Here is a 72089-nt window from a genome sequence, read left to right as displayed (position 1 = left end):
TGTGATCTTCCTTCGCTTGTAGTCTTCTATCGGGGATAGACTATCACAATAGTCTTATCATGCACCGGGAAGATGACAATGTGTTGTGAGAACGAGTCATGACAATGTCTCATTCTCTAATTTACTAAATCTTGCATAGGATAGGCTACGACAATAGTCTTATCCGGTTGGGGAGTAAACGGGACTCCAAATGGGGATAGATTACCATAATAATCATGTCATAACAATGACTAATGATGCCTATCAACAAATAGGACTTACATGAGGATTTAAAAAAGTTCTTTGTGGGGAGGAGTCTCCTGTCAGCATGTTACCTATCGGGAGGTATGACTCTCATGAGGAATTCTCTCTTGGGAATACAATCCCACGGGGATAGAGGTACAACTCTCGGGGATAATGATAACAATCATACCGCGTCCATCAACAAATGGAATCCACTACTAGAGAGTAGTCATTACAATGACTCTCGAGGATGCCTGTAATACGATAGGACTTACTATAAGAGATGATATCCACAACTAGGACCTTTATGGGGAATGAAGAGGATTCTCCGTTGAGGATGAAGGAAGACCTTTTAGGTGACGTGACAACAATCACGTTGGGTGGTGATAACAATCACGCTGTCGTGGGGACCGTAACAACCATCACTTTATGGGGATGATTACTATCATGTCGAGGATATAAGTTATAACAATAACCTATAGACAAGATGAGTGACAACAATCACTCTAATGGGGAGTGGTCATGGCAATGACCGATACAAATACCTATCAAGAGATAGGGCTTACTCTTGCCTGGGATACGCGATCACATTCGCTCCGAGGGGAATGGGTTAGAACCATAACCCTGATGGTCTCCAACTTGTTGGGGATGGGTTATAACAATAACCCATATGTGGACACCAATCAATTGGGGATACGTTATGACAATAACCTATATAGATTCCTATTGGAATAGGGCTTTAAGAATCACGACAATGATCTTATGTGACAATTAACTAGGGCTTTAGATAAGTCTTGTATGAAGTGACCTTCACATTTGATTGAACCTCTTGCTTCCTCTAGGATTGTTTACGAGAGGAGTTGTCATAATCGTCAACTTATCTTTCTTGGGCCTAACAAAGTGTCCTTCTGAACTAGATTAAAACCGTTGATTCCGTGGGAATTTAACACTCAGGGAGCTTCCCATAGAGTTTTTTCTTTGGCCTTACGAAGGGTCCTTCACAGCTGGGTGAAATTGTCGACCCTTTGGGGAGTTAAAGGAATGGTTTAACATGAACTTTTTTCCTTTGGATTTACAAAGTGTTCTTCATAACCTAGTTGACACATTGACCAGTTGTTTTATCACTCTATAAGGTGGAGAGCTTTAATAAAAGTTGTTGGGGGAATAAACTATTCTTAATTCTGTCTCGGACAAGGTTTGAAAGCAGAAGAAACCCTGGTCTTATCTACGTAATAGGGTGACTTGGATTCGAAACGTGGTCGGGGCTAAGACATGAGCATTCCTGTGTTGAAAGAGATTGTCTCGTTTCTAAAAGATCTCGAGCTCCTTATTCTCCTATATTAAGATATGGATGATAAATTTGATCTCGTGCAGACGATTATCCAAGATATTAACTTGCGGGGAAGGTAATCATGAGAAACATGTTCAGTTATATTTTTGGTTGCTTTTGTCGTGGGCCGCAATTTTTCGAAAGTTCGATTATTCCGTGTATCATCATAGAGAGAGTTTCAACTTTTCGGTTGGGGGATTTTTCTCTTCTTTTTGTTTTTAACTACCGGGGTGTATCTGGTGGAATCGATACGTTTTGTTCTTGCGATAGACATCGGGACAGCCGCCCGAGTGAGCATAAACGGTGATTTCAACACCTCAACCTACACGGGAGTGTTTTCTATTTTTTTTGGTCCCTGTGGGTATCGACACGTTCTACTCTTGCGATAGTCATTGGGACAGCCGCCCATGTGAGTATGAACAATGACTTTACCCTAATCTACAGGGGATTTTTTTTGTAGATATATTTTTTTTTGGGGCCTTGAGTCTAGTTCTCTCTGTTCTCTTATACAAAGGGGAATGAGACGTCCTTTCTCAAATTGCGGCTTTGGCTTGGCTTTTAGTGTTTTATTCCATTTCTTTTTCAAAAGCCTTCCCTTGAGGGTTAGTTTTCTAGATAATCGCATAACACGAAAACAAGCTTATTAAGGATATCCATCGATAGAAGTTTTCTAGAAACTCGGGGTTTTGATTCGGGAGATCAATCATAGTTTGGTTAAAGGAAATGCCCTTGACTTTCGCCCTTACTTGTTTCCTAAAATCCTTATCACCAGTTGGTGGAAAGAACCAGGGTTCCCACTGTCCTCAGATCCTGTGGGGATAGAACTAGAAATAGTTCATTTATTTTGAGTTTGAGCATCTTGAGCTTACTGAGCTTCTTGAGCTTACTGAGCTTATTGAGACCGAACCTGTACAAAGGCTGCCAACGTATCTTCCATTTGTTTTTGATATATTCTTTTATTTTCTTTGGAAGAATCAGGTCTCACGTAGTTCTCCCACTGTTGATGATGACATAGTTGTACAAAACTAGAGGTCGACTAGTTCACTCCAAGTTGAGGACTAGCTGGGGATTTCCAACGTAGTAATACAATACTAGTGGTTGATTAGTCCACTCTCAGTTGGGGACTAACTGTTGGGGAAATGTCTAACAAGACTAGAGCTTCGATTAGTCCTTTAGAGGACAAGACTAGATGTCAATTAGTCCACTCTTAGCTGGGGACTAACTGATGGTAGTTATGGCATAGACATACACCACTGGAGGTTGGTTGGTCCAAGAGGACTTAATCCTGGTAAGGCTGGATCGAGAGCCGTCGTGATCCTGCTAAGGCTAGATCAGAGCCGTTGTAATCCTGCTAAGGCTAGATTAGAGCCGTTGCGCGAAACGATATCAGACATAATATCGTTTTAGGGCGTCTAGATTGCTAGGAGCAACAAATTCTTCGCTTTCAACTGTTGAAAGGTGAACCGCACCTCCAGAGAGGATTTTCTTGATGAGGAAGGGACCTTCCCATCGTGGTCGGAACTTGCCCCTAGGGTCTAACAGTTCGCGAGTTACTTTGAGCACTAGGTCACCTTCTTTTAGGCTTCTGGGTTTGACCTTTCTATTAAAGGTATCGGCCATTCGTTTTTGGTAAGCCTGGGTTTTGCATAACGCATCCAACCTATGGTCTTCCATCAATGTCAACTGGTCGTATCGAGCTTTTACCCAATCTTCCTCAACAACGTGAGATTCCAATAGGATTCTTAGTGTGGGGATTTCAATCTCGATGGGTTGTACGGCATCCATGCCGTAAACTAGAGAATAGGGAGTCTCGTCTGTCGATGCTCGAGCAGTCGTACGATATCCCCATAAGGCGAATGGCAGCTTTTCATGCCAATCCTTATATGTGTTGGTCATCTTCTTGATGATCCTAATCACATTCTTGTTTGCCGCTTCGACCGCTCCATTGGTTTGGGGTCGATAGGGTGAAGATTTGTGATGTTCGATCTTGAATTCTTTAAGAATGGATAAAACCTTTCCTTGGAACTGTCTTCCATTATCCGAGACAATAGCATGAGGTACTCCGTATCTAGCTATGATATTAACACGGATGAATTTTGCTACCTGAGTAGACTTGAGGATCTTATAAGACGATGCCTCGACCCATTTAGAGAAATAGTCGATGGCTACGAGTATGAACTCATGTCCATTAGAAGCATGGGGATAGATTTTTCCAATGACATCAATGCCCCATGTCGAAAAGGGCCATGGTGATGTCATGCAGTATAGCAGAGATGTTGGAGTATGCTTTAGATTAGCATAGATTTGGCATTGGTGACAACTTTTCACATAGCTGACACATTCTTGCTCAATGTTTTGCCAATAGTATCCGAGGCGGAGTATTTTCTTAGCAAGGGCGAGTCCATTCATGTGTGGACCACACACACCTGCATGTACTTCTTCTATGATCCTTCGTGCCTCGGGACCATTGACGCAAAGCATGTTTTGACCTTCAAAAGATCGTCTGTATAGCTTATTATCTATCCAAGCATAGTTAGTGGAATATTGGCGCAGGGCTCTTCGTTCCTTAGCTCGGAAGTGGGACGGATATTCTCCATACACAATGTAGTTTTGAAGGATATCGAACCATGGTTTAGTGGGCACTTGAACGGAGGCTACCACTCCAACTTCGAAATCAGATTTTCGTTTCTGACGGATCTTCAGAGGTTTGACCTTAATTCCAACAGGAATTTGGGTCATAGCTGCTAGCGTGGTCAAAGCATCGGCAAAGCGATTTTGGCTTCTTGGGGTGTGTACAAAAGACACATGATCGAACTTGTCGATAAAACGGAGTAGGAAAGTGTGATAAGGTTTGATATTTTCTCCTCGTACTTGCCATGTTCCATTAACTTGGGATATAAACAGATTATAGTCGCCGATTACGTCTAATTTAGTTGCTCCTCTTTCGTATGCGATTTTGAGACCTGAGAGACATGCTTCGTACTCAGCCTCATTGTTAGTTACAGAATACTCTAACTTAATAGAGATGGGATTGTAGGTTCCCTGGGGATCTATTAAGAGAATTCCAATTCCGTAACCATGCTTGGAGGAGGCTCCATCAAACATTAACTTCCATGTGTCTGAAGTTATAGACATTATGGAGTCATCGGGAAAGTCGAGTTCGAAAGAAGGCTTGACTATGATAGGTTGATCTGCTAGGAAGTCCGCGATAGCACTTCCTTTAACAGATTTCTGAGCCATATATGTGATGTCGTATTCGGAGATCATCATCATTCATTTAGCGAATCTAGGCGACAACAACGTACGTTGAAATAGATAATGGATTGGGTCAAGCCTGGACACCAACTTGATGGGGTGGGCTTGCATATAATGTCTTAGTCTTTTGGTGACCCATGCGAGTGCCCAACACACTTTCTCGGGTGTTGAATAGTTCAATTCGTACCCTGTCATTCTCTTGCTTAGGTAGTAGACGGCAGTCTCGACCTTATCCTCGTTTTCTTGAACCAACAAGCTACCCATAGCCGAGTCTATCACTGTGAGATAGAGAATTAAAGGGATACCGGGCCTTGGAGGCATAAGGACCGGTGGTGACTTTAGATAGTCTTTGATTTTGTCAAAAGCTTGTTGACAAGTGTCATCCCATTGGAATTTCTGATCCTTTTTCAGTAGCTTAAAAAGAGGATCACAAGTAAGAGTTAGTTTGCTGATGAAACGACTGATGAACTGGATTTTTCCGAGGAAGCCTCGGACTTCTCGCTCATTCCGAGGTACAGGCATAGCCGTAATGGCCTCGATTTTGGAGGAATCGATTTCTATTCCACGTTGGGTGATGAGAAATCCTAGCATCTTACCGGCAGTGACTCCGAAAGCACACTTCTTCGGGTTCAGTCGAAGCCGATACTTTCGAATTCTTTGTAAGAATTTGTCTAAGTTGGGAATATGACCCCGTCGATCCTTAGACTTTACGATCATGTCGTCTATGTAGACTTCTACCTCTTTATGGATCATGTCGTGTAAGATCATTGTTACTGCTTGTTGATAGGTAGCTCCAGCATTTTTGAGACCGAAAGGCATGACCCTGAAACAGAACGTGCCTACCTCCGTGATAAAGGTAGTATTTTCTTTGTCTTCTTCCGCAATCAGAATTTGGTTATATACTGAGAATCCATCCATGAAAGACAAGAGCTGATTGTCGGCAGCATGATCGACCAGAATGTCAATGTGGGGCAAAGGAAAGCTATCCTTAGGAGTAGCCTTGTTCAAATCGCGGTAGTCTACACACACGCGCATCCTTCCGTCATTCTTCAAGACGGGAACCACATTGGCTATCCATGCGGGGTAGTCCACAGTTTCGAGGAATTTTGCTTCCAACTGTTTCTGGACCTCTTCTTTAACCTTGGCGACAACCTCGGTTTTCATTCGTCTTAACCTTTGTTTAACGGGTTTTGCCTCTGGATAAAGGGGAATTTGATGTCGAACGATTGCAGGATCCACTCCAGGCATATCCTTGTAAGACCAAGCAAACACTTCTTTGTTAGTCTTTAGTAATTCGATCATCTCATGACGCTCGTCATCACTCAGGCTCTGTCCAATCAACACAATTTGAGGATCGTCTTGAGTATTGAGGTTTACTTCGATTGGTTTCTCGGTTGCGGAAACGATCTCGTCCTCGTATTCTAAGAAGTTTTTCATTTCGAAATTAAATTCAGAGTTGAATGAAACATCATCATTATTTGACATATATTCGAAACTGTACTCTGGCGTTTTATTGGATGCTTTATTACAAAAAGAAGATGACATCTCATCAGGATTGTCATTACAAACTTCTTTATTTATTACAACATCAGACACTATTTCACAATCCAAAAGGGGTGTGATGTTGCTATCAACACTCAGGTTGATTACAGGAGCTTTATCAACTGCCAGAAGGTTTGTGGAGTTTATCTTACAAAAGTCTTCATCAACAACCGCGTCCTCGTCCGTTAGAGAAAGATCCCTGACAAGCTTTTCCAGGGTTTCATGCCAATAAGCAGTCCTTTTCCTAATCATATTAAGAGATGAATTAGAATTAAAAGAACAATCTAGAAAGATTTCGAAACCTGAGAGCGAGTTTGTAAAACTTGGTTGAAGAAAGGTTCGGGGAACTCGAAACACAATGTGGCTTTTCCTTCTCGCACAAACTGTCCATTTAGGGTTGGAGGAATAGGTATAAATTGTTTAGAGATTTTACCTTTCCTGGATTCCTCACCCTCTGTCGGAGTATAACCGATGCCAAAGTTGTCTGAGTCGTAGTAAGACCAGGGGAAGGAAGTCATGCCGGTAGCATTCGGCCCTAGACCCATTCCTGGGAAATATCCCATTTTCTGCATGAGACGCATAGAGATTGCGCTGTAGGGAGTGAAGTCAGGAGTGGAAGATGAGTCTTGACCTTGCCTAAATATAGGACAGATGTCGAATCCACTTAACTCAATCTTTGGGTTAGTGGAATGAGTTGAACCGATGATGGTTGTGACGTATTTCTCACCTTCTATGGTGACGAGTTTTCTGTTAGCCATGAAACGAATTTTCTGATGCAGGGTGGAGGCAAGAGCCTTAGCCTGATGCAACCAGGGTCGTCCCAAGATTAGGTTGTACGATGGTCGCATGTTGATTACACAGAATTCCACCTCAAAAGGTACATCAGCTACGTAGATCGTTGTTAGGTAACTGCCCATAATCTCTCGACGAGAATTGTCAAAGCCACGGACGCACAGGTCTGAGGGGAGGACTTTATCAGCAGAAATGTCGATCTCTTGGAGAGTCTTCCAGGGACATATGTTCAATTCTGAACCATTGTCGATTAGAGTCATAGGAATGACTTTATCAGCCATTTTTACATAAATATAAAGAGCCTTAACATGGGGTTCATCGGGAGCAGGTAGGTCTTTGTCCTCGAACCCTATCATGTTGATCTGAGGAGTTGATGAGATGATACCAACCAACTCTTCTGGAGTTGTGTTGGCTGGCATACTAGCCTGGCTTAGCTCATTCAGAACAGCTTGCCTGTGTTCGATAGAATACATAAGGATTTCCCAGATGGAAATGTTGGCATTAATCTTCTTGAGCTGAGCAAGAAGACTATCACCAGGATTTAAAGCTCTGGGCTCGTTTTCCCTTCTTGGATCGTTAGATGGGCCGGGAAGATTGACTACAGGGGTTGTTTTCATGAAACTGGGCTGGAAGTCGGCTCCGCTCCGGGTTGCTAAAACTTCTCGTTGTACTATCTTGGGAGCGCTTGAATCGAGGTTGTCAATAATCCACCAATTTCGAGGTATTACCGGCGGATGTGGAGCTCCTCGGTCCTCCTTTTTGGGCCATGGGTTGATTATATTAACCTCTAGAGGGTTAACCGGTTCGTTGGAAGAAATTAGGTTGACCTGATGATCAGGCAACGGATTGCTCGCGATTTCGGGTTTAGGAATGATTTTCTGATCAATCAGGTCTTGACACTGATGTTTAAGGGCACTACAATTATCAGTAGAGTACCCCTTCATTTGATGATATGCGCACCATGCCCCTTCAAACTTACCAAGGGACTCTACCCCTTCTCGAGGAGCTAAAGGCTTGATGAGGTTCCTCTGATGAAGGAGGGTAAAAGCTTGACTCAAGGTCATGCCCAGATCATCAAAAGTTCTGGGAGGTCTTGGGACCCTCGGAATTGGCGGCTTAGGCGTCGTCGGGACATTTGTTTTGGCCAATACCGGTTTGCTTGGACTGGGCTTAGGAGGAGTAGGGGCCTGCCAGGCAGTTGTGACCTGGTGAACTTCGGTTTTGTCCTTCCTCTGAGGTCGTGGAGGAGCAGCATAGGCCTTTACAGTTTTACCCTCTTTCCTTTCTTTATCAAAGGCTTCGTCGAGGTTACTACCTGTTTTAAGGAGCTTTTCATGTTTTGGAAAGTCTTTACGGCGAATCCAACAGAATATCGACCGTTAACATTATCTAGAATCATGTCGATTTGTCTTTGTTCGCTAGGCAGGGAATCAATCTCTTCAGCAACCGCTTTCCACCGTTCGATAAAGACCGCGAATTTTTCGTTTTCGCCTTGCTTGACATTCTTGAGCTTCTTCTCTGGCCGTTCTAAGCTGAGATGCATGCTGAAACGTTCTATGAAGGCAGACGCGAGTTCGTCGATACTTTGAAGATAAACTATCTTCTTTTGGTGATACCAACGTAGGGCCGCACCATCTAAGTACTAGGGAAATAGATGGAGGACTGTCGGTTCTCCCAGATATAAAGGTGTCATAGCCATGGTGTATATCTGGAAGAAAGCAGTAGGGTCAGTCTTGCCTACATACTTTGATAGAGAAGGTAACTTTATCCCAAAAGGGATCATTGCTCGTTCGGCAGTTTTCATGGCATTTTTCCAATCATGGTGTTCATCCAAACTGCCTTTGGTCAATTGATTGAGTTTCTCTTGGAACTTGGCCTGGTTAGCATTCAATTGAGCCATTTGGATCTCGTATTCCATAGGAGGGATGATCGAAGGGTTTGCCCCTTCTTGGGCATTAGGGTTGTCAGCAACTTCTGGCTGAGTCCTTGCTGACCTGTTATCATCTTTAGGAGGCTCTTCATAGAGAGAGGCTTCTTCCACGCGATGATTCTGAGGATTGATCCTAATCGGAGTGGCAATAGGCGTAGCTAGTGGCGGCTGTCGTGACGAGGATGGCTGCTCCGGGGCTGGGATGGCAGGCTTAGTCATCAAGCTCGTTAATATTGCCAACTGTTCATTGACTTGCTGAAGAGTAGCTTTCATCTCAGCAAACTCAGTTGGGGATACTGTGTCCTTAACGCTTTTTGGAGTTCCTTCGGCCATGACTTGGCGTACAAAACGTCCGGTTCTTGGATCTCTTTTTCGTGGGGCCGTACTTGCACGAAAGTGACTGGTGCACTGTTAAGAAGATAGAGATAAATGAAGCTTTGTAGATGTAGTACAATACAAATGCGAGACATGAATTTAGGAAAGCAAGGATTTCATTCATGATCAAATAGACAAACATAGAGCTGTATATAAACATGCTGGCAGCGTTTGTTACAGAGAGACTCTCTTATTTATATTTTACAAAAGAGTCTAAATGGGAAAAAGTCCCAGATGAAAGCGAAACTTCTTAAGTCCAGACATAGTCTGATTCGATATGAGCATTCTCCTCTGCTTCAACTTGGTGAGCTCTCTCATACTGGTTGGTGATAAGATCATGGTATTTTCTTCGTCTTGTCATGACATTAAGCTGGAAGGCATCGTGCCACTGACCGAGGTACTCTACGTGGAGTCTTCGGGTTATAGGTCTGTCTATTGCAATAGCAGGTTCGACATGGCTGTATCCAAACTGTTTGAATAGTTCATGGGTATAGTAGTAGGTGATCCATTCTAAACCCAGGAGGAGGACAAGCGACTTGTCGTTCATCATGAAGGTCATCTTCTTGATGGGGTACCAGGGAAGGATGTCCCAGGTTTCATTATCATCCAGTATCGGGATTTCATGGAGAGATTCCCTCATTGTTTGGTATTGAACAAAGGGAGATAGAGTATTTCCGGATAGGACTGGCGGTAGACGCTTTAGCTTGTCAAGCAGCCATATGTATAGGATCGAGGGAGAGCCCCTCTTACTCATGGTGGGAGATCGATATGAGCTATTCAGACCCATGAGTGTTTTTGCTAGTATAATGCCAGAAGGATCTTTGTTGCCTTTCCGCAACTGATGTGCCACCTCGATGATCCTTGAGGAAGGATCGTCGTTCGCTGGCCTGATGAAGTAGTGAGCAAGTAGGATAGACATTGTGATTATGGATGATCCTGCTTTTATCGGGACTTCTCCGTCCTTGATCTCTAGTTCAGCCCAAGCCCGGAAGTTGATGCTCATGCCAGAGATGATGGAATCAGAGGTTTGTTCAGAGTAGTCGTACTCTTTTTGTAGAAGTCTTCCGATAGACATCGAGTCTAGGAATGGCTTTAGATGTATGACATTCTTGTTATCTATCATGAGAATAGCCCGAAATTCTTCTATGGTGGGGCACATGATCTTGTTACCGAGTACGTAGGTTCTTTGATCAGGATTCCACCTTTGTTGCATTTCCATCATGAAGTTGGGGTTGACTTCGTACTTTAGAAACTTCAGGATAGGATTGAGATCGTAGTCTTCGAAGTACCACCGACTTTCACGAAAGTGCTTCGCCCAAGGGAGCAACTCGGCATCCGTCAACATGGACATCGTGGTTGACTGTGACTGTAGGAGAGAGAAGGTATTGCAAATATAACAACAAAAACAAATGCGTATGCAAACAATATGACATATAGATAAACATCCCATAAGGTTTTATACATATTTGCTTTCAAAAGAAAGAACTTCCGATGTTACATTTCAAAATTTCGGAGTTCTTTGGGGTTTGTCTAGTTGACTATACTAGGCCGCTTTGTGCAAAAAGGGTGAAACTTGGGGCTCCTCTTCAGGGGGAGCGAGTTCGACTACAGCGAGTGGAGGTAACAGAACCTTCACTTTCTGTTTCTGTTTGTTGGAGGTGGAATTCGTCCATGATCTGGTCGATGTAGTCATTGCGATTTTTAGGGATTCCCATTTTGACGCAATCATTCCAAAGATCCAGATAGTCGGCAAAGTCATTGTGCTGGATTGGCCTATCTATGGCTACCACGCAGTCAAGGCAAGGGGGCATGCAGTCGCGCCCGAACTGTTTAAACAGTTCACTAGTGTAGTATGAAGTAATACACTCGAGGCCCATGAGTATGATGATGGGTTGGTCGCTCATCAGATGGACCATCTTCTTAATACCATACCATGGAAGAAGATCTCGAATGGGATCATCATCGGTGACAGGGAGCTCTGGTTTGATGTGCCTGAAGCGTCGATTCTGGAGGGCAGTACCCATCACGTTGCCAGGAAGTGGAGGAGGAATACGCTCCATCTTCTCTATGAGCCAAATGTAGAGGATGATAGGAGCTCCCCTTTGATTGAGAAAGTATGAGTAGTATGATTCGTTGAGACCCATCAGTGTCTCTGCTAGAATGATCCCAGTGGGATCTTTATTTCCACCTCTAAGATTATAGACCACTTCTAGGATCCTTGCGGATGGAGGGCGATTGCTCGAAGGAGCAAGGAGGAAATGAGCTACCATAATGGACATGGTGAGTAAAGAAGCGCCGAAGCTTAGTGGAGGGATTTCTCCATTTTGGGTTGCCACTTTGACCCAGCGAGGAAAGTCCAAGTGATTTCTAGCGAGGATTTTGTTTGCCAAGGTTTTCGTGTAGCCCAACTCATCTTGGAGGAGTTTTCTGAGAGACATGGCTTCGGCCGAGGGTTTGAGCCTTAGGATGTTCTTGCTTCTGATCATCATGATGGCCTTGAATTCCTCAATTGTTGGGCAAATCTGGCGATCCCCTAGTATAAAGGCGCGGTGCACCGGATCCCATCTGCATTGCATATCCATCATGAAGCCATGGTGGAGGCGGTGATTAGTAAAGTTGAGAGCGGTGTTGATCCCAAAGGAGTCATAGTACCACAAATACTCATTGAAGTGGTGAGTCCACATTGAGAGGTCCTCGTTGTCTAATAGGGCCATTCTGCGAACACAATCAACTTTGACAAATATGTCGAGTGATTTTGGTGAAAGAAAACATGCTTAGAGATGTTTTAGTATATCTATTATAAACATATGCATGTATAATAAATAAGCACGTACTGAGTTGACTTGTCGAGGCCTTGCTGTTTGGGCATGTCCAAACAACGGTTGGATAGAGTAACCAGGTTTTGTGTACTAAGGTTTTCTGTCGAGGTTTGGGTGGGAATCTCTCCCCACCGTCGCTAAGATCGCATCCCGTAGGATGTATCAAAGCCGACAGAAGGGATCCACTCCGGGTTCCTAGTCTTTCCTCACGCAACATCTCTCGGTCACAGACCGGTATGATCGGTCTTCACGTAATTATAGGAGTACAGAATTCCGACCTAGTACTCCTTCACGTAAGTCTGGGTGATGTACCCATCCGAGGCAAGTATTAGGGTAAACTTAAGTATAGGATATAGGATAAAACCTAAGTACCTGTTGGAGTGATGGACCCCATGAGGTGGACTATTGTGAGAGTGGAATGTTATAAATATCAATTTATAAATAGCCAGAACTTTGTCTATTTTATTCATTTTAAAATAACAAAGGTCCCCAGCAGAGTCGCCAAGAAAGCTGTAACACCGTTTTATCCCCCCCCCCCCCGGTCTATGTCCCGTTCCATAGCTTATCACGTGTTTGTGAGACACATGGCAATATGGAAGGACTACCGCGAAGCAGCTCGAGGTTCAATGATTTCAACCTTGGTTTGCGTACCAGGCATCTTTTAAAATGAAACATTCAATTTTTAAAAGATTTTGAGAATACCTGGAGCAGAAATAAATTAATTATGTAAAATAATTAATCTTTTGTTCAAATATTAATAATCTAGGAGGCTGAATAACAATTTAACCTGCCCGATTTAAATCAATTAAACATAATCAATTTAAAGATTATTTATTTGAAAATCAGAGTCGCCAAGAGATTTTATGAAAATCAATAAAATGATACGTGTACAAACGTATTTATACCAGAGTTTCTAAAAAAAGTGGTTTGTTGTCTGTTTTCGCTCGGGAAAGGGCTTTTGCGCTATGTCCTTTGCGCCCGCCTAAGGACGGTTTTCAAAATCCTTTTAAAATAGACAAAGTCTGGCTTCTATAAATCTAATTATAACATTCCTTATCTTTAATTAGTAGTCCAGGGGTCCTAAATGAGGATAAACTTTAAATAATTGTACAAAATTATTTAAAGGAGGTGTGTACCTGTTGCGTTGGGGTTCAGATTTAACAAAACCTGAAAATATCAGAAAAAGATGTTAGAGAGTATAACCAAACAAGACCTAGCAAAAGAAAATTTCTTTGGGAAACATCCCAGAGAATTTTGAGAATTACTTTATGACCTTGAAAATACCATTATTTTTAGAAAATGGGGGCTTGGTTCCAAAATAGTTTTGGATTTTTTTGAAAATTGGAACCAAACGGGCCTAAGGATTAAACCCTAGGTTCGAGTCCGATCTGGTCAATTTGGGCTTAGTAAGGTTGAAGAAGTTCAATTTTTAGTAAGGGTTCGGACTTAGGCCTAGGGCTATAACGGTCTTAAGTTAAGTTGGGGTTTGATACTAGGCTAGGGCTATGGTTTGGCCTAGGCTAAGCTGAGGCTAGGTTTAGTTTTTAGTCCTAGGTTAGGTGTCAAGTTTAATCATAGGTCAAGTGGCAAGGTTTGTCCTAGGTTAATTAGGTCTAGGCTAGTTTTGTCGGCCCTAAGACAACTTTCTCGGTCGGGTGGCACGGTCCTGGGCGGTTTCCTCGGTCGCGCGGCTCGGTCCTGGGATCTTTTAAATTAGGCCATTTCAAGGCCTGATTTTTGTTCCATTAGTTTTGAAATGATGAATATAGTTAATCCATACCAAAACAAGAACATCATTACATCATTAAAATGGTTTTTGAAGATTGAATCAAAATCTAACTTTTTTCAAAAACCAAATTTGATCAAACATGATCAAAAGGGTGAAACAGTTACTTGAAATTCATCCCTACATGTTAGGAATCATGTATAGCTACTAATTGAATCAACAAATCCAACTTAGAAGTAAGAACATGAAATTTCAAAAATCCAGATTTTTAACCTTTTTTTCCAAAATTTCAATTTGATCAAACATGATCAAAATATGATTACAGTTACTTATAAATCATCTAATCATGTATACAAACATGTAATACAACTAATTGAACCAACAAAATCAGATTAAAAGCAAGAACACAAAGTTTTGAAATTCAAATTTTCAAGCTTTTTTCTCCAATTTCAATTTTGATCAAACATGATCAAAACTTGATTACAGTTGTTTGGAAATGATTCAAACATGTTTATAAACATATATAACAACAATCTGGATCAACAAATCCAAGTTTATACTAAGAACACAACATTTCAAAAAATCAAATTTTCAAACTGATTTTTGCAAAATTCTGTTCTAGGTTGATTTGATCGGTTTTTTTAACAAAAAGCTTACACATGATATATATAATGATTCTGTACAAAGAAATCATACAATCAAGCATAAGAACACGACCAAAGTGATCAAACAAGAAATTTTGAAGAAATTCAAAATTTTCAATTACAAATCAATATTCAAAGCTTCTGGAATCATACCAACAGCTGGAAAACATTTCTGGGAGTTGCTGGAAGTGATCCAGAAGCCTGGATCGAAGCTTGGCTCGCTGGAGAAAGTTTTGAAAAAACTGTCTTCGCCGGATTTTGCAGGTCTTCAATCGGATTGAATTGATGTGTAATTCCTGGTTATTGTTTGATGGATTGGTATTAGGAGGGTAGGGGAGTATTTATAGGGCTCGAAGGTCGGCTGTAGAAAGCCAATTTGAGTTTTCTTTGATCGTTGGCGTTCTTATCCCTAATTCGTGGCAGCCTTATCCCGGGGAAGATAAGGATTCTAGATAAGGGGGAAACGTAGGCATTGACGATGGGATCACGTAGGCGATAAAATCAACGGATTTGATCGCCTGTAGCCGAAGTTAGATCTTCTGGAAGAAACTCGCCGGCGAGGTCGCGATTCCGGCGACCCCTGCGTCCCAGCGAAGAAGATGGCTGAAACGACGTTGTTTCGCCTGACGCCGTCAGCGTTCCGTCCGCGGTCAGCGGTCTTGACTAACGGGGTTAGTCCATCCCGTTAGTTGATCCCGTGCGGGCGCGCGCACGTGGTTCTGCTACAGCTGGATTTCAGGCGCGCTCTGGGCTGTCGGATGAGATCTGGGCGCTCATCTGATGGTCCAGAATCCTGCTGCAAAGTTTAAACATAAAATCAACCACACAGGATTATGCAATTTTAATTTTATTTAAAAGGTTATTAATAAATCGAATTTAATTCCTTTTAAATCCATTTTTTCACCAAAAAAATCACAAAAAATATTTCTAGATTCATAATAACAATTATGATCATATTTTATTTTTTGGGGAATTTTGGGAAATTTTGGGGTATTTTATTTAATTGGTTTAAGTCATGAATTAAACATAAATAATGAATAAATCCTAATTGAATATTTTTAACCCCTTCCTTGGTCTAATTTGGGTAAAATATATACAAATATTTTATCCTCAACTTATTTTTGGAATTTTGAAAAGTTCTCTTAATTAAGGTTTAATTATCACAATAATTAATCCTTAATTACGTTTTAATTCCTTCTTTCAAGTTATTTTGAATATAAAAATCCAAAATATTATTTTAATATTATTAAACATAATAATATTATTTTGCAAATAGGGTAAGTCAAATTTTCATGCTTACAGATACCTACATGGTAATCTTTGAATCTGATTGGTTGGTCAAAAAAGGGTTGCATGGAATTAAATACGGTTGATTTTTCCCAAGAAACAATACAGCCGGCCAATTTGTCTTCTATTGAGTTTAACAACTAGTCGGTTTTAACAAATCCCTACTCCTTTGAGGCTACTTTTGGACTTATACCAAAATAGGTATATTTGTTCTCTTGGCAGTCTTCTACAGTATGCAGTCTATCAATAGACTTGTATCAAAGAGGAAATAGCACAGTCTGCATATTTGAAAATCTCTTTCTACATATTCCCAAAGTGAACCTATTGCATCAAACTGGAAACTTCCAGCAGTTACATATCTTTAATTTGATCTTGATTAATCTGCCTGTTAGGATTGTACAATGGCTTAGGATTTTCCAGGAATTGAACCAACCGTACATCATACCGGTTTGTTGTTTTGGTATCGGTTGACCGGTCCTACCGTTGAGGAGAGGAACCGATCTTTAAGGAAAAGTTCATCGATCCTGAAGTTGAGCTGAACCTGTCTTATACTAATGCTGAGAAGATAGATCAATTAGATGGATTCGGTTTGTGCCGCTTCTATGATATCGATTGACCGGTCAAATTGAAAGTATGACCGCTCCCGGCTTTTCCTACACAAATGATGATTTTGGTTAAGTTCTTTAGATAGTTAATTACTTGTTAATTAACTATCTAATTTATCTAATAATTTCTCTCTTTTTGATTATTTAAATTAAATATTCAAAACCCTGTAATCGTTGATCGGTTTAAAGAACTTATATTTATTGGTCGGTTAAAGACAGTTTGACTTGAAGAGAAAATTTTGAGAAAAGTTTTGTATGTAAAATTTTTTTGTATATTTTTCTAGCAATTTCTCCCTTTTTGATATTTTTAATTAAAATTATCAAAACCAGCAATTTGAAACTGAAACTGAATCATTTAAATTTCCAAAATATTCATAAGATCCCAAGATGATAATTGTAATATAATATAAGTAAATATAAGTAAAGGCATGAGGATAGTGATTAGTGGCTCCCTTCATCATGTTTGTTGATCAAGTCGGTGAAGAAACGGTTTACGAAACCCCTTCCCGGATTAGTAGGGGGAATAAGTGTTGCTCGTAACACTCGTTCCAGGAAGAAGACAAATCAAGGTGGAAGTGGATATTATCAAGTAGACTGCGTCTGTGGCCGTGGAGGTGACCGCGGTGGTGGTCGAGGTGGAGGAAGAGGTCAAGGCTGGCACAAAATTTTCTACAACCAAGAAGACCAACCAGGGAGGAACACTTAAACTTTGAATAATTTTTAATTTTTGTAGTTTATATTTTTATAAATACAATGGTTAATGTTTTTCCTAAGTTTGTGTTTTAACTTGATTTTAACTTAGTTTTAACATCATTAGAAATGGGGGAGGGGAATTGTTAGATTAAGTTAAATAAAGAAACACGAAAATTAATTAAAAGAGAAATAATTAATTAAGGAAAAGTGATTAAATAAACTTAAGAGAATAAGTTTAAATCAATATGACAAAGTTTTAATAATGTGATTAGTACAAAACTAAGTTGGGTAATTTATCTTCGTACAGGTACATATCTAAAGAAGTATGTCTCTTCGGACGCGGTATGAAACAAACGCAATTAGACGTCGTCTAATCTTCTTAGACATGCTAGTCTAAAGAATAGCGTAGTTAGACGTCATCTAATCTTCTTAGATGTCAAGAAGAGCGCAGTTATACGTCGTCTAATATTCTTAGACGTGCTAGTCTAAAGAAGAGCGCAGTTAGACGTCGTCTAATCTTCTTAGATGTGCTAGTCTGAAGAAGATCGCAGTTAGAAGTCGTCTAATCTTCTTTAGACGTGTTAATCTAAAGAAGAGCGCAGTTAGACGTCGTCTAATCTTCTTAGACGTGGTAGTATAAAGAAGAGCGCAGTTAGACATCGTCTAATATTCTTAGACGTGGTAGTCTAAAGAAGAGCGTAGTTAGACGTCGTCTAATCTTCTTTGACGTGGTAGTCTAAAGAAGAGCGCAGTTAGACGTCGTCTAATCTTCTTAGACGTGCTAGTCTGAAGAAGAGCGTAGTTAGACGTCATCTAATCCTATTAGACATGCTAGTCTAAAGAAGAGCGCAATTAGACGTCGTCTAATATTCTTAGATGTACTAGTCTAAAGAAGAGCTCAGTTAGATGTCATATAATCTTCTTAGACGTCCTAGTTTAAAGAAGAGCGTAGTTAGACGTCGTCTAATATTCTTAGACGTGGTAGTCTAAAGAAGAGAATAGTTAGACGTCGTCTAATCTTCTAGGATGTCCTAGTCTAAATAAGAGCATAGTTAAACGTCATCTAACCTTCTTAGATGTGGTAGTATAAAGAAGAGGGTAGTTAGACATCGTCTAATCTTTTTAGATGTGCTAGTCTAAAGAAGAGCACAGTTAGACGTCGTCTAATCTTCTTAGACATGCTAGTCTAAAGAAAAGCACAGTTAGACATCGCCTGACTTTATCAAACGTCTAAAGAGGCATCTGATTATCTACGCAGCTCATCATCTTGGCACTCAGCTTCATTATCATTCGTCTACTCATACAGCTGAACACGCTTTTATTGCCCAAGTGCCATGTACTCAATATTCTAGCTCACGTTCTGTACCATCCTATACGCCACGATCTCAAGAATATTCTATAGTACAATCTAGTACGCCTACGATCAAACGCATATACTCTATTGTACTATCTCGTACTATTGGCGTCCTTCCAACGGTGTGCTGACACGTGTCGAAAAGGAAGATTTGACCGTTGGTGTGATTTCAAGTATAAATACCTATCCAAGGACAACAGGCGAATATCTCTCAATGACTCTCCCGCTTCTTGAATTCCTGCTTACTTGTTGAACATTCTATACGAATTAATAATCACTAAGCGTTGTACTCAATCTCCTTGAGATTATTCTGTAATTCATCTATTGTTCTTTCTGTGTGAAATTTCAATGTTGTAAGTTGAATAGAGGTTGTTCTGTTCAACAGAGAGTTAGCTAGAAGTTCAAAAGCAGACGGTTGTTAAGTCCTGTGTTTTTTGATTGGGTTTGTGTTGTTGTTGTATAAATTAAAGTCTTCTAGTAAAAATTCTTCCTATTGAGGAAGAAGGGGTGACATAGGAGTTTTATCTCAGAACATCCATAAAAACTCCTTGTGTTATCTATTTTCCTCTCTTTGTATTCTTTCATTTAACGCTTCAAATCCAGTAAGTTGTTCTGCACTTGAACTCGTTCAAGAGCTTGCGAAGATTTGCGAAGAATAGAAACAGATCTTAATCCCTCACAGGATTAACATCGAAACGATAGTCAAAAGTTGCCAGCTACTTTCAGATCCCCGTCTCTATAGTTGACACCAATCTTAACAGACAATGATTGATAAGATAAGCCATAGTGTTAATCGCCTCACCCCAAAACCGTTTCGGTAGACCAGTCTCAAATAACATACACCGGACACGCTCAAGTAGCGTTCTGTTCATTCGTTTCGTCAAGCCATGTTGTTGCGGTGTCTATCGGACGGTTTTATGATGAACCATCCCTTCTTCCTTGATGAACTGATTGAACTCCTTTCCTAGGTACTCCAACCCATTATCTGTTCGGAGCTTTTTAACCTTCTTCCCGGTCTGAGTCTCTACCATTTTCTTCCACTCCTTGAGTTTAGTAAATGTCTCATCCTTGTACTTCAAGATGTATACCCCAACTTTTCGCGAACAATCATCAATGAAGGAGATAAAATATTGACATCCACATAGAGTTGTAGTCCTTGTTGGCCCCCACAAGTCTGAGAGAACATAAATGAGTGTCTTTTGAGTCACCTCAACTAATCGTCCAAACTTCACCCTTATAGCTTTACCGTATATGTAGTTCTCGCAAAACTCTAAATCATCAAGTTTCTCCTTGCCAAAATAGCCTCTTTTACTCAACTCTTTCAAACCCCTCTCACTCACATGCCCCACTCTTTTATGCCATAGATTTGTGGACGATACATCTTGAGGTTCTACCACTACCGCCATATCACCAACCAAGGTACTACCTTGAAGGATGTAAAGACTCTTATCTCGCACACCCCTCATTACCACTAGCGACCCCTTTGTGACCCTCAATATGTTCTTCTCGCTCTTACATGCAAAACCAAGTTGGTCTAGTGAGCCAAGAGAGATTAATTTCCTCCGAAGATCTGGGACGTGTCGTACTTCCGTCAATACCCTCTTGATTCTATCATGCGTCTTCAAATGCATTGTTCTGATCCCCATCACCCTACAAGACTTGTTGTTACCTAACAAAACTTCGCCCACTGAAGTCTTCTCATAGGTCTCGAACCAACTCTCGTTAGGTGTCATATGGAACGAAAACCCGAAATCCATAATCCAACGCTTGTTGGACTAATTAGTGGAGACAACGAGAACATCTGCACTTTCGTACACATTCTCAACCTCTTGAACAGCCGTCATTTCTCTGCTCTTCTTCCCGTCGTTACTCAAATCTGGACAATCTTGCTTAAAGTGCCCCTCCTTATCATAATTGTAGAACTTAGTAGATTTCTTCCCGAGAGACTTTGTGCCTCTTCTTCTTGCTTTTATTGTCTCTTTTCTCGGTTCTCCCTCGAACCAAGAGTCCATCTCCACTCACATTGCTCTCTTCATTCTTCTTCTTTTGGTCCTTCGATCTAAACACACTCATTATATCATCGAGGATAAGCCCTTCCTTTCCATGCTCGAGTATGTCTACGAATGTCACATACGACTTCGGTAAAGATTTCAAAAACATCAACGCTTTATCCTCATCCTTGTAGTTTCCCCTGATGTTTTCTAAATCAATGAGAATCTTGACATAATCATCGAGATGCGTATGTAAATCCTTCCCCTCAATCATTCTAAACTTGAAGAATCTCTGCTTTATGTAGATTTGAGACGACGGTGTCTTAGTTATATACAAAGATTCCAACTGAAGCCACACATCTGTTGTTGTCGTGGCACTAGCAACCTCTCGCAGTACCTTGTCACTGAGACTAAGAATTAAGGTGTTATAGGCCCTTTCCAACACCTCCATCTTTTTCTCCGTGTCCATCGAGGCTGGTAATTTCGATTCACCCTTGAGTCCTTTAGTGACTCCCATGTTGCCTAGGTGTGCCCTCATCTTCATCTTATATAACTCAAAATCCTTCGTCCCATCGAACTTCTCGATATCCACCATAGAAGTCGACCCCATCTCAAGTCAAAGAAATCGAACCGCGATCTCCTTAGACCAACCTCGCTCTGATACCAGTTTGTTGTGAAAACTATCACCCGAAGAATGAAAAGCGGAAATATAGCAATCGTAATAAATGTAGAATAATAATGTAAAAGCAAAGAATAAACAGAATAACGACATAAAAGTTTTACCCAGGTTCGGACCAACAATGTCATATGTCCTGTTTTTGGAGAATCGATTCAATAGAGTTATAATTACAAATTATAACTCTCTGTATGTTCTAGGTTTTAGTCTCACCACGCTCTACAACTCGTTTACTTTGTAAAAATTTATATAGGCATTTAGAACCCTATATATATATTCTTTCCCTTTTAGAATATATCATTCTCTCTCTATATAATATAATATATATGGATTCTTTCCTTCTTTTGTACCTAACATTGAGGCACACTAAATTGAACCTCAAAACTCTATACACAGTTCCACATTATTGTTGAGGATTAATCCTATAACGAAACAATATATATTTTGATGAGGATAAGAATATTTCTTTTAATGATTCTTTGTGAGAAAAGAGATCACCTATGTGAGGGAGAAGTGGGGTTACTTTGAAAGAATTGCACAGCTGAATTCTAGACCCTCTCACAGAACCAGGTGCGTGTTCCATGGCCAAAACAGACACAACCATGAGAGTTTGACATGTATCAGGAAGAATTATATGTGAAAGTGTGTAATTGTTTACACAAATGGCAGAATAGTTCAAGGACATCGAGTCTACTAATCGACTAGTAAAGTTATATACTTTAATAAGGGAATTGTTAGATAAAATTAGACCGGTTCAAATAAACATAACTTAAATAAACCTTCCATGCAGGAACAACGAACCGGACCGGACAAACAAAAGAACCGGCTAAGAAAACTAGCCGGTCAAGCTAGTAAACCGACCAAGAATACCTGGAACTTGACCGCACAAAGAAAGGATCGGCCAAAGCTTAAAACCGGAAACATCAAACAGCCGATCAGCCACAAGGCAGAGGAATAACCGGAAGAAGACCGGTTACATCATTCATACCGAAAGCCATTCGGTTAAGTCAAAATGACCGACCAGTACAAGAAGACAATTCGGGTATCTGTTGAGAATGATACCAAAGGAACAGACTGAACACTTCCATATCCATACAAGTCTGAGGAAAGACTGTAGGCTGCAGAAGACAGTACTACCGGATCTTTCCACTTCGGGATAAGTCAGAAAGAAGATCTTCCAAGCACAAACAACTGTCCAACAGACAGTGCCTACATCAAGTAAAAGACAAACCCAGCAGGTTTGTCTTACACACCGGAAGAACAGACTACCAAGTCTGAGGTTGACCATCAGGTCTGAATCTCTGAAACACTGAATCACTGCACCTATGCTCAGCCAATCAGATTCAAGGTAGTGAAATATGACCGTTGGCATATTTCACCTATAAAATGGGCAGTTGAAGAAGAGTAAATGTGGGACAAGCGACACAGTGGGACAAGTGAGAAACTTTAAGAAGTATTTATTTTACAAGTGATAAGACTGTGTTGTTCTAAGAAAGCCTAAGCGCTAAAGTTAAAGTGTGTTTTACAATTTCGGTGTAAATTGTAAGAGTGTTATCGAGCAGGAAATAAGTCTCGATCGAATTGTACTTGTATTCCTTAGTGAATATCCTTCTCGCGGTTTCGAGAGGAAGGGGTGACGTAGGAGTTTTATCTCCGAACATCCATAAAATCTGTCTTGTTATTTACTGTCTGCCGGTTTCATTATCTAACCGATCCGTACCACTATAACCGACTTAACCCTATTCAAAGCCGAATTTCCAGATTACCGAAGCCGACCCATCAAATCTCAAACTTCCAATATACAATACCGATTCTGCCTATCATACAAGTGTGCCGCTTCAACCTGAAAACAAACCTCTTCCGCGCTTGAACCTAGTTCAAGGGTTTGTGACAGGTTGTGTAGTATTGAAACCCCGGTGTTAATCTCTAATCGGATTAACCACCACCCTTCGAGTGAGAACCGCTAACCGGTCCAACCCCCGGTCCTCCAGCGGCTACCTAGATCCTAACAATTGGTATCAGAGCAGTTAGTTTCAATACTCAAGCAAGCATGTATCAGGATAGGCCTCCAATGCTAGAAGGTGATGACTTTGCCAACTGGAAGGCACGCATGCACCTGCACTTAGTCACCTTGGATGACGAAATGGAGTCCATTCTGACCGAAGGACCGATATTCATTGATAAGGACAGAAAGGAATGGACGGCTGAAGATAGGAGAAGAAACAACCTGGATAATTATGCTAGAAACCGAATCTCCAACAGTGTGGACATAAACACATATTGCAAGATCAGAGACTGCAAAACCGCGAAGGAGACATGGAACACGGTTATCCAGATCTTTGAGGGAAATAAAAGAACAAAGGAGAACAAGATAATGGTGGCCACACAGAAGTTTGAAAGCATCAAAATGAAACCAGGAGAAACTATGAAGGAGTACAGTGACCGGTTCACTGGTGTGTAGGATGAATTAGCAACTCTGGGCAAGAAGTATGACAACAAAGAGGTCATTATGAAAGCTTTGAGATCTCTTCCAAGTACTTGGGACATAAAAACAATGGTAATGAGGGAATCAAAGAGCCTACGTAAGATGAAACTATACGATGTATTCGAAGATCTTAAGGCATATGAGTTCGAAATGAGATCCAGAACTGAAGAAGAAATCTCGGCCTCAACATCAACCAGAGCACTAATCACATCTATAGAACCAGTTGCACCGCCACCTGCCCCTGCACCCGCACCGATCAGAACCGCCGAACAGTTCACCGAGGATGCCATGGCAATGCTTGCACAGAAGTTTGGGAGGTTCATGAAAAGAAGCCAACCGACGAACAACTACTATGGTGATAAATCCAATGTAAGATGTTATAACTGTAACTGTTTGGGACATTTTAAGTGGGAATGCAGGAAACCGAGGAGAGATACCCAGAAACCGGACTATCAAAATGACCGAAACAATTATAAACAAACCGGTGAAGGAAGTGAGGTACCGAAAGCACTGATAGCTGGCGATGGAGGAAGTCTATGGGCTCACAGTGACAGTGATGATGAACTCACATGTCTCATGGCAAATGAACAACAGGTATTTGACTCTCCTTGTGAAGAATTTACTAAAGATGAATTATACAATGCATTGAATGACATGGTAGAAGAATATAGGAACCTACTAGCCATGCTACCTAAGCACCTCAACATTAGAACCGATCCCATAGTACCCATTCCGACAGAACCAAAGGTACTCATTATAAACGAACCGGAGATCATATAACCTGATGATACCCATACTTTAGAGACCGAATTAGACCCTAAAACCGAACAATCTAGTGAACCGGCTAGAGAATTAACCGAGGAAGAAAATGCCCGACTTCAATATAAGATGGCCGCATATAAGAGATCTAGTGATATAGTAAAGAAAATGTGTAGTCATTACAGACATCCTCGTTGCAAGCTTGGCCTAGGATACACTGAGGTTAGCTCCAAGGACCGAAAACCCATAGAAAAAGTAAGGCTTACAAGAGGTAACCTCCCCCTTATAAAATTTCTTAAAAGCTCCTGGACCGCTGAAGAAGAGGAGACCGCATACTATAGGGAAGAAAAGCTAAAATATGACTATGTTGGTCCAACCGAATCTGAGAAATGGCTTGACCCTGTGAAAAGAAAAGCCGAAATCCTCAAACATATGAAAGCCTTTCCTGAACCGCGTAGGTCAAACCACAGATCACCGAACCGAAGACCATCACCATTTAAGACCTATGTAGAAAAACCGAGATACACGAGACCGAGTGCCAAAAGGACAGTTAAAACCCTAGCAAAGAAGACCGTCCGGTTTATCAAGGTTTGGATACCCAAGGGACTAATCGCATGTGGACCCAAGTAAATGTGGGTACCAAATAGTTGTAAATATGTACATTTTGTAGGATCTAAAGAAACGGCTAGGAAACTCTGAATGGTTCTTGGATAGCGGCTGCTCCAGGCACATGACCGGAAACAGCAATTTGTTAACCGATATCAGAACAGCAACCGGTGCCTTCATAACTTTTGGTGACAACTCAAAAGGTAAAACTGTGGGCAAGGGTAAGATTGTTCATGGTAACCTAACTATTGATAATGTACTTCTAGTTGAAAACCTACGTTTTAACCTACTTAGCATTAGTCAGATGTGTGATGTCGGATACACGGTAGAATTTCTTAAACATGCATGTTTAGTTAAGAACTCTCAAGGTATTGTACTGCTAACCGGAAATAGGATAGGTAACATTTACAAGGTAGACTGGAAAACTAGAGTAGAATACCCTATATGCATGATAGCTAAGACCGATCAAACCTGGTTGTGGCATAAGAGACTAAATCATCTAAACATGAAAACCTTAAACTACATTCGCGGTAAAAAGCTAGTTGAAGGTATTCCTGATATAGTATTTAATCAAGATAAGGTCTGCTCAGCATGTCAAATGGGTAAACAAACTAGGTCAACCTTTAAGAGCAAAGGAAACATCCAATCTAGCCGATGCTTAGATCTTCTTCACATGGATTTATTTGGACCGATTCAGGTCATTAGCTTAGGAGGTATGCTCTACACCATGGTAGTTATTGATGACTATTCTAGATTTACATGGGTAATATTTCTACCATCTAAACGTGAAACCGTATCAAACCTGATTACACTTCTTAAGCGCCTACAAAATGAAAAATCAACCTGCATTAACAGCATTCGAAGTGATCGAGGTACCGAATTTACCAATAGTACATTAACCGCATATCTTGATGAATCCGGGATTAGACACGAGTTGTCTAGTGCTAGGACTCCTCAACAAAATGTCCTGGCCGAGAGAAGAAACCGGACTCTCAAGGAAGCCGCACGGTCAATGATAGCCGATTCCGGCATTGCTCAGAAATTTTGGGCTGAGGCTATCAACACTGCATGCTATACACAAAACCGGTCTTTGATAAATAAATTTCACAACAAAACACCGTAAGAGGTTTATTTTAACAGGGTTCCCAAACTTAAGTACCTCAGGATTTTCGGTTGTAAGTGTTATATACACATAAATGGTAAAACCCAACTCACTGTTTTTGATGCAAAAACCGATACCGGCATAATGCTAGGATACTCAGCAGTAAGTAAAGCATATAGAGTATATAATGATAGAACTGCAACCATGGAGGAAACAATTCACGTTGTTTTCGATGAATCGGTTGAAAGCAATACTGCTTCATGCTTTGATCTACACAACAGATTGGAAAATAACAACATTCACTCTGACAATGAAGATGAGACTCCGGTCTTCAGGCGGTTTGTCCATGACCAAATGGGTAACATCGAAACCCAGCCGGATCAAGCTGTTCTACAACAGGAAGCTGACACTTCGGTCCAATCCGAGGAAGTCGGTCGGTCTGACAATCCTGTTCAGCCTACCGACATGTCTAGCCTTGATCAAGTAAACGGTAATTTGGTAGACATCCCTGAACTGAATCTCAGAAGAAACAGTAAACATCCTCCTTAGCAAATTATAGGTGACCCTTCAGAACCTGTTCGAACTAGGGGTCAACTTCAGGAAGGATACTTTAATTCTGCTTTCATATCCCAGATTGAACCTAAAAGAATAGATGAAGCATTGTCAGATCCGGATTGGATCTTGGGAATGCAAGAAGAGCTAAACCAGTTCGAGAGTAGTAAAGTCTGGTACCTAGTCCCTAGACCGAAAGACCAATCGGTCATAGGAACAAGATGGGTATTTAGAAACAAACTCAACGAGGACGGTTTGGTCACGAGGAACAAAGCCAGATTGGTGGCACAAGGTTACAAACAGGAAGAAGGCATTGATTTTGAAGAGTCGTTTGCCCCTGTAGCTAGGATTGAAGCCATTAGAATTTTGCTTGCATTTGCTGCTTTCAAAAACTTTAAGGTTTTTCAAATGGATGTTAAAAGTGCATTTCTGAACGGTGACCTACGTGAAGAGGTGTATGTTGAACAACCACCCGGTTTCAAGAGCACTGCCTTTCCAAACCATGTATATCGGCTAAATAAAGCTTTATACGGTCTAAAGCAAGCACCTAGAGCCTGGTATGATACACTAACCGCATTTCTAGTACAACATGATTTCACCATCGGTTCGGTGGATAAAACATTGTTTAAATTTGAAAAGAAGGAACATATCCTACTTGTTCAAATCTATGTAGATGATATCATTTTCGGTTCCACTGATCCTAAGCTATGTGATAAGTTTTCAAAAATGATGACTGACAAGTTTGAAATGAGTATGATGGGAGAATTAAGTTTCTTCCTAGGTCTTCAGGTCAAACAACTCAAAGAATGAACATTCATTAGCCAACCTAAGTACACCAAGGAGCTACTAAAGAAGTTCGGGATGGACACTTGCTCCTCGGCGGCTACTCCAATGAGCTCATCAATTAAATTGGACAGAGATGATGAGGGTCAATTGGTAGACCAGATTGCATACTGGAGCATGATCGGTTCCCTCCTATACTTGACAGCGAGTAGACCGGACATCCTGTTTGCAGTTGGTGTATGTGGGAGATTCCAAACAAATCCAAAACAATCTCACTACACAGCCGCAAAAAGGATACTGAAGTATCTAAAAGGCACACCTGATGTCGGTCTGTGGTATCCAAAGGACTCGTCTTTTAATCTAACGAGTTACTCAGACGCAGACTATGCAGGATGTAAGATTGATAGAAAGAGCACCAGCGGAACATGTCAGTTCCTAGGTGACCGGCTTGTTTCATGGCATAGCAAGAAGCAGACATCGGTGGCCACGTCTACTGCAGAAGCTGAATATCTGACGGCCGGAAGCTGCTGCTCACAATTCCTCTGGATACAACAACAGCTGAGGGACTTCGGCGTCATAGCCGAAGAGTCCCCGATCTTCTGTGACAACACGAGTGCCATAGCAATAACTTACAATCCGGTCCTCCATTCTAGGACCAAGCATATCGACATACGGCACCACTTCATCCGGGAACATGTCACGCTGAAGCATATCCGGCTGGAATACGTATCGACCGATCAACAAGTAGCCGATATCTTCACAAAGCCTCTACAGGAAGCTAAGTTCTCTCAATTCAGACTTACTCTCGGTTTAACCGACATTAGTCAGATCCTTCCTAAGGATGCTTAAAGGGAAACCGGTTCGAACAGATAAAACCGGTAGTTCCTCCTAAACTGTTGGACTTCAAATTTTCAAGATATCTATGGAAGAACCGCCCAGCTCATCAGACAGAGTAAACTGACCGGCTACTTGGTGCATGCATCAAATAACCGCATCGGGATGAACAACTGATGACTGACCGGTTTGGAAGCAGGTTATCTTAGATTATTTGAATTTCAAACAGAAGTGGAATAATTATTAGCGTTTATAGATGTCTGTTCTGAAACATTGCCTTTTCAAAGTAAAATGGTCACACCTAAAAAGACGTGAAGATCTGTTGATATCTTTCACAGTCCAGGTCTATGACCAACACCCTATACTGAAAACATACCTATTTTATGCAATACACATCTATCCTGCAGTTAATAGATATCATCTCATTTAATACCTAGACAATAGGATAATCCCTAAACTAGTATTTAAGTGAAGTAAACATTCAACACAACACTCACAAGACAACAGATTATCCTCTCACTAAGACAAAAATGTCTCAGTTCCCCAACATCCTTCAGGTTGATTTTCAATCCTGTTCAAACACAGAGCACTATGAGGTGTATAAGATAATCAAATCTCTGGAGGAAACCGGTCTTCAGAACTTCCTAGACGACAAACACACCATCTATCCTGAATCCATTCTGGAGTTCTTCTATCACGCCAGGGTGTTTAGAGGCACCTCCCACTTTGAAACTCACATTCAATCTAAAGTGGGGGGTATTGTCTTTGATTTCACCGAAAGGGACTTTGCGTGGTGCTTTAGCCTGCCAAGGCACGGGATAACGGATCTAGAAGTTCCAGCCGACATAAAGGCCGAGATCTCCATCGCCTTCGCACGATCGGACGAACCGGTTGAGGATCACGGTACAAAATCACGCCTGAGAGCTGAATATCAGCTCCTCAATGATGTGATCGGTAAGAGCATCTTCGGAAAGGATGTCACAAATACCTACTGTACCTCGAACTTCAACATGATGGCGGCTATAATCACCGGCACACCGGTGAACTGGTCCAGGGTGCTGTTTGACATCCTTATCTGGATGGTTGGCATCCGATCAGTCGGTTTCATCCCCCAACTATACTGTCTCCTTGTGGAGCTTGGTGTTCCAACCTGTCCCGGAGAAGGTTTGAACCAAGCCCAGGTGCTGACTAAAGAAGTAACCGACTCCTTTTATGAGCGGTTCGAGAGAGCTTGGAAGAGAAGAAACCGCCGCAACGGTGTCGTCAACTCTTATGCACACTGAGTCACTCCTTCTTGCACCCGGTCGTTTTGCTTCATGCACCGGGTATATCTTTATCCAATCTATGATTGATCGTTTCGGCCTGATCTACGTCCTCTTCGGTTTCACTTATGTTTCTTTTGATTTCATGTTTTCTTCATTATTATCCATGCCTTTTCGGCACTATCCTATGTTACTTTCGGTTTCAACTAATTAATCTCGGTTATGATTAGTGCATTCAATGAAGAAGGAATCCCTAATTAATGAGATAACCCCCAACTACCTGAACATTTAATATTCAACTAACCTGGTTACTTCTCAACTAATACCTACCTCGGGCTCCGCAATCTTCCTCTTCCCCATGCACCTTGGAAACATAAAGATTCTTTTGCTTAATAAAACAAAACTTACAATCAAAGCTTATGTTTTCCCTCCAAACCGATCCTATATAAGGAGCCATCTTCTAATCAACTTACCACATCCGAAAGCATAAAACACTTCTGAAATCCTTTGAATTCCATCTCTCTCAATACCGTAATCATGCCGAGCCGAACTTTGGGAAACTTCTTAAGCATTGACTTCAACTCTTGCATGGGAGAGAGGGACGGAAATCCTGAACAGGAGTTCATGTTTCACTCTCTCACTGCAACCGGTCTTCAACCTTTTCTTGAAGAGGCCGGTCCAATTCTCCTAGAGGATGTCAAGGCCTTCTTTCGAAGCGCCTGCATCAGGGGAAAGTATGTCGTCTCTACCGTCAGAGACCACACATTCTGGATCGATGAAGCTGAATTTGCTTCACTATTCGGCCTACCCACTGAAGGATTCTCTGACTTTCCAACCATAGAGGACCTAGCGGGATTTGAACTCGCCCAATACCTATCGGCCACCCCTTCTCCGGTGGAACACTATGGGCCAAAAACCCAGCTTGCTAGTCACGGTCAACTACTTCTCGAAATCGTGATTCGTTCGATCCTGTGTCAATCGCCGAATCAACGGTATTCTAGAAATACCTACAACATTATGACCCACATCATTGGCGAATCGGCCATCAACTGGTCAACGGTCATATTCGAAAACTTCAAGAATATGGTGCTGACCAAGAGAGGTCTCGGTTATGCACCGCATATCAATAAGCTGATTCTTGGGTACCGGCCAGAGTTTGGACCAGGGACACCGGCCTCCTCCTCGAACATCCTCGACAAGGATTCGGCAATAGACCGAATTTCTAGAATGTCTTTTTCATAGGCTCTACCTTTCCTTTAATTATGTATGCCTATTTCAATACCGACTTATCGGTCCTCTTTCTGTAACGCTTCTTGAATACAATTTCATTTCAGTTTAAATGACCGAGTTTTCTTAACATTTGAAATATCTAAGTAACTGATTAACACTATCAAAACAAACGCTTTCCTATCCGGTCTCAAAGGTAAATCGCACAAAAGATTGCAAAACTTTACATAACCGGTTAACCTTAGAAAACCGGTGCTTCAATCGGTCTCAAACGTCATCGATGACGAAAGCAAAAGGTTTGGAGGGAAACTTCCCGCTCAAAACCCCCGCCCATGGATTGGCGCCTACTCCTTCCCCGCCCATTGTTTGCCGCTCTTTCAACTTGGAGGGAAAACTCCCGCCCAATATTGATGGGACGGTTGGGCTTCCAAACCGCATCTATAAAAGGGACTCTCGGTCATTTTACTTCATTCTCACGCGAATCTGCTTTCTCTCTCTAAGCTCTCTAACTCTCTGAAGCGGTTATCTCTCAAACTCTCTCAAAATCTCTAAGATGGGGCGCGATTCGGCTTTGTTTAAGCACCTATCTCAGGTGGATTTCGAGGAAATCCGAATGAAAGGTACGTCCGAGGCAAAGGAGGTTATTGACCGGGTAGTCAAAACCGGTCTGGAATATTTCCTTGGCGGTCCTCATGTTATCTACAAAGATGCGGTCGAAGAATTTTTCAAAACCGCAACTATCTCAAATGACAAAATCATCGCAACTGTATGCGGTACTGAAATAGAGCTCACCGAGGCATCGATGGCAGAGAGCCTGCGCCTTCCAACAACCGGCCAGGATGCAACGGCAGACATAGAGCCCAAAACCTTTGAGGCGGCTTGCCAGATTCTCTCGGCGACTAAGGAGCCGATAAAAGTTTTCGGCAGCAAATCAACGTTGAAGCCGGAGTATATCCCAATCTGTGACATCTTCGCAAGGGCGATTCTGGCAAGGGGAGGAAACTATAGCAGCCTCACAAGGGACAAAATCAGGATGTTGATCGGCCTGAGAGAGGGAACAAAGGTTAACTGGGCAAAAGCAGTGTTCAACAACTTGATGGATATGGTGAAACCGGATTCAAACCGGTCATGGGGATACGTCGTTCCTCTCGGTAAGATTTTCCTTCACCACAATCTCAGCATCGGCCCCGGCGCCATCGTCGCAAATAGATGCCTCATCAGATCGAAACAATTTTTAGAAAGAAAGCAGCCGGCCCCCGGTTCCACAAGTGGCCGAAAGAAGAAAGCCGACAAGAAAGCGGCCCCAGCCAAAACAAAGGCCGAAAGCAAAGGAAAAGAGAAAGTCACTTTCTCGGAACCGCCGCAGCAGATGGAAGATGAAGAGTCGGCTTCCCACTCTAACAGAACCGATACAGAGAAGACCGAGGACGAAAGATCGGTCAATGAGGACAAGCATTCGGCCCAGAGCCCCGATAATACCGATCCTGACGCCAATCCTAAGACCACCGAGGGTGGTGAAGAGGATGATGAAGAAGGTGATAAAGAAGCCAATGATGAAGGCGGCGATAAAGAGAATGAGGAGGCCGAAGAAGCAGAGGCCGATAGGATATCTCTGAAACTCCTTCGAGGCGCCAAAAAGCGAGCCGAGTCGATTGAGGAGCTATACCTGGAATGGCACGAGCACCGGTTCGGCACACCGTATAGGGAAATCCTACCGGGCCACACAGACTTGGATTGCATCAAAAGACTAAAGGAAGTGGAGGACTTGATCATGAATCTCACAAACTCCAACACAATTCAGGAGGTACTACACCGAACCTGCCTCTTAATACCAAAGGTCCAACTACGGAAGCTAACCACACGCATCCGGAAAATTACGGAGGAGTTCGAAACGGTGGGACCGGAAGACACCTTAAAACCGCGGGTGTTAGAAAGGCTTGAAAAAGCCAAAGGGGAACTCATTCAAGAAATCGACCGGCTAGAAGCAATATGCAGCCAAATGAAAATACCGGTCTATACTGCTCCCCGGATCGAAACGACTCCGGATCACTGTCCAACACCTCCAAAGGAGAATGCGACATCAAAAGAATCCGATGAAAGAGCGGATCCTAAACTCACCGGGCAATCCCCTCCTTCACAACCGGAAGTCTCCGCATCAGACTTCACAAAGGAATGGGTTGAGGGCCGTCTTCAAAGGATTGAAGAATCAACAGCAGAACGGATTGATAACCGCATTCAAGAGTTTGAAGACTCCGCGGTTCAGCCATTCAAGGAGAGATTCCAAAGAATCGTAGGCTCGGCACTCAAGTTCGCCGACAACACAAGGTATCTCCTGAATAACAATCGGGACCGACTCTCAGAAATGGACGAAGATCTGCAGGAAGAGACGGCTCAGCGCAGTAAATATGTTAAGCGAACCGCAATTCTGGAGGATTTGACCTCCGAGTTAAAGAAAGACTTCGACCGGCTTGAAAGAGAGACCGATCAACGATTGACAACGATGGGTGATGACCTGGTCGGTACAACACTCGGACGGGTCTCCGAACTCGAAAAGAAAAATGAGGGTCTCGAGGCCGAACTTAAGGCGCTTTCCGAACAAGTTGCCGAAATGCTAAAGGCAAAGTTGAACGCGGACGCCGCGGCTGTAGCGGATGATGCTCAAGCGGCTAAGAGGGTCCAGGATGCGCTGGATGCCGAAGCAAGTAAAGAGAAGGAGGCACCGCGTTCATCCCAACTTACCGAGGAGGAAGAGGAAGCCGAGCGGATTAAAAGGGTAGAGGCCTTGTTCCCGGGACTTACAAAGAAAGCAGCCGCTCAGGCTGCGAAAGATGACGCGCGGTTAGAAAGGGAAAAACGGAGGCTGGAAGGCTTCGCAGAAGAAAACAAGAAGAAAAAGGCGGCCGCCTCCGCTTCAGCGCCGAAAAAGCGAAAGAGGGAAGCCCCAAAGAAAGTTCAAATAGCCGACCTACTCAATGAAGTCACTGAAACGGTCATCTCAAGTATACCGCCGTAGGATGATCAAGTCGAAGAGGAAGTTGAAGAACAACTGCAGTCCCGGTCTACAAGACCACGAGTCTCTGAACCGGCCAGTCGACAACAAAAGAAAAAGCGGAGCATCTACGACTTCTCGGACTCGGAATAGGGACTCTCTTTCCTTTATTTGCCTTAGTGTTTTTATATATATATTATGTCCTTTCCGGTTATCTATCATATATATAAAGCTATTTTTGAAACCGGCCATCTCTTGCATCTCTACTTAGTTTTGATAATTTTAAATAAAATAATCAAAAAGGGAGAAATTGATAAGATAAAAGATAAAGACTCTTCCAAAATTTTTCTCAAAATTTTTCAAAAATTCTCCTAAGTCAGTTTCAAAAATCCGGACAAACAAAACAACCGGCCTACGGTTGCAAACTTACATGATTTTGATAATTTTAAATAAAATAATCAAAAAGGGAGAAATTGTTAGATAAAATTAGACCGGTTCAAATAAACCTAACTTAAATAAACCTTCCATGCAGGACAACGAACCGGACCGGACAAACAAAAGAACCGGCTAAGAAAACTAGTCGGTCAAGCTAGTAAACCGACCAAGAATACCTGGAACTTGACCGCACAAAGAAAGGATCGGCCAAAGCTTAAAACCGGAAACATCAAACAGCCGATCAGCCACAAGGCAGAGGAATAACCGGAAGAAGACCGATTACATCATTCATACCGAAATCCATTCGGTTAAGTCAAAATGACCGACCAGTACAAGAAGACAATTCGGGTATCTGTTGAGAATGATACCAAAGGAACAGACTGAACACTTCCATATCCATACAAGTCTGAGGAAAGACTGTAGGCTGCAGAAGACAGTACTACCGGATCTTTCCACTTCGGGATAAGTCAGAAAGAAGATCTTCCAAGCACAGACAACTGTCCAACAGACAGTGCCTACATCAAGTAAAAGACAAACCCGGCAGGTTTGTCTTACACACCGGAAGAACAGACTGCCAAGTCTGAGGTTGACCATCAGGTCTGAGGAAACGACCGCAGGTCTGAATCTCTGAAACACTGAATCACTGCACCTATGCTCAGCCAATCAGATTCAAGGTAGTGAAATATGACCGTTGGCATATTTCACCTATAAAAGGGGCAGTTGAAGAAGAGTAAATGTGGGACAAGCGACACAGTGGGACAAGTGAGAAACTCTAAGAAGCATTTATTTTACAAGTGATAAGACTGTGTTGTTTCAAGAAAGCCTAAGCGCTAAAGTTAAAGTGTGTTTTACAATTTCGGTGTAAATTGTAAGAGTGTTATCGAGCAGGAAATAAGTCTCGATCGAATTGTACTTGTATTCCTTAGTGAATATCCTTCTCGCGGTTTCGAGAGGAAGGGGTGACGTAGGAGTTTTATCTCCGAACATCCATAAAATCTGTCTTGTTATTTACTGTCTGCCGGTTTTATTATCTAACCGATCCGTACCGCTATAACCGACTTAACCCTATTCAAAGCCGAATTTCCAGATTACCGAAGCCGACCCATCAAATCTCAAACTTCCAATATACAATACCGATTCTGCCTATCATACAAGTGTGCCGCTTCAACCTGAAAGCAAACCTCTTCCGCGCTTGAACCTAGTTCAAGGGTTTGTGACAGGTTGTGTAGTATTGAAACCCCGGTGTTAATCTCTAATCGGATTAACCACCACCCTTCGAGTGAGAACCGCTAACCGGTTCAACCCCCGGTCCTCCAGCGGCTACCTAGATCCTAACAGGAATGTTCATAGGGTTACACCTACATATCCTATATAGATTTCAACCATGGAAATTTTTATCGGGTTAACCTTCCAATTTCCATTAATGTGGGGGGATTGTTAGAATTTTAAACTAATTCCATTAATTAAATGGAAACGTGAATTTGGATAAATAAATTAAATATAATTTAATCCAAATAAATATAAATTCATGTCAAATTAGAATGTGAATTTTTGGTGAAATTTAATGTCAGTGGATAAGATAGAATGTCAATGGATAAGATCGAATGCCAAGAGTCTAGGAATGACAGTCGTTGGATGAATTATTTGTCGTTAGATTGATAAATGAATTTATTGTAATGGTTTAATTTACAGCTATAAATATCCCTTTTATGTTGGAACTCTTCAAATAACTCATATCTTTTTCTTCACTCATTTCATAAAATCTTTAGAATTCGAAAGGTTTTTTTCTTTGTTTTCGTGAGTGTTTTTCAAGTTATTCACTCAATCGAGTGTTCTTCAAGTTTTTAACTCAACTGAGTATTCTTTGATTTTTCACTCAATCGAGTGTTCTTCGAGTTTTTGACTCGTCGTATTTTCGTTGAAATTCGGTGATCGATTCAGATATTTTATCAATTTCGTTGCGTAGTGATTCCAGTGCTGAATCACTATTAGATTTGTTGTATCCTGAGAGATAGTCATCTGTGATAAGCTCTAGTATAAGAAGAGACAATGAAACTGTTTTAAAAGTAAGTTGTTAAGCACATGACTCGAATCAACGTTGTATTCTTTATAACATTATATTTAATTAATTTATTTATAGCAACATTTATATATACATTTATGTTATTTCAAGATAAGGTATCTAACAAAAATTCCTTAAAAATAAATTTAAAACCCTAAATCTAGCTCAAAACAATTTTGGGGTATGTATTTATAATTTGTTGGTCCAATTCATTGACAGAAAAAGTTTTTCATTTGTCCTTTCAAACTACAAATAGTATGTATTGTTACGTACACAGGAAGAGGATGTTAGGTTGAAAATCGGATACAAAAGTAATCAATTTAAGACAATTCACATCTTCTTAGTTTGTAAAAAAAATTGAAAATGAGCCCTAATTGCTTTTGCACATGGAAGAGGTATAAACAGGACATGCTCAAGGGTAATATACCATATGCATTTGCATAAGCCCGCTTAAACTCCTTATAAAAATAATTCGGTAGAACTCGATTATTTTACACATATTTAACATTTCATTTTTTTTATATGTTAAACATAATTTTGATACAATTAACATTTTGGACACCTTTCATGTAATTAATCAATTCATAGTATCATAAATTAAATTTAGTGATAAACATAATAATTAAAAAGTATTAAGTATTCAATTCAAAATAATTTGTTTAAAATTTAGTATAATTTTTTTTATACAGGGAACTAGTATTTTGTCACCTGTCCATATAAAATAAGGGCAAATTATTTGGGCGGCCTTCGACTTTTAGCCCTCAAATTATTTTTTGAAACAAATCGCCCTTTCAACTTTTAGAAAGGTCAACAATGGCCCTTCCGTCAACTTTTTAGTTAAACACAACGGCTTAGGCTTAAAATATATTTTTTATATATTATCTTTAATCTTATTTTTTATATTTATATATATAAATATTAAATCGCTTATATATAATATTATATATATATATATATCTTTTATTATTATTATTATTATTATTAATAATAATTTTTATATTTATATAATTATTAAATCTCTTATATATATATATATATTATTTACTTATATATATATTTATATCTATAAAACGAAGTTTAAAAATAATTTATATGTATTATCTTTAATCATTAATTATATATTTATATATATATATATACATAAATTTATATAATTTATAGATTATATATTTTAAAAATTAATTTGATGGTTAAAAGTAATGATAACCTTGCAATATAAATATATATATAAAAGTAAATAATATATATAAGAGATTTAATAATTATATAAATATAGAAATTAATAATAATAATAATAAAAGATATATATATATATATATATATTATATATATATATATAATATTATATATATATAATATTATATATAAGAGATTTAATAATTATATATATAAATATAAAAAATAAGATTAAAGATAATATATAAAAAAATATATATTTTAAGCTTAAGTCGTTAGGTTTAACTAAAAAGTTGACAGAAAGGGCCATGGGTGACATTTCTAAAAGTTGAAGGGCGATTTGTTTCAAAAAATAATTTGAGGGCTAAAAGTGAGCGATCGGAGAGGGCCCATAAAATAATGTCCTACTTAATCAAATTATGTTTTTTAAATATATAATTTTTTTTTTCTCCATTTTAAATTTCAGATTATAAAAATTTGGGAATTATTAAGTTATAGTAAATAGAACAAAAATTGCTTTCAAAGGAGAATCTTCTTTCTATATAGAAATTAGAGTACATGACTTTTATTTTTATTAAAAACATTTCAATAGCTTTTTATAATAAAAATGTAGTTGGAGAATTTTATTTTTTTTAAACAAATATATATATATATATATATATATAAATAAATAAATAAATAAATAAAAGGTTGAGCTAAATCCAATTTAGTGAATCTATTTTATAATTTTGACAAAAAAAAATTAATAAAATCCTCATTCACTCAATCACTCACTATTATATGAGGTCCAATGTTGCATTTGCTCGGAATTCGACCGAAGCTAAGAAATGAATGCCCTCGGCAATGGGGATTTCTGTAAATCCTCTGCATTTGTTAAGGTCTCTTCCGTGTTTCTCATATCCCTCGTCTTCTTCTACTTAGGCAAGCATTCCTCAGACGGTCATCAACAACTTGTCTTCTTCAACTGGGGACAACCTCCGCAGGAGGATTCCCATCAAACCCCTACTGTTATTCTCTCTCCCAACTTCAATAGATCTTCCGATATTTCCACTTTCATTCATCATACACGCCAAAATCTTAGCGGCGGTCTACATCAATCCATACCGCTGCTTCCTCCACCCACTACGTCGGATCAACTTCCCATCCCTCCGCCGCCCCCTTTATTGCTATGGTTTGGTATCGTTGATGAAAATGGGAAGATGGCGGATAACTTTGAGGTTGGAGAGATTGACAAAGATGGTGTCGAGAATTTGGCTAGCGAGAATGAAAAGGAGATTATGCACAGTGGTGACGAGGGGAAAATAATTATTCTTGTCAACAAGTTTGGAGTGTGTCCTGAGAGCATGAGAGAGTATATACCTTGTTTGGACAATATCGAGGCGATTCGGAGGCTGAACTCCACAGAAAACGGTGAGAAATTCGAACGGCATTGCCCCGACGAAGGCCACGGACTGAATTGCTTGGTCCCACCTCCCAAGGGCTACAGAACACCTATCCCATGGCCGCAAAGTCGAGACGAGGTTTTTCATCTGTCGATTTATTTTCATGGCTTCTTGAGTATAATAATAACATTCAAGTTCATCTTTTGGCATTCTATTTTGAAAATATGTTCATTTTCCTACTATATTGATCAACTTGTAACTTAATTTGTGCTGTCAACTGAGGATCACAAGTAAACAGAGTGGCTAATGAAAAATGCAGGTATGGTTCAGCAATGTCCCTCATGCTCGTCTAGTTGAAGATAAAGGGGGTCAAAATTGGATTTCATTACACAAAGATAAGTTCAAGTTTCCTGGGGGTGGCACACAGTTCATACATGGTGCAGATCATTATTTGGATCAGATTCAGAAGGTTGTTCATTTATTAAAATCCAGACCTTGAATATATCTCAATGTCATATTGGGCCTTCATTTTATTTTTTTTATTTTTATTTCTTGTTCATAGATGCTCCCTGATATTGCATTCGGTCGGCATACACGAGTTGCTTTAGATGTTGGATGTGGTGTTGCGAGTTTTGGTGCCTATTTATTGTCGAGGAATGTGATAACCTTGTCAATAGCCCCAAAGGATGTTCACGAGAATCAGATTCAATTTGCACTTGAGCGCGGAGTGCCTGCTATGGTGGCAGCTTTTGCTACTCGACGTCTATTGTATCCAAGTCAGGCTTTTGATTTGATACATTGCTCAAGATGCAGAATTAACTGGACTTCTGATGGTAATTATCTTTTGATTCAAGTCATATCTTTAAAACATGGTAGACACATTCTTTGTATGTATTATTGGAAATGACATTCGCCACAACTCTTTTTAATACAAACTTTAACATTTCAAAATAAAAAATATATAGGTTTAGAGTTGGTTTCTATTGAACAGGAGATGTTTACAGAGTTTGGGAGCACTCTACTACAGTATGAAATGTAAATTGCAAGTAAACTTTCCTGAAGCTTATAATGTGGCATAAAAGAAAAGGCATGGGTAGTTTTTGATTATATGGTTGAAAATAGTTCATGTAATAATGTGTAAGCTTGTTGTGAATATGGTTCACGTGATATAAACTGATATATAGTACGACAGAAAATCCAGACCTTAGGTTGTTTGGTTTATATTATGAATACAGGCAATAGTAATTTTATGATTTAAAATGTTCAGAAATCATTAATAAAGAATAAAGTGTTAAGATAGTAATGTACTTTAGGGGTTGTTTGATATTGGATTATTTGTGTCAAATCAGATAATTTGAAAATAATCTTGTCTGGTGAGAAAGTGTATTATTTGGCTAAAATGACCAAAATATCCTCAGTAGGTATTTTAAAAATGTTATAAAGAATAAGAGTACTTTTCTATTTTAATTGATGATTCAAATAATTTGATGAGAAATTTGATTGGTTGATGGGATGTTAGATTAATTAAATAATTGGATTTTAACCTCAACAAACATGCCCTTAGGATGTAGAATTTATAATAAGAGAGATTAGAGAAAAATGTGCATTATCTTACAAACGGATTTTGTATAAATCCAAAATCAGAGCAAAACGAATAAACCTATGCTTCATTTTATGTGTTATGCATATATTTTCTTGCAGAATATTTGTCATCTAGCTTCTTATATCTTTTCTATAGAATCTTCAATGGGTGGACTCCGCATCTTCATGGATTCATGGAGAATTCAGTTTCCCTGGGTCCATGTTGGAGACAGTGGGGCAGTCGTTACACCATTTGTACTTAAACTAACTGCAACTTTAATATGAATCATTTTCAACTACAACATTGAAACATGTTTCTTTATACAATTATTTTGGTGTACAAGCAGTCATCATTGTATTATGAGCTAAGTTCTAGTTTATATTTCAGTTGTAGCCCACAAAATTTATCTTTATATTTAAAAATGACTGATTATGTTGCATTCTCTATACATGTCGTCGTTGAAGATGGAATATATCTGCTTGAGGTCAACAGAATACTACGTGCTGGAGGATACTTTGTGTGGGCAGCACAACCTGTTTATAAGCATGAACCACTCTTAGAAGAGCAGTGGCAAGGTAATAAATAACCTTTGAAAACTCCTTAAGGAGTTTTAGTGAACAAGTCAGTAAGTCAGTGAAATTCTGAAATTTGAACTCTTATTTGTCACTATGAGTTGTAGATTATTCTAATAATGAGATTATTTTGTTTTCACGCATTTGTGCAATATGAAAAATCTTTGTGATGATGGTGATTGTAATGGGCTTGTTGTGTGTTCTTTTCAGGCCCAGTGGTTGGCCCTAGCTCTTAGTATAGATCTTCATGTTTCCGGTTAGCGGATGCAATAGTTACAAAAATGTGTTGTCATTAAACTGACTATAGATCAAAAGCTGAATGGAGACTGATCTTTGCAATTTGTGTCCATAAGTTGAAATGTTAATAAACTACAATTTCATCCGTTTCAGAGATGATTAACCTTACCTCTCGGATTTGCTGGAGACTTGTTAAGAAGGAAGGTTACATTGCTATTTGGCAGAAGCCTTCCAACAACAGATGTTATCTAGATCGTGAGGATGGAACGAGTCCTCCTCTTTGTGATTTAAATGATAATCCAGACAATGTTTGGTATGTCTCCTTTCTGCTATTTTTCCTTGTATGGTTTGGTTGTGGGGACTAGTACTGTTAGTAAGTAATTTGTGAACTGAAGTGTTACATATCTTTTAGTTAATCAGATGTTTTTTGTTTTGTTTGAAAAGCAGTTAATCAGATGCTTAATGTTGAAAAAGTGCATACTGCTGTAAGATAGCAATTGCATTTTTTTTAAGTTTTCAATAGTCATGAACAGATTTTCACTTGGAACATCCATGTAACGTACACTTGTGTAATGTAGACCTTGATTGATTTCCGTAATGTTCTGTTTTTGTATACCATCACTTGACGTTACATTAAACTTTTTCATCACTTTATAGACAATCTCTTAATTTGTCTATTTTGTGGATCCTAATTTCAGCATATCTTAATTTCTACAAGTACTTCTTACTCTGAAGAAACACTGCATCAAAATTTAATTCCAATTCTAAGGTTTTATGTATCTATATCCTATATCTTAATTTCTACAAGTACTTCTTACTCTGAAGAAACACTGCATCAAAATTTAATTCCAATTCTAAGGTTTTATGTATCTTAAGTTTTTGCTTTTATCTTTATCTAAAAAATATTGGCTCTGGTATATGTATATAGCTATTAATAAAATGTTTTTCTGTTAGAAACCTGAATGTAGCCTTGATTTTGTAAGTCAACTCAAAGCTAAGTCATATTCCTAATTAAGTTTATGATCTATTGAACCATTCTTGACGAATACTCTCTACATCCCATTTTGTGTTTTAAATGAATTTCAAGAAAATGGAAAGAAATGATGGCAAGACATTAAAGCAATGAATGAACCTGAAATGATGAAATAACACACCTATTTAACAAATCAAACAGAACATAAAGAGTATTTTCTTGTTTAATCACTAGATACATGAATACATATATTTTGTTTCCATTCATTTTTTCTTATATAACATGATCATATCTAGGTATGTTCCTCTAAAAACATGTATTACACGTCTCCCTGACGATGGAAGTGGAGCAAATGTTCCCTCTTGGCCTGCCCGCTTGCATAATGCCCCTGACAGGCTCCAGAGCATACAAATGGATGCACTCATTTCCAGAAAAGAGCTCTTCGGGGCAGAGTCAAAGTACTGGAACGAAATAATAAAAAGATATATTCATGGTCTGCGTTGGAAACGACTTAAACTTAGAAATGTGCTAGACATGCGTGCTGGATATGGAGGGTATTATAGTCATCATCATTATCATCCTTATTGTTTTTCCCGCTACTTTCGAAGCTAATCTGATTCTTCAATAATTTTGATAACCCATTTTATTATTATGGCAGGTTTGCAGCAGCTTTAATTGATCATAAACTTGATTGTTGGGTTCTAAATGTAATTCCTGTCAGCGAGCCAAACACTTTGCCGCTCATTTATGACCGTGGACTCTTGGGAGTTATGCACGATTGGTAAATGCCTATTTTTCCTGTTAAAATTTCCTGTTTTCTGCTTAGGTCAAATTTTTACCTCACCTCTACATGTCCTTCATTCATGTGGATGTGATGTGGTGGTCAATGGTCATAGTATACCAATTATGCTGCTAAGGTGTTAAGTGGTTCTTTCATGGTCCTGTACGTTTAGTAAGTACCTTGTTTACTTTTGGTGAGGATAAAGCCACAGACAGACAGACTTACAATCCTCTTGCCCAAAGACTTGCTAGATGAAAGATGTTGCAATGTAGAAAAGTGCACGAGTGCACCCTAGAAACAATTAGAAAGAACTTTGAGTAGAAATGAAAGATGAACACAAAACAGTTTAGAGTGGTTCGGCAATGTGCCTACATCCACTTTCCATAGCTGGGCTTTGGCTTCTCCGCTATAATCAAATATTTACAAGAGTTACAAACACAATCTCTCTGGTTTTCTCTCTTTAGGATGTGTTAGAATAGGTGAATGCAAAGTGCAGCCTATGGAGGACCTTGGCCTATATTTATAGAGTGTAGGTCCAAGCCTCATTACATCTGGCTAAGAATTGAGGGAGATATAAGTTTTCTTCTACCAGGTGTCAAAATATAAAACCGGTTAGGAATACAAACTTCTAAACAATACTAAAACTTGTTAGACATGTTTTCCTCAAATAAGATTTTGTAGTCTTGAATTCTAGTCTAATGTATGAATCATTATTCCTAACAAGTTAATTGGCCTAAGATCTTCTATCATACATGGGCTGGGCCTTTTCAACATATTTTTCTTTGCAGTTACAAATGTTACTGTGTTTATTTAGTGGATTAAGCTGCTTATTGGAAAACAAATCACTTTCTTTCTTATTCTAATGACATTTACTCATTTTAAGCCTTTTGGTTGGATTTTTTTATAAATCTGGTGAGGATATATTATTTTATAACTATCTTTTAGTCACTTATTTTTAAGTGAAAAGAAGCTAAAAATTATCTGAGTATATACGCATGAACCTATACAAGGGAGAATCTAGGATTTTTTTCACTGGGTAGAGAGAATCTAAAGATGATGCCTCAGCAGCATTTCTAAGGGCATGTTTGGATTGGGGTTATCCAAATAATCTAGTTATTTGAAAAATAATGATTGTTGATAATTTTGAGAAGGTGGAGATTTTTTTGGGTTATAGTTATTTGAATAACCCCAAACAAACAAGGCCTAAGTCTCTTAATATTGTCAGTCATTTTAACTTTTTTTGTAAGAGTCATCATCAGTCATCCCATCAGTCATGTCATCCATCTCATAGCATACGAGTGCATTTTAACATGCCTATTGGAGGCAAAAGAAATATGCTAAAAATCTTATCATTCATCTCAAAGAATACTGGGTCCTTGTATATAGGATGATTGATGACCTTTGGAGGGAAATCTTATCATTAAGATGTGAAAAGAAATGTGGGAAATTGAACATAATACAGATAAAGAAGAGAAAAAACATATCTAGCTCATATTTTACAAGTTCAGAATAACCTGAAATTATCTCTAAAATTTTGTAGAGGATGAAAATAAAATCAAGTAATAAAATCTTTATCTTGTTGTTCTAATGAACAAATTAGAGGCAGGAAATCAAATTAAAGTTTTTTTATTTTTTGAAAAATGTCAATTTTCATTAAATAAAAGAGCGCAAGAAGCGTTCAATAGAAGACAATTGGTGGGAGGAGAAAAAGAAAACAGAACAAAACAAAAGACAAAACAAGGGGCTAGATGCCGATAAGGTCAAAAAATTATCATCTTGTACAAAAATCTCTGTTCCGAATAGAGGCAAACGCATAGAGCATAAACCCTTTTAATCGTTCGGTGCCATAACTCCTCTCTTGGAAGGTTCTTTTGTTCATTTCTTTCCAAATCGTCCACCACCAGATGAGGGGATGGACTTCCAGTCGTCATCAATGTTATTGCTCTTGCCCCAGTTGATCCATTTCTCGAAATCAAATTGAAGTTAAAAGAAAACTATATTAATTTTGAAGTCCAAATACTTTTAATCTAAATGGAGTCTGACCCTGTTAAAGAATGATTCAAATTAAAATGAATCTTTATCTTCTTATTCTCTTTTGCCATTATCTAGTTGTTGTTCTCATCTCTTTTATCCTTTTCAATTTTTATTTCTTGCGTTCTTAATGAACATGAGACTTTTGATATCTAAGGTAAGAACTTTTTCATTGAGCTACCCTGTTAGGTTCTATATTCTCTCATTTCTTCTTCACTGTATACTATTATTCTTCCACAATTCCCCAACATACTCTACCAGTGACTATACAATCTTCTATTTTTTCTTATATAGTTATGGAAAAGTTTCTTATTTCAGACACTTTCTGATTTTAAGACAAACAAAAAGCACAATAAACCAGTAACAAAGACCAAAGTAAATCCAGCAATTTAATAAATCAGTGTAAATTGGAGAACAAAATAATTGGGTAAAATTGCAGATATGTCAGCAATTTTAACATGAATTTGTGACTTTGTCAATTTTAAGCCTAACTAGAACATACAATATTATAAACTTGTGACTTTCTTCAATTCTGATTTGAGTATATAACAAATTCAATTCTGATTTGAGTATATAACAAATGACTACAACAGCTTATTTCAAGTATCAAAAGGGACTAACCTTTTTAGCAACTTTGTAGAACCTGTTTTTCATTGAATGTTCAGCAATGGTAACCCGTTCTTTTTGTGACACTTGTAATGAACGGTTACTGCTGGACACAATACCCTGCAAAATCAAGCCCTTGTATCTCATAGCTAAACAACTCTGAAACCACAAGATTAATGCATCATCTGGCTGAATAATCACTAGGTTTAATTTTATAACTGTACAAATTTTACTAGTATAGTTTATTGAAACTTCAGATACTAGTATTGTGCAAACGCTCTGTATAATCACTAAATCGGAACACTAGATAAATCTATATGATCCAGGCGAATGAGAACACTGATTATAAGTTGCATATTAAGAAAAACTTCTATGTTTTTTCCACAATTTCTGCCGAAATAAAATTTGCAATTCAATTTATCCCTAAGAAAAGTACATAATAGAAAGAATGATGGATTTGATACACAGATCAATGCGATTATACTAACTACATCAATGAGGTTACTCCGAAGAAGCATTGGCATTCATTTGCTAAAAACTAGTAAAAACATTTGATGATTAATGAAAGATCAAGTAGAAAAGATAAGAAAATAATAGCAGGAGAGCTAGAAATATATGCCTTGGCATCACCGACAAGGGTAAAAGTGCGAACTAGAGTCAGTTGATCTCCAGGCGATTTTCCTTAATGATGCACATAACCTCGCTCCTCATGAACACCCTCAAGCAAGACGTGAACCTGCAGAGAAGATTCAACATGCTTATAAACTAATAAATTTACCCACTCCGACCGCAGTGTAGCTCTCCATCCCAGTACCTATAGTATTATTATTGTTATTATATATTTCATCTAATTCAGCATAAGCAGTTTATTATTAAACAAATAAGCTGTGATAGTAAAGCATGTTAGTTTGTTTCTTCCAAAATGGGCATTGTTTCAATTGATTTTCTGCTAGTTCTGTCTGTGTCATGTTGTGATATTTGAAATTTACCATATTGCCTTTCAAAATTTCCTTTTCCAGGTGTGAACCATTTGACACATACCCACGAACATACGATTTGTTGCATGCAGCTGGACTTTTCTCTAAGGAGCGAAAAAGGTATGGCTTCTTTTGCTGTGCTCACGTTTTGTTGGAAGATTCCTATTATATATTTTATCTACTTTCACACTTAGTTCATTGGACCTTGTGTTACACTCTAGTTAGTCAAAATCATTTACTCTAATTCATTTGGCCAGATGTAACATCTCAAATATCATGCTTGAAATGGATAGAATATTGAGACCTGGAGGACGGGTTTACATACGCGATTCTCTTGCAGTCATGGATGAACTCCAACATCTAGCAAAGGCCGTCGGTTGGCATGTACTGATTCGACTTACATCTGAGGGCCCAAATGCAAGTTATAGGATCTTAATAGGTGATAAACGTTTGCCTCGAAAATGAAGAACGATGCTTGAAAATCCGGTTGTCCTTTAGTGTGAGAAATGGGCATGTTTTGTAGAATCTCCGGAATTGCTGTGTTGAAGTTCCATCTTGGTTGTTAGGGATAGATTTAGAAGCTAAATGTAACAACTTAGAGGTAAACAAACCTCTTTTTGTCAGATGTTTTTAATTTTTTTCATGTTTAATTTATTATGAAACAATTTGGGTCTATAGGAATTACCAGTGTCAATGGTAGCTAGACTTGGTCATCCTAAGCTCAGAAATATTTACACAAAGGGTCGTACCCAATTTAGAAAGCATACATGTAAATGGTTTCATGCCTACTTTAACCTTCTTCTAGGGTCTTTAGTGAATCATATTTTATTCTTTTCACTCCTCTCTAAGAAAGAAATGTGTAATTTAGTATGTTTAATTCCCATGACTCATTGTATTTTGTAATCTAAAGATGGGTTTCAGCATTTGTTAGTGAAGTTTTTTTTACTTTATTTTATTTAGCAATGCGAAGAACAAGTGCTATATTCATGTCAAAAACAGAAATTTAACACAGGAATACCACCATGAGACAATCCATAGAAATAAAAAAAAAAAAAAAAAAAAATCCAATAACATTCTTTATATAACTTTTTAATCTCCTATTCTTTTCAGCCCAAAATTGCAATTCTCTAAGTAATAAACTGTCCCTGCCAAACAAAATTAAGTCTAAATAATATGATTTTAGATCATTAAACATAAAATATGTTTTACCCTTTTATCACATTTCACACCAATGAAAAATTAATATGACCCATTTAACATAATATTAAATATATTTAGAAATACATAATTATTTATATATATAAATTAAATATATATATATTAAGCAGAATTATCACCCAGGTTATTTTTTAGATTGTATTTGTGACTTTAGTTTTGATATTAAAATATACATCTGATTTGTCCATACCAAACAAAACACACCTATAGATAAACCCACAAGGAAAAGAAAGAAAGAAAGAAATATAAGGTCCTATGAAAATGGCAAACTATCATTCATGATCAAACAACTTTATAGAAAATAACTCCATCAACTGTCTCAACAACTAAACAATTAAGTCGAACTAGCAGCAGCAAATAACATCTTCCTTTAGCTCCTGCAACAGAATAATCACCATTATAACATTTCAAAATTTGAATATTACTGTATATAGAATATTTTGTTCAATTCACCAAATAAATTGTTTTTTCCACAAAAAGAAGTTTTCAAATCATTGTACACAAACCTAATTCCATTGATGCGAGTTCATCTTGGTGAAAGAAGTTGCTGCCCTTCTCTTTGAAGATTACATTAAGACTAGAGTTTATCTTCTCAACCGCAGCAAGAAGATCCTGCAAAAACGTTAAAATAAAATGAATATGCAAATCAATGATTGGAAATGGGAATTTAGCTTTTGATCGCAGCGTCTTGAGTTTGTGGTAATTGACACAAATACATCATAAAAAATACTTCTTATGTACAAGGCCGACCAGTGCAGACAAAGGACCATGACTAGGCCGAATAACTTCGAATTCAACCACAATTTTTTAGATATCCGTCTTCTGCACAACTGGGTATCTGTAAACCGTGAGGTACTAGCACAATATGGTGCTTGTGTCCACGAAAGGGAGGTAGTGACTGCGTATGAGAAAACAAGCGTTGAAAACTCGAGTAATTGAGCCAACTCTTGAGATTCCTTTAGATGTAGCGGGGATTCTAAAATAATAAAGTTGCGTCTAGAATTCAACATGACTTGCACCAGGAAGTCGTAACCCCTTTGAGTAACACATCCTCTAAATGGTACCCATCCATAAGGTGGACATGTTTAGAAGACAGCCCTTGTAGACCCTTTTGAGTGACGCATCCTCTAAATGGCGCCCATCCATAAGGTGGACATGTTAAGAGGACAACCCTTATAGACGCTGACATTTTTCTTGTCATGAGAATACCATAGAGTGGTCCCCAAATTTTTGAGATAGACCCTAATAGCATATCATTCCCCACTCCCAATAGCATATCATGTGAAGGGATTTTAAGATCGCGCACATGAGTGAATTGAATATACCTTGTATGTGCCATGTGAGAGTTGGAAAGAAGGGTATCTGAGCCAGAAATCAATATTAAGGGAGTTGTTTGTACTGTCGGAGTAGCAAAACTCATTTTTTCCAAAACATGATTCACTTAGAAAACAAAGTAGCAACCAAAATATAATAGAAAAGACTGTCTATCAATTGAACACTTTCACATTGTAAGAATTCTCTTTCTAGATATGTTAATTTATATTTACCTTTTTGTTCCATAAGTTTGGGTCAGGATGAAAAGTGTGTTAGTATCAAATGTAAGACTTCAACTTTTCAACTATTGAAGATTATTAAAGAAACAATCTTCCAACAACTTTTAAACGCTTGAGGATGAAAACAAAAAATCATACCTCCCATGAGGCTAGAGTTCTCATATATGAAGGAAGACTTTCATATTCCTCTTTTTGCACATTTATAATAGATGTGGGTACTCCACTTGGCATCAGCTCATCATCCACTTCCCCTGAATTCAAAAATCTCAAATTAGATCATTACACAATATAGGCAAAGCGTTCTCAATGAAGAAGGAGTCTCATGGGGGCATTGAATGACAGCATGTCCGCTGCTTAGCGAGCCCAACAGACAACCGGCAGAGAGGAGAGCAGTTAATTTCAACAAAAACATTTGCCTATATCATGTTTGGACAAGTTTTCTACATCCATAATCAATAATGGTTACAAATAGTGTCAGGTTGATGACAATTTTTGGTGAAAATCTGAACCAAAAATAAAACTTTATCCTTAATGTTTATATCAGCAATATCATTATTACAAATGATAATGAGAATGAAATCCCTTACAGAACTTCTCAAAAGAGAATTTGAAATCAAAGATTTCGAAGACCCAAATTCTTTCTTAGAATGGAACTGGCCAAAGCAATGCATATTTCTCTCTCCAGAGTGCAAATATATTGAATTAATAAAGTAAACTAAATACAAACCAATAAACACTCCAATGGATGCCAAGAATAAAATAGGATGTAATAATCGTCATGGGCCAGCACACAAGGGAAGATACCAATGCCTCATGGGCACACTTCTTTATCTATCACATACTCGACCCATGTATGGCTTTCTCTGTAAGCCGATTTATGAACCTTCCCTTTAAAGAACACATGACTATTATTAACATATAATCCCAAGGTGTCTCAAGGTACTCCAAGAAAAGAACTCATGTTCCAAATTCGCAACAATTGCATTATGTTGAAGTATACTACGAATAAATTAGAAATATTAGGTTTATCCAAATATGTAATATCAAGGATAATTATTTGTTACTCTTTGTCTATAATTTCAAAGATAATTATCCTAAAAGGAATTATCCCCTTATTCTAGGAAACTATAAAATTTACCACAATTAAACACTATTTTATTTCTGCACATTCAAATGTTCACTGATGTGGAATGAGCAAGAGATGCATATGAGAGACGATCCACTTCAGGGTATTGCACTTATTTAATGGAGAACACCGTAACATGGCGAAGTAAAAAACAACAAGTTGTTGCTAGAAGTGTCGAAAATACAAAGCCCTTGCCCTTGGAGAAATCTATGTGACTATGATGCAACAATGAAGCGACAGTTGTGTTGCTAAAAATCTAATTCGTGGTGAACGAACAAAGCACATAGATATTGACCCGCCATTTCATCTCCGAAAATGTAGAATGGAAATATGGATCTTTCCTACATGCCATCAAAGTTTCAAGTTGCAAACACTCTCATGAAGGTTCTCTCTTGAACAAATTTCAATGATCTACATGGCTAGTTGGAATGTACAGCATGTATCACACGACTTGAGGAAGAGTGTTGCAATATTAATTGCCATTTATGTTTCCAGCAACTTGTATTAATTCTTGCACTTGTTTCATTCCTAGGAAACTTGTTTTCTTCCTAGATGTTTCTATCACTTCCCAATGTATTAATCTTCTTCTTTATTGCCTTTGTATTTTCATGTATGTTCGTATAGTAAAATCATCAGAAAATAAGAAATACACCAGAAAAATAAGTGTTCTTTGTCTTCTTGAATCACTACATGAAGGCAATACTAATAACCATGAATGAAGCACAAATCCATGACCTTGTATACTAGACAACGATTCCAGAAACAGCATGCATATTTTTTCTAAAGTTTATCCTCTCTAGAATTAGATTTGTTTTAAACCCTTTTAAGTTTGCATGTACTCATTACCCGATAGTCCTTTGACAATATTTTTTTTAAAAGTACATGTCTATTTGCAAATTTATGACATCTAAATAAGAACTAAATGCAGCAGTATCACTGAGTTTTAGGGTAAAAGAATACCATAATAGTTTCAAATCGTATGATATTACACACTTTAAATATTTTTGCTACAATAAATTTCCCTCATAACTATGCTACAATATGCAAACCATCCTTTAGAATATGTAACACACTCACCTTCAGCGGCAACTGTTTTAAGACAGACATCTGAAAGTCCAAGATCCTGCAAGTTGAATGAATCTTCCTCCCATCTAAGAAGTTCAGGAAAATTCAAAGACACTTACAATCACTTCATTTGGAAGCAGATGAACCGATAGCCTCACTAGATTCAACACTTGTTTAAGAAATGTCAAACAAAAAATGTTCACAACCAATGTTTAAATGAGAAAAGACTAGTTTTGAAGTACATGTGCAAATGTTTGCAGAAGAATAAAGTTGTGGGTGATTATATGCTGAAAGTAACATTTGTAGTTTAATTGTCCTTTTCCATCTTATTAGGATAACCATTTCGTTTTTCTTCTTAAATCAATAGCTAATAGTAATTACAGAAAGAACTGTTCTCTGTGGAGAGTTATACCCAATTCATTGCCAATTCCTATCTCTTAAAAAGTAGGCTAAGCATAAAGGATACAATAAATCTTCTTGGATAATCGTCAAATCTGATCCAGCTGGACTCATGGGTTCACCAAAAGCAACTATTTCATCATCCACAGAGATGTCATTTTCTAAGACAAAGAAACAACAACCAGTGAAGTTACTACAAGCAATAATATTAAGAGCTTGTTTGGGAGATTAAATTCTTCCCATAATCAGATTATTATCAGGAAATTTTTAATAAATAATGTTATTTCGACGTCTTTAATTTATTATAAAATTAATAGTCAAATATTTGTTACCTAAAATGTTTACATTTCAATTAATAGATTAATATTTGTTTAGCATATAATCACTTCAGGTTATAATCCAAAACCAAAGTCATCTTGTCAAGCTTAAAGTTCAATACAAGCAACTAAGGAGAAGTTCCATAAAAAGAATTAGTTCATGATTGTAAAACTCGATGCATTCATTAGGTTTGAATGACAGATGTTTGAGTTATCTTCTCATCATAAGATGGACATGTTAAGACAACACTCGTTAAAAAATGCAAAACTAGTTGAGAACATATTTAACTTTTAAACAGATAAGTGGATGCAAACATTGTTTAATTAGTTCAAACTCTAGCATTGTTTTAGTGACTTACATTTATTATTCCTATCATTTCATTATAGAATATGGCTATTGCACTATGCACATTTCTTTTTGATATTCTAATGAGATAAAGTTACCTAAGTTTCCTCAATTTTTTAACACATGATCAATTATTTATGCAAGGTTTTATAAAGAGAAGTGTGGATTTTTGGATCAGAATATGGTGGTGCTCATTTACTAATATCACTGCAGTTTGGGAAGATTTCAGAGCAGTAACTACATCATAGCTTTTAGACATCCATTGGGAGGGGTTTGAGTAAATAAATATGTTGAAGCTTTATCCAAGAAATTTATACAAGCCTTATAACTCTTTCTCACTCTTATTGACAGCCTATCATCAGTGTCTACTCTTTTTCATTCCAACTTTCTGAAGTACGTGAAAAACAAGAGGATTAGTTTCCATGCTATTATTCTAAGTAGGTTGTGAAGTTTGTTCTTCAGTCCACAACTTTATTATTTACTGTTTAACATTGGAAAGTCAACAAGATTGTTCAAATCATTTTCTCTTGGCGAATGGTAGCAGAACTATAAGGTTATACTCAATTTATGTGATGTTGATCACCAAAAGGGAAGAAGCTAAATGGGGGCATAAACAACCTTGACACCCCCAAATTGGTCGTACTTGGTGAATTCGTATGCACTACTGTTTTATTGTTCATTGTGGTCTAGTTTGGGCTTGTAACCTATCTACTAATAAGTGTTTTTCAACATTAGTCACAAATATGAAGATGGAAACGTACCAGGCGTGTATCCAAAATTTATCAGGCGATCTTGGAGATCGAGGAGATCGGTCTGGTTCTTCTTGTAAACCTCACTGCAATGGCCGAGTAGCTCCTCGAAAGAGACTGTGTCGAACGACATAGACTCCAACATATTGAGGTCGGCGCTGGTTGATGAAACCCGACGATTGAGGCACTGAATAAAGGTCGAGGAAGCCGAATCTGAGAGAGAAAAATGGATAGGAAGTTGTTAGCATGTTTAAAGAAAGTATTAGATGATCGGAGATGCAAGAAAGAAAAATGTAGATACTCAGAGGGGTTGGACGCCGTTCAACAGATTGCTTGAGGGCATCACAGCTGCTTTGGACCTGATTGCAGAATGCGGTTAGCGTTTTCCTAAACGTGCCAATTGAATCCTCCATCATCCTTTTTCTCAATCAATTTCTCTCACTCTCACTCAGCACATCGGAGAGTTGGAAGATATGACATTAAAGAGCGCTCTCGGGCTCAGATTCAAATTTCCACATGAAAATTTAGGGAAATATGATGAGATGACCCTCAAACGTGGAAATTTGAAATGGGCATGATAAATGATAATAGGTGTAATTTAAAAAATTGATAACACTTCATAAATCTTATAAAAATGTTCTTTTCGCCCTCCGAAATGTCGGTATTGACTCTCTCACCCCCATTTATTGCTCGTTAACGCGAATTACCACTATCGCGTTTTCATCTAAAACGGGTTTATAAATTCACACGTTTTAGATGAAACGACATAATGGTAAATCACGATAATGAACATACACGATTTACAACTATCGCGTTTTATATAAAACGCGTTTATGAACTCTCGCGTTTTACAATAAAACGCGATAGTGATAAAACTTGTTTTTCATCGTATATAAACTTAATTTGCTCTAATTTAAAAAAAAAAATCATTTCCATTCACGATTTCCCCTCTCTCTCCAACCCACGACTCTACTCTCCAACCCACGAAACCTTATCCCTCCATCTCGCTCCCTTTGACACGGCCACGACCAGCAACTGAAGACCACGACCTCTCCGTTTGAAGACCCACGACTCTTCGTTCTCAAATGGGTATGTTTATTTTATGTTATTTGATTTGATGATTTCTTAGTTAGTGATTATGAACATTAGGTTGATTATATTCTTAGTTAGTGATTCTATAACTCCTGAATGTGAATAAATACTATGTTATATGAACAAAGACAGATGTGATTCACGCGTATTTTGCTCACTCACGCGTAATATTCACTGAGGAGAAGTTTGCTACTAGGTTTCATGAATACAATGTGTCAAGAATTGCCTACAAGTTTGTTTCAATGGACCTATTGGATAGGGGGTTCATATCCATTAAATTCATTGCAGCAAACTTCGGGGAAAGTTGCTGCATTGGATATCCATGAAACACTAGCCGCAAACTCCTCCTCATGCCATCTTCAAAAAACAACAACCGAAGTAAGTAAAAATCATGAGTGAAGTAACAACAGAACATTACAATACGCGTATATGTATTATTGAACTGTTTTCAATTGCAGCTCAAGTGATTCTTTAATTTGATGACGAGTGGAAAATTACAAATGATGTTACTTATTTTATTCCAAAGTCAAACAGAGGTTTGAATGTTTCCCGAAATTCTACATATGCCCAATTAGTTGATATAATCTATTATGCTACTAATGTTGATAAATCTAGATATGATTTATTGTTTCAAACCAAGTATAATATTCCGAGTATGGATGTCAAATTTTCTTATATAACGGATATCAAACAAGATGTGGATGTGGACTTCTTTTTACATGAAGCAATGTCAGTCCACAATCGCACTCCACTTTATGTATCTTTAGTAGAGAATTTACTACCTAGAATCCCAACTCAAGAAAGTGTAGTGGTTCCAGAAATTGATGATCCTGACGTATTCCTGAAGTTTCAGCAGCAGGTCTTTGAAACTCAAAATGACATTGAAGAAGAACCATGTTTGCGTCTGAATGAGGGGGTTGATGATTGGGTTCCTATTACCCAACCAAGCAGTGCTTGGGTTGCTAGTACCAATTCAAGTAGTGTTTGGGTTGCTAGTACCAATCCAAACAATGCTTGGGCTCCTAGGACCCGACCAAGCTGCAATGATTGGGTTTCTAGTAACATACCAAACAGTGAAAATCTGATATCTAAGGCATTAACTTGCAAAATTGAAGTTAGTTCGTTGTTTGAGAATAAAAAAGAACTTCAACTGAGATTACATAAATATGCGATGACTAATCATTTTGAATTCAAAGTGGACAAGTAAAAAAAAAATTGGTATGTGAAATGTTTGGATCAAAATTGCAAGTGGAGATTGCATGTTGTGAAAGGAAAATCCTCGGAAATGTTTGAGATTCGAAAATTTGTAAGAGAACACACATGCTCAATTTTGACGAGGTAAGAGGATGTGAGACAAGCACCATCATGGGTTATTGGGGAATGGATGAAGAGCAAGTAAATGAACCATCACCATGACCACATGCCTAAGAAAATAATCGAAGACATGCAGAGAAGTTATGAAATAAAGATGAGTTATAATAAGGCTTGGAGGTCTAGGGAAATGCCTTAATGGCAGTGCGAGGAACTATAGAGGATTCATATGGTAAACTGTCATCATACATGTACATGTTGGAGATGTATAATCTATGTACCATAACAGACATCCAGACTAATGAGCACGGCCATTTCAGGTATATGTTCATGTCCCTAGGCCTCTCAATTAGGGGTTTCAGAACCGGTTGTCGTCTTGTATTGTGCGTCGATACCAGTTTTCTTAAGCACAAGGTTGTAGGTGAACTATTGGTGGCTATAGCATTGGATGTAAATGAGCAACTATATCTTTTTACTTTTGGCGTCGTTGATTTAGAGAATAATAACTCTTGGACATATTTCATGCAACAACTAAGAGTGACAATTAGATTAGTCTCGAATCTTGTCTTCGTATCCGATAGACACCCAAATATTGTCAATGCTTTGTGCTCAGTTTTTTGAGAAGCGTATCATGGTGCATGCACATACCACATCAAGATGAATATTATGTCCAAATTTAAAATTAATCACTGCCACGTAGAGTTTGAATTGGCTTATTGTGCATATATCGTCTCAATGTTTAATCGGTATTTTGACAAGATTGGGATTAATGACCCTCGTATAACTATCTATTTGTCATATATTGGGTTGGAGAGATGGAGTCGTGCCTTTTTCCCCAGTAAACTATACAATCAAATGACAAGCAATTACGCCGAGAGTTTTAATAGTCAGAGCAAGGTTGTGATTCAAACTTGAATTTTTTCAATTTCGATCGGGTTGATCTTATTCATGGTTCAATTTTGTATTTTTACAGTTGGAATTGATCCTTAGATTATTTCCAAACTTTCTTCCAAAAGAGATTTATCAATTCAACCTCAATCAAAAAACCCAAATTTAATTTGAAAATATGGAAAAATTTGAATTTTGTGTTCTTTAGCTTTTGAGCTTGAATTTTGATTCAAATAGTTATCTAACATGTTTTTAAAGATGTTAGGATGAGTTTCAAATCATAAAACATACATCCCGATCATGTTTGATCGAACTGAATTTTTTTAAGATAAAACATTAAATTTTAGTTTAGAAATCTGTTACAAAGCTTGAGAGATGTTCTTATTTTGGTCATGTTTGATTATAAACATCGTTTAGAAACTGTTGGAACAAGAATTAGTCCGTAAGATGGCCAAATTCAAAAGTTCTCAAATTTTGCTCTATAAATCATATAGGGAAATCTATTGGCTTAGGGCTCGATTGATCGATTTTAGGATTAAAGGTTGTGTTCCTACATCCATCCGAGTTGACAACAACTTAGAGATCATGTTTTCATGATTTGTATCAAAAGTTGCAAACTTATAATTTTCATACCAATTGAAAAAACACTTGGTGTTCTTGGACCGAGTCCTATAGGACCGAGAGAAAGGACCAAGAATCATCGGTCCTGATTGAGACCAAAGACCAGGAAAATCAACATAGGACTGAGACAAAGGACCGATGCTCTTGAGTTAGAGCTCCCTCGGTCTAGACTGAGTCTCTCTAGTATTCGATCGATAAATCGGACCTGACCCTTAGGACTACGGTCCTAAGGCTTGTTTGGTTCCAATTTTCAAAACCAAAAATTATTTTTGTAATTTTGGAACTCCAATCAATTTTCAAATAATCCCGAGAGGTCAGAAAATGATTTCAAAATATTTTCAGGATATTTCTCAAAGAAATATTTTGACTAAAGCTCTGTACAATTATTTACGTAATCTAAATTTATCATTGTTTTGGATCTTAGACTACTAATTAAAGAAAACAAATGTATAAATAAATATTTTTGATAGCCAGACATTTAAAAAATAAAACTCTTTTCTACGGGCGCAAAGGACATAATGCGCAAGCCTTTTCCCGAGCGTAACTAAATAACGAACTCCTTATGAAAACTTTAGTATAAAGTGTGTTTACATATATTTTACTAAATTTTCTAAAATCAATTGGCGACTCTATTTTCAAATAAATAATATGCTCTTAAATTAATTATGTTTAATTAATTTAAACCGGATTTCAAATCAAATCTTCATTTGGTTACAACGAATTCCCAAATTATTAAAATTTGAATAAAATTAATTATTTTACATAATTGATTTTAAAAACTTCCAAGTACTATCAAAATCTTTAAAAACAATGTTTTTTTTTAAAAGATACCTGGCACGTAAATTATGGTTGAAACCATTGAATCTCGAGGCACCCCAGATCCCTCGTATTTCCACATGTCATCTGGCATGTACTAATCTACGAACTAGGGATTTCCCGGGGGTTACATCTATATGTATATTTCGAACTTGCAACCTAATAAAAATTAAGTAAAACCTTTAACCACTAAGCTAATAAAACTTTATATTTTAAATTTTACACAAAATTTTATGAACACGCGACATTTATAACAATATAATATATATAAATAATAATTCCTATCATCATCGTTAATTTTATATAAATATTTTCTTCTTTTATTATATCGTATTAAATCAGAATATTATATATATAAATTATATATATATATATATATATATATATATATATATATATATATAACAAAAAAAATATTTAGTATTTTTTAAAAAGAAATTAGTTAGGAAAAATATGATATAAATATTTATATATAAAATTAAATAAATAAATATATAGCATTATATAATTATTATATATTAAAAATAAATTAGGAGATAAATATTTTTAATTAGAATAAGATATTAAAAAAATAGATATATAAAATGCAAAAAATTATTTAGTGTTTTTTAAAAGAAAAATTAGTTGGGAAAAATATGATATAAATATTTATATATAAAATTAAATAAATGTGTAACATTATATAATTATTATATATTGAAAAATAAATTAGGAGATATTTTTTTAAATTATAATATATATATGTATAAGAGAAAAAAATAAAAATAAAAATTATTTTTATTAAAAAATTTATATAATATAGTGAAAAAACTTAATATTTAATAATAATAATGGTATATGTATTATTATTGTTTTTATTTAATATTAGGATAAAATATATAATTATTTTTATTATATTTTTTGGTATGAGTATAATTTTTTTTTTATATAATATATATAGTACTGCTTTCCAGCTTCCGAATTGAACTTGTTACAGATTAAAAGAATATGGGACAGTTTCTTCAACAATACTCATGCTTTTTTATCTTCATTCGGGCCTCTATGAGTTTCGAGTCATTCCCTTTGGGCTGTTCAATGCGGAAGCTACATTTCAATCTTTGATGAATGATATTTGAAGACCAAAGCTCTTTGGTGTTCCCAAACAAAACTGTACCACTAACTTCTTTGTACGTGGAAAACCAATTTTCAAAATGTAAGTAACCAATATATATATATATATATATATATATATATATATATAATTATAAAAAAAATTCAACAATCATGAGTGGTCTAGCGGTTAAAGTGTTAACATTTTATATATAATTCCTATAAAAGTAGTTATTATATGTGGATGCGCGAACATTGGTAGATGAGCGAAAACGAGAATATATGTTGAAAGGTGTAATCGAATGTTGGGAATGTCAATTTGAGTAATGCAAACATCGGTGATAAAACTTCGTCCACAGACGGTGATTCAGGACCTAAAATCATGTGAGAAGGTGAAATTGGTTAAATTGAATATGGGAAATGTCTGATTGAGTTAAGTATTATAATAAATACTAGTAAATTCAGGTGGGACGCACTCAAAAAAGATAAAAATAAAATTAACAATTACAATATATATATATATTAATGTATTTAATGTGTCTTATACTTAATAAATAAAATTAGGATAAAATATTTAATTATTTTAATTATATATATATTATTTTTAATAGAAATAATTTTTATTTAATATTAAAATAAGAGATATAATTATATTTATTATATTTTTTTGGTATGAGTATGAAAAATTTATATAATATAAATAGTTATTTAAAATGTAACTTACAAAATATATATACATACACAAAATTATAAAATTATTTAAGATTCATAAGTGTTAACATTTCATACTTAAGACTAGTGTTTGAATCCCGTATATGTGGATGCGCGAACATTAGTAGATGAATCAGAAACGAGAATGTCGGTTTGAGTAACGCAAACATTGGTGAGTAAAACCTATAGGTTCGTTCACGGAGGGTTGAGTCAAGCAAAGATTAGTGAGAAAACTTAAAAGTTCGTCAATGGAGAGTGATTTAGAGCCTATGTTCATGCTGAAAAGTATAATCGCCTAAAATCATGTCGAATGCACCCTTGAAGGCCGCAAAGTTCTTTCACAAATAGTGAGTTAAAGCAAAAAGGCATAGTCGAATGATTAAATAGAATAAAAATTGAGAATGATTAGGGTTAAAATACATCATTTAAATATTAAAAATACATGTTTCTTTTCTTTTTAGTATTAAAATTATTAATTATTTATATATATATAAATAAAATGTAATACATATTTGTCATTTTAATATATATATATATATATATATATATATATTAAAAATATATATAAATTAGAAAATATATTTAACTAAATAGATTAAGTTTCTAAAGTGATTTAATTTTATTTTATATATTATTATAAAAAATAAAATAAAACATTATATACTTGAAATAATATTTTAGAATTTACGAAAATTTTAAAATATATATATATATATATATTATTAATTAAAAAGACTGAAATACAACCAGTCCATAAATTGTTAAAGCTTCCATAAAAAAAAGAATTTTTATTAAATATAAAAATAAAAACTGTAAAAAAATTAATAAAAATATTTTAAATGAAAAAAATATATATATTTAGTTAAAAAATGTTAAATTTGAAATATATTGAGAAATGTATTTAAAACTAACTTATTATTATAAAAAATAAATTAAGATACTTGAAAGTAACATTTTTTTTATTATCACATATTTTTTTAATTATTTATTTAATTAATTAAAAAAATAAATTTTAAATATTTTCTATATTTGTTCATTATCTATTATATTAATTTATTTATTTTTAAATAATTTATTATGTTAAATTTATTTATTTTTCTGTTTTTGATTAATGTCGATTCTTATTGAATTTGGTTATTAAATAATTAAAATTATTATAAATAAAAATTTAATGAATTAGTTAAATAATTCTTAATATTTTATTTTTCAAATAATTATATAATAATAAAGAATATTAGATCAAAATAAAACTTTATATAATTTGATTGATAATTAAAATTGAATGTTTGGTGATTTTTTTTTAAATTACATTTTTTTTCTTATTTAATGAATGTTCTTAATTTATATGATTGTTTTACATATATTATATATTTTTTTTAAATGTTTTTTAAACTTTATATACTCGATGAATTTAAAAATATAAGTATATAAGGTTAAAAATTAAAACTAATTTAAAATTTTAAATAATATTATTTTTATTTAAAATATTTATATAAAAATAATATTTTGTTCAATCCATACTAGTTGGTTAAATATTCTTGTATATTTTCATTTTACATTTATATTAATATATGTATATACATTGTTAATCACAAACATCATAAGAGAGCCATGATTGATGGAATCTTTTTTATCACGGATTATAAAATTAGTCAGTGTTCTTTTATAATTGGTCGACTGTCTACATAAATATCAAAAATAGCACTAGCATAGTTTTAAAATACGCGGTCCGACCGACGGTTCAACTAGTCCGTTGGTAAAATGGTTGAATTGGCGGTCCAATTTTTGACTTCGATACGATTACCTTTTGAACCGGTCAAAATATGGTTCGAACGAACAGTTCGAGTGGAAATCCAAATCAGAAATTTCCAGTTCGAAAGATTCTTTTCCCTTTTTGTCAGATATTGGAAATGATTCACGACCAACGAAGAAAATGAAGATGCAGGAGCTGAATGGAGTTTGTCAAATGACGTTTTTCACGCCGTTTTGGAGTATTGAGAAGTTCTTGTAATGTTGAAGAAGAAGATAGAGAATGATATTGTGAAGATTTAGGACTTCTATGTTGAGGTGTTCCTTGCCATTGCGGGCGGGTTTTAAATTCTGGATAAACGGGTCAGGGTTTTCTGTTATGAAAACGGGTTAGAGTATAAATATATACTTTTTTTGGATATTTTCTCATAACATAGTAAGGTTGAGAGAGAGTGAACAGATCTAGAGTTTTCTGGTTTCCTTCTTGTTCTTTGGCTGATCTAGAGAGAAATATTAGAGGAGCTTTTGATTGTGGTGTAGTCCAATCATTTCTAGTGTAATCAATTCTTTCATTTGAGAGCAGGGCATGTAAGTTTCTACTATTGACATTTCTTTGATTTAGTGAAACTTATCCTTCCCGTGGACGTAGGTCGATTTTGACCGAACCACGTATATTGTGTTGTCATTTGTTTTGTGTTATTTCAGTTCTTGGTAAATATGTTGTTCATCATAGACGATTTCGAAATTGATTTGTTACAGGTTTGATTTCTAAGAATATCTGTAGTTTTGTTGTTGCAAAATCCAATAGTAGTATTAGAGCAGTATTGATTGGTTATCTGTTTTAACATTGGAGCAAAGTGCTATGCTGGTTACTTGACGAAATTCAAAAAGGAGATCGACTGGTTTCTTTGTCGGGGTTTTTGCCAGTTGTTAAGGCAGTAATAATGGGGAAATCTAGGCCTGATATGGTGAGTCTGAATGGTACAAACTACAAGAAATAGAAGCTGATGATTAGTGATTTGTTAGTTTTAGATGATTTAAATGAAGCAATTGAAAATAAGGGTGTTAGACCTGAGACTACAAAAGAGGTTGATTGGAAAAAAGATAGATAGAAAGTCATGTAGCTTTATTCGTTCTTGGGTTGGTGTAAATGTTGTGCACCATGTTGAGAATGAGACTACGACATATAGTGTGTGGAGCAAACTTGAAGCTCTCTATGCTGGGAGGTCAGTAAGGAATAAAGCAGCACTAGTACGAAGGCTGATGAATCTGAAGTACATTGATAATAAATCAATTGATGAGAACTTGAATGAATTTCAAAATATTTTGAATCAGCTGATTAATATGAAGATAAACTTTGATGATGAGGTGCAAGCACTTTTAGTCCTTGGATCTTTGCCTACAAGTTGGGAGATACTTATTATCACTCTCAACAACTCACCACCAAATGGTAAAGTCAACATGGCATTTATCACCAGTTCCTTACTTGATGAGGAGAATCGAAAAGGGGATAAACCCTCTAAGTCTGATATGTTGGTGACTAATAGAGAAAGATCAAAGGATAATAGAAGTGGTTCGAGTAGGGGCAAGTTTAGAGCAAGTCTAGAGCTCCAAAGAAGGATGGTGCCTATCATTACTGTGGCAAAGTGGGTCATTGGAAAAACGAGTGCTGAAAATTTAAAAATGATAAAGCGAAGGGTACGGTGAAGCCTAAAGAAAAGAAAGAAAAAAGTGTAGATACATCTGCTTATGCATCAGATGATGAACTGATTTATGCTTCTAACTATCAAGACTCCTGTCTTAGCACATCTTCAAATGAAACAACATGGATTATTGACACAAGTGCCTCACTCTATATTACTCCACACAAAGGTTACTTTCAGTCCTACAAAGTTGGTGATTATGGTGAGGTTCGTATGGGTAATAGTGGTGTGTCCAAGATAGTTGGTCTTGGTGATGTTAGAATCTAGACAAACATGAGTTGTTTCTTGACATTAAGAGATGTAAGACATGTTCCTAATTTGAGAATGAATTTGATTTCAACAGGTAATCTCGATGATGGAGGCTACCATAATGTTTTTAGTGATGGTGCATGGAAGATAAGCAAGGGTTCATTGGTTCTTGCACGATGTAAGAAATGTTGTTCCTTATATAAGACAAATTTGAAAATTGTCTATGATGCGGTATATTTTGTCGTGATGGAGTCATCCTCTGATTTGTGGCACAAGAGACTAGGTCACATTAGTGAAAAATGGATGAATGTTTTGATCAAGAGGAATGAGTTGCTGAATCTCAAGGATGCTCATCTTGAAAATTGTGAGCATTGCTTGAAGGGTAAGTAGAACAGAGTCTCCTTCAGTAAGTCAAAAGTGGAACTGAAAAAGAATATCCTTGAACTGGTCCATATAGATGTTTGTGGTCCTATGAAGATTAAATCCATAGGTGGTGCTTTTTATTTTGTAACCTTCATAGGTGATGCATCTATGAAGGTTTGGGCTTATGCTATAAAGTCTAAGGATGAGGTTGCAACAAGGTTTGAGGTCTTTCACAAGTTGGTTTAAAGAGAGACAGGAAGAAAATTGATGAGGGTGCGGTCAAATAATGGGGAAGAGTACATAAGCTCATTTGATGATTATTGTAAAAAAACAGAGTATTCAATATGAATAGACTGTGTCCAAGACTCCACAATAAAATGGTGTGATAGAGAGGATGAACAGAACAATGTTGGAACGGATGAGGAGTATGCTCTCCCATGCCAGGTTGGCTAAGCATTTCTGGGATGAAGCCATGAGCACTGTAGTGTATGTGATCAATCGTTCTTCCTCCAAGCCATTGGATAATAAGTGTGCGAAAGTGTCTGATCAGGTAAATATGTTAATTATGACTATTTACATGTTTTTGATTGTAGAGTTTTTGTGCATGTTCCAAAAGATGAGAGGTCTAAGTTAGATGCAAAAATTAAGCAATGCATATTTTTGGGTTAGAGTGATGAAAAGTGGGGATACAGGTGTTATGACCTAGTTGACAAGAAAGTTTTGAGAAGTCGAGATGTGGTATTTCTTGAATATCAGACTATTGAGAATTTTGAAGATGGTGAAAAGCTTGATGCATACATACGTGACATTTCTGGTCTTGAGCTGTCTCATGATGTTGAGGAGACAAGGCCACATGTAGCTTTAGACTCAAATAGTGATGATGATGTCCCTCAGGGTCAAACTGTAGGCAATGGAAATGATACTGAAAATGATCTTGGTGATAATATTGATGCTGATTTTGAAGTTCAACAAGAAGATGAAAATAAACAAAATCAACAAACAAAGGTTCTTTGGAGGTCTACTAGGGAGAAAAGATCAAGTTCTAAGTACTCTGCTATAGAGTATGTTCTTCTAACTGATTGTGGGGAGCTTATATGCTATAAGGAAGCTCTTGAGGATGCTCATAAGGAAGAATGACTAGCTTCCATGGATGAAGAGATGAAGTCATTGCTGAAAAATGGCACATATGAACTGGTTGAAAGACCAAAGAACATAAAAGTATTACAAAATAAATGAGTGTACAAGATCAAGCAAGAAGGTGATGATAGAAAGACAAGGTACAAGGCGAGTCATGGAATCGATTATGATGAGATTTTCTCACCGGTGGTGAAGATGACTTCTATCCGGGTGGTGTTAGGTCTTGCTGCTTATTTGGATCTTGAGGTTGAACAACTTTATGTCAAGACTACATTTCTCCATGGTGATTTGGATGAAGATGTTTATATGAAGAAACCTGAAGGTTACAATAAGAAAGGTGAGGAAAGCAAGATGTGCAAACTTGTTAAAAGTTTGTACGGTTTGAAGCAAGCACCACGTAGTGGTATCTTAAGTTTGAGTCGTTCATGACCATTCATGGGTACATGAAGACGTATACAAATCACTGTGTCTTTGTACAAAAGTTTGCATCTAATGATTTTATTATACTTCTCCTATATGTTGATGACATACTGATTGTTGGGAAAGACAAGCTCAAGATTGCCAAGTTGAAAAAAGATTTGGCTAAGTCTTTTGATATGAAAGACTTGGGTCAAGCAAGACAAATTCTTAGTATGCAGGTCATTCGTGATCGGGTGAAGAAAAAGCTATGGCTGTCTCAAGAGAGATATATTGAGAAGATTCTAAAACGATTATATATGGACAAGACAAAGCCAGTTGCTTGTCCATTGACTACACACTTGAAAATAAACAAGACAATATCTTCCAAGGATGAAGAGGAAAGACAAGAAATGTGCAGTGTTCCATATTCTTTAGCAATAGGCAGTCTGATGTATGCAATGGTCTGTACAAAACTAGATATAGCTCATGCGGTTGAAGTAGTTAGTCATTTCCTTTCAAATCCTGATAAGACACACTGTGAAGCGGTTAAGTGGCTAATGAGATATCTTCGAGGGACCTCCAAATACGCTTTGTGTTATGGTACTAGAAAGCCACATGTTGAAGGGTTTTTTAATTCAGATATGAGTGGTGATATTGACACAATGAGATCAACTTTATGGTATTTGTTTACCTTTGGAGGAGGAGCTGTATCATGGTAGTCTCGTCTACAAAAATGTGTTTTCTTTGTCTACTACAATAGCTAAATATATTGGCATTACTGAATGTTGTAAGGAAATGAGATGGATGAAAGAATTGTTGAAAGAAATAGGCATTGCACAAGACAGGTTTGTGGTGTTTAGTGACTTACATAGTGCTATACATGTGAGCAAGAATCCAAGTTTCCATTCATGTTCAAAACACATTCAAAGAAGGTACCATTGGATCCGTGTAGTGCTCGAGAAGATGAAGTTATACTTAGATAAAGTGCATACAGATGAGAATGGGTCAGATATGATGACAAAGGGTTTGCCAAGAGACAAGCATGATATATGTTATGCCAAAGCCAGAATGGTTCTGGCAAGAGCGTCACGATGATGAATGTTTATAACAACATTCTCCCATGGCTCGGAAGGAGAAGAATTGCGGAGGTGCTCCTTGCCATTGCGTGCGGGTTTTAAATTCTGGGTAAACGGGTCAGAATTTTCTGTTATGAAAACGAGTTAGAGTATAAATACTTTTTTGGGGTATTTTTCTCATAACAAGTAAGGTTGAGAGAGAGTGAACAAATCTAGGTGTTAGGATCTAGATCGCCGCTAGAGGACCGGGGGGGTTGGACCGGTTAGCGGTTCACACTCGAATGGTGGTGATTAATCCGGTTAGAGATTAACACCGGGGTTTCAATACTACACAACCTGTCACAAACCCTTGAACTAGGTTCAAGCGCGAAAGAGGTTTGCTTTCAGGTTGAAGCGGCACACTTGTATGATAGGCAGAATCGGTATTGTATAGTGGAGATTTGAAGTTTGATGGATCGGCTTTGGTAACCTGGAAGTTCGGTATGGTTAGTATAGAGTCGGTTTGGAGCGGTGTGGTTAAGTTAGTCGGTTAGATAATGAAGCCGGCAGAAAGTAAATAACAAGACAGATTTTATGGATGTTCGGAGATAAAACTCCTACGTCACCCCTTCCTCTCGAAACCGCGAGAAGGATATTCACTAAGGAATACAAGTACAGGCCGATCGAGACTTATTTCCTGCTCGATAACACTCTTACAATTTATACCGAAATTGTAAAACACACTTCAACTTTCAACACTTAGGCTTTTAAAAACAGCACACTCTTATCACTTGTAGTAAATGCTCTTAGTGCTATCTCAATATCACACTGTTGTCCCTTAGTGTCCCGTTTAAGTCACTTAAGTCTCTTGAATATTCCCACAGTGTGTATGTCTATGCCACATTTACTCTTCTTCAACTGCCTCCTTTTATAGGTGAAATATGCCAACGGTCATATTTCATTGCCTTGAATCTGATTGGCTGATCAGAGGTGCAGTGATTCAGTGTTTCAGAGGTTCAGACCTGCGGTCATTTCCTCAGACCTGATGGTCAACCTCAGACCTGGTATTATGTCTCAGACCTGGCGGTCTGTTCTTCCGGTGTGTAAGACAAACCTGCCGGGTTTGTCTTTTACTTGATGTAGGCACTGTCTGTTGGACAGTTGTCTGTACTTGGGAGATTTCCTTTCTGTCTTATCCCGAAGTGCTTCTTAGAGTTTCTCACTTGTCCCACTGTGTCGCTTGTCCCACATTTACTCTTCTTCAACTGCCCCTTTTATAGGTGAAATATGCCAACGGTCATATTTCACTACCTTGAATCTGATTGGCTGAGCATAGGTGCAGTGATTCAGTGTTTCAGAGATTCAGACCTGCGGTCGTTTCCTCAGACCTGATGGTCAACCTCAGACTTGGCAGTCTGTTCTTCCGGTGTGTAAGACAAACCTGCCGGGTTTGTCTTTTACTTGATGTAGGCACTGTCTGTTGGACAGTTGTCTGTGCTTGAAAGATCTTCTTTCTGACTTATCCCGAAGTGGAAGGATCCGGTAGTACTGTCTTCTGCAGCCTACAGTCTTTCCTCAGACTTGCATGAATATGGAAGTGTTCAGTCTGTTCCTTTGGTATCGTTCTCAACAGATACCCGAAATGTCTTCTTGTACTGGTCGGTCATTTGACTTGGCCGAAGGGCTTTTGGTGTGAGTGATGTAACCGGACTTCTTCCGGTTATTCCTCTCTTGTGGATGATCGGCTGTTTGATGATTCCGGTTTTAAGCTTTGGCCGATCCTTTCTTTGTGCGGTCATGTTCCGAATACTCTTGGTCGGTTTGGTAGCTTGACCGGTTTGGTTTCTTTAGTCGGTTCTTTTGTTCATCCGGTCCGGTTCCTTGTTCCTGCATGGGAAATTTATTTAAGTTAGGTTTATTTGAACCGGTCTGAATTTATCTAACAATTTCTCCCTTTTTGATTATTTTATTTAAAATTATCAAAATCATGTAAGTTTGCAATCGTAGGCCGGTTGTTTTGTTTGTCCGGTTTTTGAGAATGATTTAGAGAATTTTTCGAAAAATTTTGATAGAGAATTTTGAGAAGGGTTTTGGAAGAGTCTTTATCTTTTATCTAACAATTTCTCCCTTTTTGATTATTTTATTTAAAATTATCAAAACTAAGTAGAAATGCAAAATAAGGCCGGATTCAAAAATAACTTTATATATTTATATATAGGTGACCGGAAAAGACAAAATATATAGAAATACTAAGGCCAATAAGAAAAGAAGGATAGTCCCTATTTAGAGTCCGTGAAGTCATAGAAGCTCTTCTTTTTCTTCTTCGGTTGCTGTTGACCGGTCGGTTCGGAAGCTCGCCGTCTTGTAGACCGGGACCGCAGTTGTTCTTCGATTTCATCCTCGACTTGGTCGGCCTGCTGCGATGTACCCGTAATGACCGGTTCAGAGACCTCTTTGAGCATCTCGGCTATCCGAACTTTCTTAGGGGCCTCCCTCTTTCTCTTTTTCGGTGCTGAAGCGGAGGCGGCCGCCATTTTCTTCTTGTGTTCCTTAGCGAAGTTGTCCAGCCTCCGTGCTTCCCTTTCCAACCGTGCGGCATCCTCCGCAGCTTGTGTGGCTACCTTCTCAGCAAACCCTGGGTATATGGCCTCTGCTCTTTCCATTCTTACGGCCTCCACTTCCGCTTCGGTTGGTTGAGACGATCGCGGCGCCTCTTTATCTTTGCTAACTTCGGCGTCCAGCGCATCCTGGACCCTTTTAGCCACTTGAGCATCAGCCTCTACAGCCGCGGCTTCCGCGTTCACCTTAGCATTTAGAATTTCGGCCACTTGTTCGGAGAGCGCCTTTACTTCGGCCACGAGACTCTCGTTTGTCTTCTCGAGTTCGGAGACCCGGTTAAGTGTCGTGTCGACCCGTTCGAAGTCTTTCTTTAGATCGGAGGTCACATCCTCTAGAGTTGCGGTTCGCTGAACACATTTTTCGCGCTCACCCGCTTCTTCCCACAGACCGATGCCGAGTTCTGAGAGTCGTTCTTGATGTTTTTCCAGAAGCAGCCTTGTCACGTCGGTGAACTTTAGGGCCGAATCAACGATTCTGTTGGATCTAGCCTTGAATGGTTGAAGCTCGGACTCGTTGTGCTCATTTATTCGGTTATCGATCTGTTCCGATATGGATGCTTCAAGCTTTTGAAGTCGGTCCTCAACCCATTCTTTAGTAAGGTCTGAAGCGGTGACTTCCGGTGGTGGGGGAGGTGTCTGCTCGGTGAGAGTTGGATCGGCTTTGTCACTAGATTCTATCGGTACCGCATCCTCCCTTGGAGGTGTTGGACAGTCGACCGGAAACTTTTCGATTACGGGAGCAGTATATACCGGTATTTGCATCCGGCTACATATGGCTTCCAGCCGCTCGATTTCTTGAAATATTTCCTTTTTGGCTTTTTCAAGCCTTGTTAACACCCGCGGCGCTACGGTGTCCACCGATTCCTTCTTGTTGAGCCCTTCCTTAATTTTCCGGATGCGCTTTCTTAGTTTCCGAAGTTTGATCCTCGGTAACAAGAGACAAGTTCGGCTTTGTACCTCTTAAATTGTGTTGGAGTTTGTGAGGCTCATCATCAGGTCCTCTACTTCCTCCAATCTGTCGATGCATTGCTTTTCCGAGTGGCCCGGTAGGATTTCTCTATATGGTGTACCGAACTGGTGCTCATGCCACTCCAGGTATAGCTCTTCAACCAACTCGGCTCGCTTGTCGACGCCCTGAAAGATTTTCCGGGCTAATCTATCGGCCTCTGCTTCGTCGGCCTCCTCCCTCTCTGTGTTGCCGCCTTCAATATCGGCTTCTTTAACAACCTCTTCTTCTTCTTCACCGCCCTCTTCTCCACCCTCGGTGGTTTCAGGATTGTTGTTTGGGTCGGCATCATTTGGACACCGAGCCAAGTGAACGTCTTCATTGTCCGTTCTATTATCTTCGGTCCTCTCCGTGTCGGTGTGCTCAGATACCCACTCATCTTCTTCCGTCTGCCGTGGTGGCTCTAAGAAGACTATCTTTTCTTTGCCCTTGCCTCTGGTCTTTGCTTTGGCCGGGGCATCTTTCTTTGCGGCTTTCTTCTTTCGGCCACCTGTGGAACTGGAGGCCGGCTGCGTTCTTTCAAGGAATTGCCTTGATCTAATGAGGCATCGTTCTGCGACAGCGACGCCTGGACCGATATTGAGATTTAAGTGGAGGAATATCTTACCGAGAGGCACGGCGTATCCCCACGACCGGGTTGAGTCCGGTTTCACCATATCCATGAGGTTGCTGAACACCGATCTTGCCCAGTTGACCTCTTTTCCCTCCATCAGACCGATTAGCATTTTGATTTTGTCCCTTGTGAGGTTGTTGAGGTTTCCTCCCCTTGCCAGGATCGCCCTTGTGAATATGTCACATATCGGGATATACTCCGGCCTCAGCATTTGTTTGCTCCCGGATGTTTTGATCGGCTCATTAGATGCCGATAGAATGTGGCAAGCTGCCTCAAAGATGGCCTGGTTTATTTCTGCCGTTGCATCCTGGCCGGTTGTTGGAAGGCGCAGGCTTTCGGCCACCAATGCTTCGGTGAGCTCTATTTGGGAACCGCATACAGCCGCATACCAATGTTCAAAGAATTAAGAAGACACGGTCATTTAAACTGAAATGATATTAAAATTCAAGAAATATCAGAAAAAGGAAACCGATATAAGATTCGGTACAGAGATAGGCATACAGAAATAATGTAAAGTACAGCCTATTGAAAAGACATTCTCCAGATTCGTTCTATTGCCGAATCCCTGTCGAGGATGTTTGAAGAGGAGGCCGGTGTGCCCGGTCCGAACTCTGGTCGGTACCCAAGAATCAGCTTGCTGATATGCGGTGCATACCCGAGACCTTTCTTGGTCAGCACCATATTCTTTAGGTTTTCCCATATGACCGATGACCAGTTGATGGCCGATTTGCAAAGAATGTGGGTCATGATGTTGTAGGTATTCCTAGAATACCGTTGATTAGGTGATTGACACAGAATCGACCGGGTCACGATTTCGAGCAGTAGCTGACCGTGACTAGCAAGTTGGGTTTTTGCCCCAAAGTGTTCCACCGGAAAAGGGGTGGCCGACAGGTATTGCGCGGTTTCAAATCCCGCAAGGTTCTGAATAGTCGGAAAGTCAGAGAAACCTTCAGTGGGTAGACCAAATAGTGAGGCAAATTCAACCTCGTCGATCCAGAATGTGTGGTCTCTGACAGTAGAGACGATATACTTCCCCCTGATGCAGGCGCTTCGAAGGCCTTGACATCGTCTAGAAGAATGGGACCGGCCTCTTCAAGAAACGGTTGAAGACCGGTTTCAACGAGAGAGTCATACATGAGTTTCTGCTTAGTAGTACAGTCCCTTATGCCCGTGCAAGAGTTGAAATCGATGCATAGGAAGTTTCCCAGAGTTCTGCTCGGCATGATTTCGGTATTGAGAGAG

The 72089-nt window shown here is 38.0% G+C and overlaps 3 protein-coding genes across 3 annotated transcripts; 2 read left to right on the top strand and 1 right to left on the bottom strand.

Moving 5' to 3' along the window:
• Nucleotides 1-32220: 32220 nt before the first annotated feature.
• On the top strand, nt 32221-33993 carry LOC124909627 (calponin homology domain-containing protein DDB_G0272472-like). Its single transcript, XM_047450290.1, has 2 exons — nt 32221-33747; nt 33865-33993. Exons 1-2 carry the CDS (start codon nt 32221-32223, stop codon nt 33991-33993), a joined length of 1656 nt encoding a protein of 551 aa, XP_047306246.1.
• A 4317-nt stretch (nt 33994-38310) lies between these two features.
• Nucleotides 38311-47588, top strand: LOC124945223 (probable methyltransferase PMT11). The gene is made up of 9 exons (XM_047485615.1): nt 38311-39033; nt 39215-39364; nt 39458-39728; nt 40942-41052; nt 41440-41599; nt 42556-42813; nt 42918-43040; nt 46697-46774; nt 46912-47588. Exons 1-9 carry the CDS (start codon nt 38341-38343, stop codon nt 47117-47119), a joined length of 2052 nt encoding a protein of 683 aa, XP_047341571.1. The 5' UTR covers nt 38311-38340; the 3' UTR covers nt 47120-47588.
• Nucleotides 47589-47985: 397 nt separating this feature from the next.
• LOC124945224 lies at nt 47986-53969 on the bottom strand. Its single transcript, XM_047485616.1, has 7 exons — nt 53729-53969; nt 53440-53640; nt 52083-52176; nt 51629-51702; nt 49564-49676; nt 48379-48484; nt 47986-48249 (listed from the first exon to the last, which is right to left on the bottom strand). The coding sequence occupies exons 1-7, from the start codon at nt 53841-53843 to the stop codon at nt 48155-48157; spliced, it is 798 nt and encodes a 265-aa protein (XP_047341572.1). The 5' UTR covers nt 53844-53969; the 3' UTR covers nt 47986-48154.
• Between the last annotated feature and the right edge of the window lie 18120 nt (nt 53970-72089).

This window comes from Impatiens glandulifera, chromosome 7 (assembly GCF_907164915.1).
Source record: "Impatiens glandulifera chromosome 7, dImpGla2.1, whole genome shotgun sequence".
Taxonomy (NCBI): domain Eukaryota; kingdom Viridiplantae; phylum Streptophyta; class Magnoliopsida; order Ericales; family Balsaminaceae; genus Impatiens; species Impatiens glandulifera.
This window is presented reverse-complemented; position numbering and strand designations above follow the sequence as displayed.

What these genes read in the sequence shown, in the direction of transcription:
- LOC124909627 (XM_047450290.1), top strand. Translation starts at nt 32,221, where the DNA reads ATGGAAGATGAAGAGTCGGCTTCCCACTCTAACAGAACCGATACAGAG. An exon ending in AAGAAAACAAGAAGAAAAAG is followed by an intron (nt 33,748 to 33,864) that starts GCGGCCGCCTCC and finishes ATACCGCCGTAG; the next exon opens with GATGATCAAGTCGAAGAGGA.
- LOC124945223 (XM_047485615.1), top strand. Translation starts at nt 38,341, where the DNA reads ATGAATGCCCTCGGCAATGGGGATTTCTGTAAATCCTCTGCATTTGTT. An exon ending in CTTAGAAGAGCAGTGGCAAG is followed by an intron (nt 41,053 to 41,439) that starts GTAATAAATAAC and finishes CATCCGTTTCAG; the next exon opens with AGATGATTAACCTTACCTCT. An exon ending in GATAATCCAGACAATGTTTG is followed by an intron (nt 41,600 to 42,555) that starts GTATGTCTCCTT and finishes GATCATATCTAG; the next exon opens with GTATGTTCCTCTAAAAACAT.
- LOC124945224 (XM_047485616.1), bottom strand. Translation starts at nt 53,843, where the DNA reads ATGATGGAGGATTCAATTGGCACGTTTAGGAAAACGCTAACCGCATTC. An exon ending in TAAAACAGTTGCCGCTGAAG is followed by an intron (nt 49,677 to 51,628) that starts GTGAGTGTGTTA and finishes TTTTGAATTCAG; the next exon opens with GGGAAGTGGATGATGAGCTG. An exon ending in GAACTCTAGCCTCATGGGAG is followed by an intron (nt 48,485 to 49,563) that starts GTATGATTTTTT and finishes ACGTTTTTGCAG; the next exon opens with GATCTTCTTGCTGCGGTTGA.